This window comes from Emydura macquarii, unplaced genomic scaffold (assembly GCF_026122565.2).
Source record: "Emydura macquarii macquarii isolate MOO-44397 ecotype Brisbane River unplaced genomic scaffold, CSIRO-AGI_Emac_v2 contig_3176, whole genome shotgun sequence".
Lineage (NCBI taxonomy): Eukaryota > Metazoa > Chordata > Testudines > Chelidae > Emydura > Emydura macquarii.
Window position 1 is genome coordinate 45,001 of NW_027133313.1, and position 70,070 is coordinate 115,070.

The 70,070-nt window shown below is 46.4% G+C and overlaps 2 protein-coding genes and 3 pseudogenes across 2 annotated transcripts; 3 read left to right on the forward strand and 2 right to left on the reverse strand.

Moving 5' to 3' along the window:
* Positions 1-285, reverse strand: part of LOC137142145 (olfactory receptor 5V1-like) — a 939-nt pseudogene extending 654 nt beyond the window's left edge.
* Positions 286-26,930: 26,645 nt separating this feature from the next.
* LOC137142146 (olfactory receptor 14A16-like) lies at positions 26,931-27,842 on the forward strand (annotated as a pseudogene).
* A 7,746-nt stretch (positions 27,843-35,588) lies between these two features.
* LOC137142144 (olfactory receptor 4E1-like) lies at positions 35,589-36,529 on the reverse strand (annotated as a pseudogene).
* An 11,676-nt stretch (positions 36,530-48,205) lies between these two features.
* LOC137142147 (olfactory receptor 10D3-like) lies at positions 48,206-51,190 on the forward strand. The gene is made up of 2 exons (XM_067531376.1): positions 48,206-48,283; positions 50,387-51,190. The coding sequence occupies exons 1-2, from the start codon at positions 48,206-48,208 to the stop codon at positions 51,188-51,190; spliced, it is 882 nt and encodes a 293-aa protein (XP_067387477.1).
* Positions 51,191-57,078: 5,888 nt separating this feature from the next.
* On the forward strand, positions 57,079-58,005 carry LOC137142149 (putative olfactory receptor 10D4). Its single transcript, XM_067531377.1, has one exon. The coding sequence runs from the start codon at positions 57,079-57,081 to the stop codon at positions 58,003-58,005; it is 927 nt and encodes a 308-aa protein (XP_067387478.1).
* Positions 58,006-70,070: the final 12,065 nt, after the last annotated feature.

Below are 70,070 nucleotides of genomic sequence, written 5' to 3' on the forward strand. Positions count from 1 at the left end.
GCAGCCACTGACAGAAATGGTTTTGTACTTTGCTAAGAAATTCACCAGCATCTTAGGGACAATGGCTGAGGAATAGCAGATATTGACAAAGGACAAATGAGTCAGGAAGAAGTACATGGGGGTGTGGAGGTGAGGAGCTACCCTTATCACCAGCATGATCAGAATTTTCCCTACCACGGTGCTTAGGTAAATAACTAAAAACACCGGAAACTGGAAAATTTGAAGTTGCAGGTCATTGGAAAGTCCCACAAGAATAAAGTCATTCACACTGGTTTGGTTTTCCATTCACACTTAGTGACCTGCAAAAAGAGAAAAATAAATTAAATAAACTAATTCAATAACAGGTTATGGAAATTCCATGAGATAGATGATAGATAGATAGATAGAAAACCCAGGTGAGATTTTGAAAGCCAAGTGGACTAAGATGCACAAATTCTCATTTCTATTTTGACACTGTACCTTGGATAAAAATAAAGTAGATCCTATTCCATGTAGATTTACACAAGTATTTTCTTTAGTTACACAGATGTCAATACCTTGTCCAATTAGTTCTCAAACATTTCTCATGCTGTGAGCCATAAAAAAGAGATCTGCTTTTAGAAACCTGCTGTACAACTCTTTCTTCTAAAGCAGATCCTGTATCATCCTTCTATGCTCTGTGTTGGGTTATGGGGTGGACAAAAAGTATTAAGAAGGTAAGTTGAAAACAGCCATCCAATCAGCACTGTCTTTGGTCAGATAACTTTGTAAAAGTGGCATAGTGAATATCTGTGTCTAGTGTGTGTCAGGGATTCGTATCAGTAGGTCTCATTAACTCCCATGTTAGTCGAGCTTCTCCCCAGCACAGGTACCATGGCTTGAGTGGAATTATCCCAGCAGCAAACTGGACTGAGCAGTGGTGAATTAAGCCTAATATGTGACAGGCTTGCAAACCAAGGATGTTTTTCACTAGTTTCCATCCCTGGATGTTAAACATGGGACAGGAAAATAAAGAGGAGTTCTCTCTTTCTAGCATAACCTTATAGGCCAAGATTTTCCATAGTGGGCGGTGATTTTGATTTTCTCAATTTTTGGATGTTTGACTTGACAAAACATGAAGGGGCATGATTTTCAGAAATTGCTGGGCATCCTGGTCTAAAAACCACACATTATTAAGGGGTCTAAATCCTGAGGCAGCCAAAATCTTCCCCATCAGCAATGCAGTTTCATCAGACCTAATTCTGACACTTATTTGACCTGTCTGTACATATTCTGCCCTCAATCAAAGAGGTGAAGCACTGGAATGGGTTACCTAGGGAGGTGGAGGAATCTCCATCCTTAGAGGTTTTTAAGGTCCGGCTTGACAAAGCCGTGGCTGGGATGGTTTAGTTGGGGTTGGTCCTGCTTTGAGCAGGGGGTTGGACTAGTTGACCTCCTGAAGTCACTTTCAATTCTCATCTTCTCTGAGTCAATGAAATCTGTGTAACCCCACTGACTTCAAAAATCAATCCCAGTGCAAATGAGTAGACATTTTGGTTGATGACACACATGAAGGAGAAGAAGCTATCTCAAATGCCTGTAGTGTCACTGTCTCTCAGTCTCATTTTGCTGAGGAGAAGTGATGTGAGCTGAAGGAAGGAATTGGTTGAATAGTAGATGTCATTGGTACATAAGCAAATGGCAGAATACAACAGCACTTCTCAGACCATTTCACTGAACTAGATCTCCATGGACAGACCCCTGCACCCATTTGAGTCCTAGTGAAATAAATGGGGCTTTTCACAGGCATAGGAGTCCATTTGAACAGATCCAATTGCAGAACCAGGGCCAACATCCTTTGTTCTGTGACCAGCTATGAATGCCGGTCAAAGCGCTCTTTCTGTTTGAATGATTGATTATGAAATCCTCAACACACACATGTTACTAACAAGAGCAATCATGGGTTCTTCTACTGCAGCCATTGTCTTCCCTTGCATTCCCCAGTTGATACCATTTCTCATCCTTTTCTAATTTTGCCTGTAAGCTCTTCAGGACAGGGCCTTTACCTTTTGAATAGTCTCCAAAGCCATATTGATGACACGACACAAATATGTCAGGTTTTAAACTTGAGTGCCCACACTTAGGCACTGAAATTTGCATTTAGGTAGTTCAGTAATTCTCCTGATGCTCAATGATGCAGACCACACACAAATCCCAACTGATGTCAACGGAAGCTCAAAGGCTCAGTGTCTCCGATAAGAAGGCAACTTATCCGAGTTGACGGTGTGTTGCTTTTGTGTAAAAAATTATTATTTCCATTGAGAATGTTCCATTTTTTCAGTGAAAATCCAACCCTTAAAACAATTATCCAAAGTATCTGTTTCAAAAGCCCAAAGATGGTTTTCATTCATCTTTTCAAACACAGAAAACAATTATCACAACAAAAGGATTTAAAAAAAATAAAAATAAAAGGATCAGTTGTGGGTAGAAATGTTTTGTTTTCAGTTTTCCAAAGCTAAACATTTTTCAGTGTTTGATTTTGGCTTTCAGGCAAAATAATAATAAAAATTAAAAATTAAAACAAACAAACACAAAACAGAAAAAAAAAAAGTAAACCATCAAATCCTCAACATTTTTTCCCTTGAAAAACGGCTGGCAATTTTTGACCAGCTCTGACTATTACTACTAGTGTTGATGGTGGCAATCTGATAATTGGCTGTTTTAAATATGCTTTTTGACTTGTCCTAGGATAGAGACTTTCAGGGAAGAAGGCATAAATCCTTGTGCTATTAAATTTCCAGTGGCTTCGACAGAGGTAAATTTGACCCTGTGTTTTCACATGAAGCTGCTTTCTTCTAAAGTGCTTTCAGATCTGAGGATGGCAAGTTCTAGATGTGATCTACTGTTCTTTGTCTAGCTTCTTCCTGATTCTATACTGTCTCACACATTGTGTAGTGACCCACACTTATATAATCTGTGTATAAAAGACAACCAAACCTGAATGTTACCATTTTCCATCCACTTTGTCCCGAGTATGCACAGGTACAAAATCTGATATGTGGCAGAAGCTCCAAGGCAGGGCAGACCTAGTGATTCAGATTCTCAGTTCAAAGGAACTGCGCCAGTTTATGCTAGTGTAAGGACCAGCCCAGTATAGTTACTAAAATACATGGTATGAAAAATGTCTACTCACCAAAAGAAGTTGATTCTCTCTTCATGATTTCTCTAGACTTGTTATCACACTTCTGTGAAGCCATCCTTGTGTCCTCACTATGGGTGACTAGTACTTCAAAGCCTGAGTGAATTGGTTAGCAGAAAGCTAACTTTCCTACAAAGTGATAAAAATCAACCAAGGCTTTTGTGTTTTGGCTACTTTTTCTCAACCAAACCGAATCAAATAGACAGGCAGTGAAATCACCCGACTTATGACCTGATCCAAAGTGTCCTATAGAAGTTTGTTCTAGTTTTCTTGGCTGTGCGGCATCTATAGGATAATGTTTCCATTGCTATGTGATGATATAAGATAACTTGTTTATATTTTATGGCTTCTAGTCTTTGGCCTTTAATTTTCCCGAAAATTATGCAAATTTGCATGCATTTTCAAGATGCCCGCTTTGGACTTCAGTTCCTCCTCCTGCTATCTTATGAGTCTTCAATTAATTATTATTATTATTCCATAACCCCAGGGCTCACCCTCAAGTTCAGGATCATTTCCTATCTGCCTTCCTACTGCTGGACACTGTCCTTGCTGTGCGTAGCCACACACCACAGTGAGAAGTGTGAACACAGCCAGCCTTTCACTGTGGCGTGTAGCTACATGTGTAGTGCCTGTACTCTACACGCTGCTGTAATTTTAGACATAGCCTGATATACTGGACCTGCATTAGAAAGCTTCTCTCCACCTGCCCCAATAAACAAAGGAAGAAAACGTTATTACTCCATTTTACCTACATGGAACTCCAATACACAGAGAGAGCAATTTCAGCAGAAGACCAACTTTCCCCCGGAGGCCAAGGTATCTCTCCGAATGAGAAGGCCTTTGCCAATAAATCCAAGGATTTCTGAGCAAGTATCTTCAGGCTTCTGCCTCACCTGGCTCTAATGGGTTCTATTATACAAAGTGGCCATTTTTTTATTCAAACATTAATTTAACACCTCTGGATTGGCTTTGCAATCCCGGCTGGTTCCTGAGAAGGGGTGAGGTGGGCTGCAGATCCCGCTTGTTCCCACAGGGAGATATAGATTCTCAGCATTTCTCAGGAGAAGATGCAGCATTTGCAGATACAGTTTCTTTTGAAAAAAGAGCATACATATATAGACATAACAGACAAAAGAAGAGTAAATTATGAGCTAACTACTCACCTATGTTCCAAAAAGAGATCGTGGACCTTCAGAATTTTAATGTATACTCCCAAACATAGATGGATAAAGAGACAGATTGATATTGACACCCTTACTGAAGTTGAACAGTGCTTCGCTCAGGGTGCCACTGACGTTAATGGAGTTATTCTGGGAGTAAAGTACTAGCTGAAATGAATTTGTTATCACAGAATAGCCCTGAAAGCTAAATCTCTCTCTCTATATATCCTCATACACATCTATCTATCTATCTATCAAATCATAGAAGATGAGGGTTGGAAGGGACCTCAGGAGCTCATCTAGTCCAACCCCCTTCTCGAAGCAGGACCAATCCTGACTAAATCTATCTATCTATATAGTTAATATCTCACTCTCCTTCCCTCTCTCTGTCTCCTTCTCTTTTTCCTTCTTTCTGTGTCTCACAAATACAATAGGTAAGAGCAACAGCTACACTTTACCCTGAAAAGTCAGCTCCCGCAAGGTGAGCAGGGCTATACATGGGTGTTGATATAATTTATATAGTTCAGTTCCCTACCCATCTCCTTTTGAAAACTAAAATCCTTGATTCTTCTGACTCTAAGAGCAAGAGTTAATTACTGCTGGGGAGGTTGAATACTTTCCAGTTTCCTCTGGGACAAGTTTCTCTTGTGTAGAAAGATAACAGTGTTCTGGGTCAGTAATGACTGAGTGTTTTGTAATGGATAATAAGACCGATGCAGAAAGCTCTGTATGCTTTGATCTATTTTATTTATTGATTCATTTATAGATACTGCACTAGATCTTCAGGTAATGTAAATCACTGCTCTTACTGTGAAATCAGTGGCACTACATTGGATTACACCCGCTGAGTCATTGACCCATTGCTTCTATTAAAAACGATACATTATCCCAGTGAATCTGCTCTGGGTGTTGGACAGAGATTGTGAGGCACAGCAGTGCTATCATGTCTATTTACAGATGGAGATTTGACCGTCATGGCGGTTAGTCAGCTGAACATGAGCTCCCAATGTGATGCTCTTGCCAGAAGAGCTATGGTGCCCCGGTCTGCATAAAGAGAGGAATCCGGGGTAGGAGGAAGAGGTTATTTTACCTCTATATTTGATACCAGTCTGACCACTGCTGGGATACTGTGTCCAGTTCTGATGCCCACAATTCAAGAAGGATGTAAATAAATCTAGAGCACGCTGAGAGCAGAGCTATGATCATGATTAAAGGATTAGAAAACACGGCTTATAGTGAATGACTCAAGGAACTTAATCTATTCATTTTAACAAAGAGAATGTTCAGGGGTGACTTGATTACGGTCTATAAGTACCTCCATGGGAACAAATATTTAATAATGGCTGTGACACCTCCAAAGCAGGTCCCACATCTTGCCAAGTCTGTAGGTGTTAGCTGAGCACTGACAAATTCATAGCTGGACACCAGACCAGCTCACCTGTGTGTTAATATTGTTCAAGCTAGGTGTTAGACTTATAAAGACTTTATAAAATGCTTGTAAGTTGCTGCCTGTATTAATCTTACTTGAAATCTCCGTATCTAATGTTATAAGGAAATATGTAAGTTTTGCTTTAGAATCATAGAAGATGAGGGTTGGAAGGGACCTCAGGAGGTCATCTAGTCCAACCCCCTGCTCAAAGCAGGCCAAACCCAATTAAATCATACCAGCCAGGGCTTTGTCAAGCCAGGCATCAAAAACCTCAAAGGATGGAGATTCCACCACTTCCCTTTATAATTGTAAGAAGGGCTGCTTGGAACTTGTACATCTAGGAAGGAAGAATGGTTCCCCAGCCCATCAAGAAGGATGATCAAGACTAAATGGGCCATTGTAGGAAAAAGATTTGCTGATTGCCCCATGCACCCATGAACAAGTTATTTGCAGGAACTCTTGTCCCATTGCTTTGACCTCTGCGGGGAGGACATATAAAGTAGAAATAGTTATATCTTTGCTGTTTGTATTCTTAGAAGGGCTGGAGCTAAGTAACAAAAAACACAGATCCCCAGGTTATCGGGTTAGCCCAAAAAGACATTCAGTGGACAGATAACTACAACTCTGTCACCTTTTGGAACCATAGACTGTAACTCATTCTTGCTTATATGTTGCCTGCTTTAACTTGTAAATAACTCATTTCTTTTTCCTCACTAATAAATCCTCAGTTAGTTTAACATAGGATTGGCTACCAGCGTTGTCTTTGCCATGAGATCTGAGGTACAAATTAATCTGGGGTAAGTGACTGGTATCTTGGTATGTGAAGCAACCAGAATATTTTGTGATTTTTGGTGTAAGTGACCATTTCCAATGAAATCCATCTTGCCTGGGTGGCAAGATTGACTGGAGATCCCAAGGGACCTGTCTGTGACTCCATGGCAAAACTCTTACAGTGATTGAGGAGTTCACATTTTTTACTATGTTGGTGAAATATAATTATAGAACACACCACCAATTTGTGGGGGTGTGCCATGCTTTTTGACAGTCTGCCCTGAGCCTGACACACCGGGTCGGGAACCATTCCTACAGTGTGCCAATGGGCTCTTCAAGATCTAACACGATCCAATGGCTGGAGGTTGAAGCTAGACGAATTCAGACTGGAAATAGCACATAATGTTTTAACAATGAGAATAATTAATCATTGAAACAATTTAGCAAGTGTTGTGGTGGATTTTCCATCACTGACAATTGTTAAACCAAGGTAGGAAGTTTGTCTAAAAGATCTGCTCTGTGAATTATTTTAGAGATGTTCTATGTCTTGTGTTATATGCGATATTGGACTAGATGGTGACAAGGTACCTTCTGACCTTGGAATCTATGAATCTGAGCCACAGAGATGCTCAATGACTTGTGTAAGATCACATAGGATGTCTGTCACAGAACAGGGACCTGAAATCTGAGCTTCCTAAATCACAGGCCAGTGATTTCACCAACAGCTCACTCTTCCTTGGCTTCTTTGGGATGATTTAGTTGGGGTTGGTCCTGCTTTGACTAGATGCTTTGACTAGATTAGTTTGGACTAGATGACCTCCTGAGGTCCCTTCCAACCTTCATCTTCTATGATTCTCTCCATGGCAGATTTCAGTCGCTACCTTAAATAATTTTCTCATTACCTTGCAAGTAAAATGAGTTAGATCCTGATTGAGATCTCTGCTTCATGGTAAACAGAAACTAAGTCTTAAAACTACCATGCTTTAAATCCTATGTGTGGTTATTCCATAATTGCCCCTTTCAGTTCTTCTTGCACTATCTTCTGAAGCATCTGATGCTGACCACAGTTGGAGATAGGATACTGGATTTGATTAGGGTGACCAGGTAGCAAATGCAAAAAATCAGGACAAGGAGTAGGGGGTAATAGGCACCTATATAAGAAAAAGCCCTGAATATTGGGGCTGTCCCTATAAAATTGGGATATCTGGTCACCCTAGATTAGATGGACCACAGATCCGGCCCAGCTTGGTAGGCCCAGACCCACAAAGGCCTGGATTCACAAAGAAACTTAGGTCATGACTATTTAAGTGATTATCCAAAGTAGGACAGCTTCAATAGGAGAGACTGAGAGAAGTGACGCTACATTAAAGTGCACTAGGAACTTTTAGTTCACACCAGCAGAATCTGCATGGACCCATTAATGTGCAACACATTAGTGCACTTTAGACATCATACAGCCACAGTCTGCATTACTGCCTTGTGTAGACAAGCTCTAAGAGTAGACTCCGACCAACAACATTGTATAGAATATGGGTAAGATTTTCAGAGCCACTCTTGGGATTTGGAAGTCCATTACCCAATAATTAACCCACAACCCCAGAGTAAGAAACATATGGTCTTTTCAACATTTCCCCCAGAACTGTTTTCATGGCTTTGTTTTTCAGACTGTAGATGATAAGGCTCAACATGGGGTTCTAAATTGCTGTACAGGATGGAGACCATTGTGTCCAGAGATTATGAGGAGGCTGATCTGGATCTCACATACTGCAAGAAATCTGTCCCTTAGCATAAAATAACCACAATGAGGTGGGAGCTGCAGGTGGAGAAGGCTTTATGCTCATCCTCCAGAGCATGTCCTCAGGATGGTGGAGATGATGGAAGGAGATCAGTCTAAATATCACAACAAAGCAAAGAAGTACCACTTTACTGGTGAATGTCTCACTGCAGGATAAGACCGTTCGTGAAGGGAATTGAAATGGCTAAGGATTATATAAACACTGCTCGAACGTGCAGGAATGAAATGAGGAAGGCCAAAGCACAATTGGAGTTGCAGCTAGCAAGGGACGTGAAGGGGAACAAAAAGGGTTTCTACAGGCATGTTGCCAACAAGAGGAAGATTCGGGAAAGTGTAGGCCCCTTAAAGAAAGAGGGAGGCGACCTAGTGACGGAGGATGTGGAGAAAGCTGAGGTACTCAATGCCTTTTTTGCCTCTGTCTTCACAGACAAGATCAGCTCCCAGACTGCTGTACTGGGTGGCACAGAATGGGAAGGAGGCAAACATCCCATGGTGCTGAAGGAACGGGTCCAAGACTATTTAGAAGGATTGGACATTCACAAGTCCATGGGGCCGGATGCAATGCACCCGAGGGTGCTGAGGGAGTTGGCTGAGGTGATTTCAGAGCCATTGGCTATTATCTTTGAAAGCTCGTGGCAACAGGGGGAGGTCCCTGAGGACTGGAAAAAAGCAAATATAGTGCCCATCTTCAAAAAAGGGAGGAAAGAGGATCCGGGGAACTACAGACCGGTCAGCCTCACCTCAATCCCTGGAAAGATCATGGAGCAGGTCCTTAAGGAATCCATTTTAAGGCACTTGGAAGAGAGGAAGGTGATCAGGAACAGTCAACACGGATTCACCAAGGGAAAGTCATGCCTGACCAACCTGATTGCTTTCTATGATGAGGTGACTGGCTCTGTGGATGTGGGGAAGGCGGTGGATGTGATATACCTTGACTTTAGCAAAGCTTTTGATACGGTTTCTCACAGTATTCTTATCAGCAAGTTAAAGAAGTATGGGTTGGATGAATGGACTATAAAATGGATAGTGAACTGGCTAGAGCATAGGGCTCAACGAGTAGTGATCAATGGCTCCATGTCTAGCTGGCAACCGGTCACAAGCGGAGTTCCCCAGGGGTCGGTCCTGGGGCCGGTTTTGTTCAACATCTTTATTAATGATCTGGAGGATGGGGTAGATTGCACCCTCAGCAAGTTTGCGGACGACACTAAGCTGGGGGGAGTGGTAGATACCCTGCAAGGTAGGGATAGGATACAGAGTGACCTAAACAAACTGGAGGATTGGGCCAAAAGAAATCTAATGAGGTTCAACAAAGAAAAGTGCAGAGTCCTCCACTTAGGAAGGAAGAATCCCATGCACAGCTATAGACTGGGGACCGACGAGCTGGGCAGCAGCTCTGCAGAAAAGGACCTTGGGGTAACCGTGGATAAAAAGCTGGATATGAGTCAGCAGTGTGCCCTGGTTGTCAAGAAGGCTAATGGCATATTGGGCTGCATTAGGAGGGGAATTGCCAACAGGTCACGGGAAGTGATTATTCCCCTCTATTCGGCATTGGTGAGGCCGCTTTTAGAATATTGTGTCCAGTTTTGGGCCCCCCACTACAAAAAGGATGTGGACAAGTTGGAGAGAGTACAGTAGAGAGCAACCAAAATGATTAGGGGGCTGGAGCACAGGACTTATGAGGAGAGGCTAAGGGAACTGCGCTTGTTTAGTTTGCAAAAGAGAAGAATGAGGGGGGATTTGATAGCAGCCTTTAACTACCTGAAAGGGAGTTCCAGGGAGGATGTGGCTAGACTGTTCTCAGTGGAGGCAGATGACAGAACAAGGAGCAACGGTCTCAAGTTACAGGGGGAGGTCTAGGTTGGACATTAGGAAAAAGTTTTTTACTAGGAGGGTGGTGAAGCACTGGAATGGGTTACCTAGGGAGGTGGTGGAATCTCCATCCTTAGAGGTTTTTAAGCTGAGGCTTGACAAAGCCCTGGCTGGGATGATATAGCCGAGGTTAGCCCTGGTTTGAGCAGGGGGTTGGACTAGATGACCTCCTGAGGTCCCTTCCAACTCTAATATTCTATGATTCTATGATTCTATATTTTACCAGACTCTGACACACTTTGAGACCTCAACAAAGTGTTTTCCGTCTTCTACACCCTCCTGACTCCTCTGGTCAATCTTCTCATCTACAGCCTGAGAAACCAGGAGGTCAATCAATCAAAGGATGAGAAAGGTCATCAATCAAAGGATGGTGCTCAAAAGACTGAAGAAGGAGTGATTGATGTGGGAACGAATCCACCTGGCTTAACTAAGACTGGAGATAGCATCTAGGCCATCCCTAGCTCATACCAGTTGGGGCTTCCATGGGGAATGTGAGGACATACTAAGTTTTGGGATGGCTGCATTTCCCATTAAATATTAGAGCCCCTATTTTGCTACTGCCCTCGCTGCACACATAATTATGATTTGCTCGACACTCTGCACAGTGAAATTCAAGATTCCCATACATGTTTCATCCACTCTTCTGCTCTAACTGAATTGGGAAAACACATTCTGCATAGGTCTGGCTTTAGATTCCTGTGGGAGGGTTTGGCTTGTTACAAACTTTCGTCTCTCCTTGGTGTCCTGGATTCTTAAATGCTCCCTAGGGAGACTGTATTTTTTGTAGTGTCTGTTCTCTCACAAAGATTGGAAGATTTAAAAGACCCAAAATAGATTCCTAGCTATCAATCAATCAGTAATCAATAAATAAATTTACCATCTTGCTAATAGCCATTGATGGACCTATCCTCCATAAACCAGTCTTATTCCTTTTTTTAATTCTGTTATACTTTTGGCCTTCACATCATCCCCTGGCAACAAGTTTTGTGTGCATTGTGTGTGTGGTATGATGCAGTGCTTCCTCATGTTTGTTTCAAACCTGCTGCCTATTAATTTCATCAGGTGATCCCCCTCATTCTTGTGTTATGTGAAGGCGTAAATTGCACTTCCTCATTCACTTGCTCCCTACCATGTGTCACAGATCCACGGGATCAGTGCTATGCCCCCAACTTTGGAACAGTCTCTAGGAAGAATTAGTTGGGGTTGGTCCTGCTTTGAGTAGGGGTTTTGGACTAGATGACCTCCTGAGGTCCCTTCCAACCCCCATCGTCTATGATTCTGTGATCTTTTTAGAACAACAAAAAGTCATTGTTAAGTAAAAAGTTGTAAATTGAAGAAAATGCTATTCAATTATGTATTTGAAAAATGCCAGGATCTGTTATCCTGAAGCACGTTGGGTAAAATTATCAAAGTCCCTAAATGATTTAGATGCAGAAACCTCTTTGACTTTCAGTGAATCATAGATTTTTAAGGTCTGACTTTGCTTTTGAAAAGGGAACGTTGGCTCCTAAGTGTGACCCCTCCCGTGCCTAGGGTAGCCACCTGAAAATGCCAAGGTCAGGATAGGCTGCAAACAGAGAGCAGGTTCTCCCAGCACTGAAACCAGACTTCCCAACCAGTCACAAACTATGCTTCTGAATCCCCACAGAAGCCAGTACACAAATACACACAGACCCCTTTATGGCATTTCAGTTTCTGGCTCCCAATTAGCCACTGGGTCCAGTAAACAGACCAGTTATTTAAACTCTGTGCTCTTTACTACAAAGGTTCCCTCTGACCCCAAAGGGTCAGCCACAGCACCAGAGCAATATAAGTTTGGATCTTATCCAGAATCCCATGCTGCCAGCCAGTCCTTTAGTAACTAAAACTAAAGGTTTATTGTAAAAAGAAAGAAATAAACCATGAGAGAAATGTTAAAGGATTAGAGCAATCAGATACATACAGATGATTAAAAGTCCATATACATCAGGTTTCTAGAAGAATTGTGGAGTTGCAGACTTGTATGGTTCCTCTGATATACATCCAGTAACTGGATGTGTCTCAGTCCTTTGTTCACAGCTTCAGTTGCAGATGACTTGATTCAGCGGTAGATAGGTGTTTGAAGCTGAGTCCCGTCTGAAAGACTGGTGACTGAAGACAAAATGGATTCCCAAGGCCTCTGCCTTATATATTCCCAAGGCCTCTGCCCCTGGCCCTGGCCATGTGTTTTGTAGAGTTTTACAGTAACTAAAATGGAGTCCAGAGCAACATGGGCCAGTCCTGGTGCCTCATCAGACATGCTGCTCGTGGAATTTCACAGGAACCAAAATGGAATCCAGAGTCACATGGGCAAATCCTGGTGACTTATCAGGTATATCCCTGGCTTCTCCCCCTGAGCCCCTTGCACTTGGGGATGTCTTACTGGGCCATTAAGCAGGCTATTGTCCTGCCGCCATCCTGTCTGGGGTGTTGCCCAGGCAGCACAATTTGAAATACAGATATCTCAAATATATCTATAACTTCCATTCCACATATCACACAAGAACATAAGTATTATCATCTGACTTAGCACATTATAACCTTTCTAACAGTACCTGACATGGCATATCTCACATGGATTATTATGATTTTGACATATCGATGTTAACCCATATGTTAAATGCTGCCTCCCCATCTAACCAACATGACACTAAGTAACTTAAAGGCTTTGCAAATTCTTCTCATTGAGTAGTGCTTTGTGCCTTAGGACTTCCATTCAAATTAAAATACAGGATCTAATTCAAGGCATGACAGTAGAGGGAGCCACTAAGCAGCTGCGACCACAGTATAATTCGGTTCAACGTCCTAGGGCCAGACAGGTACCAAAAAGTGATTGTTCTGGTTTCCTGGCAGGGGCTGAATGTTATCTGCTAGCAGCGATGTCTTGTGATTATTATTTATCAATATGTAAACCCCTCTATTATGCAACCCTCATGAATGGGTGTCACCTAAGTGCCTTTCTGCTCTTGCTATTACTGTAGTAACCTCGCTGATGTAACAGATAACTTTCTATGGCCATCAAATTTAAATTTTCACTCTGGTCCAGCTCCAGAAAGGGACTTAGGAGCCAAAACACCCGCTTGACGCCTACATTTTCACTGTAAAAGGCTCCTGGGTACCTGAATTTCTGCCTCTGGACATGCGTGCTGCTGCCTTAGGGACCTGACTCAATAGGCCTGCTCTGAGCACACCTAACTCCACACACAATGGGATTGTGGAAGGAGCAGGAAGGAGATTCTCTCATAGCCTTTTGCCTGGCAGTGAGGCCGCTCACCGAGGCTGGGGAGATCCCAGTTCAATTTCCCTCATGCTTGTTGAGAAGAGATTTGAACAGGAGCTGGCTTTTCTGGATCTCATTAGTGGGTGCCTATCTGTCCCCACCCATCATACAGGGAAGGTGGGTGTCTAACCCAGCCATCGTGGATTCCACTGGGTGACTCAGGGCCTAAAAATTGTCAATGAGCATTGCAACCCCTAAGTCGCTTTATGGATCTGGGCCTAAATCTCTTGCTTTACTCTAGGTTAGCATTGCAGCCAGTGATATTATGGGAAAAAGTGTTGCCGAGTGGACTTGTCTACCAAAAATACAATGTGGTCCTAAGGCAGAGACGTGGTGGTGACATCTGAGGCTGGATAAGGCAAACCAGACATTGAGTACAATGGACAAGTTCACTGTAAATGTATTACTCAGTTCAAGTGGAATTGACCCGACTTCTTCTTAGCATATGCGCATCAGGTAGCACGTCACCCAGGATTCATCAACGAATTTGGTCCCCTGGTTGGGTCATTAGCGTCCCGGCCTGGTTGAGTACCACATCCTAAGGCCCATCGCCATCGTGCTTTCATGTCCTCTCACTCATAGGCAGCTGGGTGGATTTGGTAGCTTCCTGGAGCATCGGTATTCAGTTGGATAATGTCCAAGAAGCATGCAGAACTGCTGCAGTTGCAGTGATGGTGAAAACATTAATGTATAGGGGTTGGTCAAACTAATTTCCATCTGTGTCTCAGTCCTTCCTTCATGTCAGACATTGTTTGATGGAAAACTGGGATTTTGTCTCATCAAAAACGTCCATGGAAAGTGGCTACTTACTTTCTTTTACTTTCGTGGGCTGATTAATTGTCAGAAGCCCTATCAACCCCTCTTTGGGGAACTTTTTTTCCAGTCTACCCAGCTCTAGCATTAGCTCATTAAACACTGATGAGATGCTCCAGGATTGGCCTTTTGGAGCCTGAACATCTGATACGTCACACAATCATACACTGAACTAATAAGTGAAGGGAGAAGAGCTTGTTTTCACAACAAAACTCATTGCAGAGGGTTCAACGGAGCATCAAAATGCCACCTGGATACTACACCTCCATGCATGCAATTAGCGGTGGAATACGGCCTTGAGCTTCGTTCCCTTTTACACAGAGGTCACTTCAAACGACTATTGAGTGTCAAGGGAAATTAAAGTAGGAGCAAGTCATATTTATGGCACAAAGAGACCTTTGTGTAAATGAGAATCTGGCCCCTTATGCACTGGCTGCATCTCTCATCTTCTTGTCTTGGTGTTTTGCACAATTCATACCTGAAATGTCCATCTGTTTGTCTCTTGTTTCTCTTCATATCATATCACCTAACAAGAAAAGTTCACCTGCATCTGCCACCTGCCTTAAGACCAGGAGACCTGCCTTCTGTTGCTGCCTCTGCCAATGATCTGCTGGGTATCCTCGGGCAAGTCACTGCTCTGTCCTGTGCCTCAGTTTCCCCATCTGCAAACTGGCACTATTGGGATGTAACATTTATGAAAATTTACGGAATAAAATTGTTGTACACTGCATAAGTACAACAAGTAAAGTGATGTATGTTTGTTTCTCAGTCGCTTGCGTTCTTGACACATACAGGGCATGGCAAAGAGGGAGATTTCCCAGGGGGACTACAATGGCATCTCATGTTTTAATCAGCGTCATCGGGTTAATTCTCCGTGTGATCAATTTAAAAGTGAGCACTATCAGCAGTCTGGAAGGAGACCCAGATAGCAGCAAGAGACCGTGTGACGCTGCTTTCCCTATAAACCCTGCAAGAATCCACAGCAGGAAGCACTGAGGTTCTGTGTAAGACATGCAGAAGCCTGAATCAAGCAAGAAAGCAAAAGTGGCCCAGCCTGGCAGCAAAAACAAGGTGTCTTTGCTGACAGAGTGAATGTGTGAGACAGAGAGGACAGCGGGTGCCCTGGAGAGCTCACCATTGTAGGCTGAGGATTAAAGGTAAATCTGATCACTCTTGGGTCAAGTCCTGGGGATTTGAATTAGGAAGGTGTCCCGTTGGGAAGCAGAGCAGCCAGATCTGTCTCTCAGGCACAGATTTTAACTGCGCATTTACTGCTCTGTAGCGCTTCCTACTCCCTCCTTGAGACAGCTCATCACTGTGGCGTCACGGCTGCTGGAACGCACAGATTTCCTCTGCAGTTCCCCCCCATCCCCAACAGATTCAGCCATGTCAGCTGGGCTGCAGGGTGGAGCAGTCAGGGCAGAATTGTCCTGATCTTCAGTTTCCGTATCCCGCCCCTTAGACCTGCCTGGTCTTGCCCTCTAACATCTCATTGGTGATTGTCCCTCCTGTCCCAGCTCTTTCACACCCATGGGCCCCAGGTTTTCCAAATGGAGGAGTGGAGATTTTTTGTCCTCTCCTGGGTCCAGTCCTGTAAGGTCAGGGTGGTTTCCTGATGCCTAGAAACTCGCCTGAAGTTCCCTTGTGCATGGGGCAGTTTCCCAGCTCCCCTGCTGCGCTGCTGATCACTGTCACTGCCTTATTGCAGCGACTAGCCTGAGGAGGCGGCACTTATCTCCTGCTCTGGTGCAGCTCCTATTCTATTCCACACTCAGCCCCGCAGCGTCTGTGTGCCTTCCAGTAGTTCCCAACTGCACATGGTCGTAGGCCATTTATTCTCTCCGCCTTTCCCCAGAGTGTTATACTTACAAAATAAACAGTAGGATCTTATTCAGGGGGACAAAGCAACATGCCATGTTTATTGTGAATACAAAAATTTCAAAAAGCAATTGCCTGCACACTTTCTCACACACACACACAAAGTTCCACAGAGATGGAGTATAGTTACCAGCTGCAGTTGCTCGTGTTAGTCCACTGGCCAGGTGGCTAAGACACATGGAAGGGAGCAGGGAGGGACACACGTGTGCAGAGCAATGTCCTGATTTTTTCTTTTTTTTAATTTGGTTGGTTGTGTTAGAAATAATCAAATAGGTTGTCCTGGGGGTGGACTGGGGAGACGGAACCCTTTACTGCCTGCTCGTTCCACCTTGACACTGCGAGTGAGCAAGGAGGGGGTTAATTTACAATTCTTTTATCCATAACAGTATGTAAATGTATACATTTCCAGCAACTCCCCATAGACCCTTATTTGGTTACATTGATACCTATACAACGAATATTAACAACTACATGATGAATACAGTTATACCCATCCCTGTTTGTTGTTTACAGGATTATTGCACAGTCAGGCACATTACCTTGAAACTTACTAACATTCTTTAAACTATGCTGTATACAAGGGAGGGAAAGAAGATAATGCTGTATTCCCACCAAAGACCTTGAACCGAAAGGAGAATAGTTATTTGTTAGTCTCATTCCTTGCGCAAAAGGCTAGGAAGGGAGGGAAAGAAGAGAGATAACAGACTTTAGCTAAAATTCACACTAATTAACAGAAACAAGATTTGCCCTTTCCTTGACCCCGTTCCCTGCAATTTAAGCTTGGTCACTTATCCAGCTTTTAACTCTTTACTCTCCTACACAGCCGAATACGCCGTTAGCCTTCTTGGCAATAAACACACAATGTTGATCCATATCCAGCTTCTTGTCCACTGTAGCCCCCAACTCCTTTTCTGCAGAACTGCTGCCTTGCCCGTCAGGCCCCAGTCTGTAGCAGTAGTTTCAAAGCCAATTAAGAGCAGGAGGGTTGCTGGTTTCAGAAGTGGTGGGTGATTTTGCATGCAGTCCCTGGTTTTCATAGTGTGTGGAGCTTCCGCGCTTGCACAGCCAGACCTGTTCACGGAAGACAGCCGTGCTCAAATCACTAGTAACATCTGAAATGAAGGCAGAGGAGTGGCACCACTGTAGCTCTCCTGCTGTGGTTAAACCAGAACTGCCCTGGTGCAGGGATGCTATCGATCTTGAGATAAAGGCGCTTAGTTGAGTGTGAGCCCAGAAGCACACAATGCCAACTGGCCAGGGTACCACTGTGGGTACGCACACCTGGGGTCACCGAATGGTCTCGCAGGCAAGCCAGCACCAGGCTGGGTATGAATGTGATCGTACAATGTCCGCACTGCTGCTGGGGAAGGAGTTATGGCTGTAGACCGGAAATAGGTGCTGATCATGGGTATCCAGCGCAGCTGGCAAGCCGGTTTCCCACCAGACCTGAGCATTTTCCCCCTCGCCCGCTGAGGCTGTAACTGGCATCTTGTCTCAGTTGCAATTGCCAGGCTGAGCTGGCGCCAGCTGGAGGGTTGTGAGATGTCATAGGATGGGAAGGAAAGCAGGGCCAAAGCTTTGCCAGCCCATAGCGGGAGGACAAGCAAACCTGTTACCCTAGGAAGTTATGGGGCAGTGCGTCGGTGCTGGAGAGAAGGGGATGCCGGCCTGCCTGGGTTGGTGACGCAGCCCAAGGCTAGGGTCAGGATCCAGTTTTTCTCACCCGTGGTAGCTGGCTCGTTTTAGCCTGAAGGCTGCATGTATTGACTTTGTGTGAGGTGGGACCCTCCTGTTCCCTTTCCAAGCCCCTGGGGCTTGACCATCTGACAGGCCACGTGCAGTGGTTGTTCCCCCGTAAGCATGGGATGGCCCAAGTCATGGAGTGGCATCACCGCAGCTGGTGCCCTGGTCTTTCTGTGAGTGTTCTGGGGACGGGGGGCCAGGTGCTGTAAGGCATCGCTCCAGTGGGGCATGGGCAGTGGGGTGCACCTATGGCTAACCAGCCTGGTGCAGCAAGGGTGGGCAGAGCCTGGGAGAGGTGGTTGGAGTTGCAGGGAGCTGGCAGCCAGGTAGGTCTCCCTCTCGCGGGAACAGGGGGTAGCAAGGGGGCTCACAGCTCTCTGCTGACAGTCAGGGAGTTCCATGCATACAGCCCACTTGGCAATAGAGATCACAGATGTTATCAGTACCCCAATACCCTGAGTTTAAAACTCTGGACTTGTTACCTACAAAAGCAGCAGGAGACACTGTGATCTTTCCAAGAGTCTCAGGTTGTTCCAAACCGTCCCACTGAACAGGGAAAGAATTCAACTCAAAGATAAGATCTGGGATTTTCAAAGGAGTTGGGTACCCCACTGCCACTCACTTTCAATGTAAACTAGGTACACCTCCCTCAGGCTTCTTTGAAATTCCACCCAGTGTCTGAGAGGTTCAGAGGGATTTGGATTATAGTGAATAGGTATTCAGATCCCCAGTATCATTGGACTAAAGCGAATGAGAATTTAAATCCCCTAGATTAATTGGATTAAAGCAAATGGATATTAAAATCCCATTGTATCACTGGATTAAAACGAATGAGTATTCAAATCCCCTAGTACCACTGGATGAAAGTAAACGGGCATTCAAATCCCCTAGTGCAATGGGTTGGGAATGTAACAAAATGTTATTTTATTGGACCATGCCAATGTGACAAAGGACGGGGTTCAGGCTCTCCCACATGCCTGCTGGGTCAATCTCTCCATCCAGAGCTGTCCCAGGTTGCTTAATTAATTCACTGTTGATTGGACTGGAAAGACGGACTGCAATCCAGTGGTCAGGACACTAAATCAGAAAGAGGAGAAAATGGAACTTGGAGTCTCATATCCTCCGTCTGAGTCCTGGCCACCAGGGCTGTCAGCAATTCTCACACGAGTCCTTGTTTTTCATGGAGGATTTCAAAGGGTCTTTAACCAGGTCTAAGGGACTTAGACACTCAAATCCCAATGAAACAGAGTTCCCTTTGATAAACCCAGCCCTATATTGGGAGCTCTTGGAGACAGAGACTGACCTTTTTTGTTACCTTGTAGCCAATTAGTTCATTTCATCATTCTTTGATTAGTGTGCAGTGTCATGCTATGATCAATTTATGTGATGTGCCATGTGTAATTGTTGTGGGCTAACTAGACGTAAATTGTAGGATTATAGAAATATAAGATCATAGAATCATAGAATATTAGAGTTGGAAGGGACCTCAGGAGGTCATCTAGTCCAACCCCCTGCTCAAACCAGGGCTAACATCGGCTATATCATCCCAGCCAGGGCTTTGTCAAGCCTCAGCTTAAAAACCTCTAAAGATGGAGATTCCACCACCTCCCTAGGTAACCCATTCCAGTGCTTCACCACCCTCCTAGTAAAAAACTTTTTCCTAATGTCCAACCTAGACCTCCCCCCTGTAACTTGAGACCGTTGCTCCTTGTTCTGTCATCTGCCTCCACTGAGAACAGTCTAGCCACATCCTCCCTGGAACTCCCTTTCAGGTAGTTAAAGGCCGCTATCAAATCCCCCCTCATTCTTCTCTTTTGCAGACTAAACAAGCCCAGTTCCCTCAGCCTCTCCTCATAAGTCCTGTGCTCCAGCCCCCTAATCATTTTTGTTGCCCTCCTCTGGACTCTCTCCAACTTGTCCACATCTTTCTTGTAGTGGGGGGCCCAAAACTGGACACAATAGTCTAAATGCGGCCTCACCAATGCCGAATAGAAGGGAATAATCACTTCCCGCGTCCTGCTGGCAATTCCCCTCCTAATGCAGCCCAATATGCTATTAGCTTTCTTGACAACCAGGGCACACTGCTGACTCATATCCAGCTTTTTATCCACTGTTACCCCCAGGTCCTTTTCTGCAGAGCTGCTGCCTAGCTCGTCGGTCCCCAGTCTAAAGCTGTGCATGGGATTCTTCCTTCCTAAGTGGAGGACTCTGCACTTTTCTTTGTTGAACCTCATTAGATTTCTTTTGGCCCAATCCTCCAATTTGTTCAGGTCCTTCTGTATTCTATCCCTACCTTCCAGGGTATCTACCACTCCCCCCAGCTTAGTGCCATCTGCAAAGTTGCTGAGGGTGCAATCTACCCCATCCTCCAGATCATTAATAAAGATGTTGAACAAAACCGGCCCCAGGACCGACCCCTGGGGAACTCCGCTTGTGACCGGTTGCCAGCTAGACATGGAGCCATTGATCACTACTCGTTGAGCCCTATGCTCTAGCCAGTTCTCTATCCATTTTATAGTCCATTCATCCAACCCATAGTTCTTTAACTTGCTGATAAGAATACTGTGAGAGACCGTATCAAAAGCTTTGCTAAAGTCAAGGTATATCACATCCACCGCCTTCCCTACATCCACAGAGCCAGTCACCTACCTCATCATAGAAAGCAATCAGGTTGGTCAGGCATGACTTTCCCTTGGTGAATCCGTGTTGACTGTTCCTGATCACCCTCCTCTCTTCCAAGTGCCTTAAAATGGATTTCTTAAGGACCTGCTCCATGATTTTTCCAGGGATTGAAGTGAGACTGACCGGTCTGTAGTTCCCCGGATCCTCTTTCCTCCCTCATTTGAAGATGGGCACTAGATTTGCTTTTTTCCAGTCCTCAGGGACCTCCCCCTGTTGCCACGAGCTTTCAAAGATAATAGCCAATGGCTCTGAAATCACCTCAGCCAACTCCCTCAGCACCCTCGGGTGCATTGCATCCGGCCCCATGGACTTGTGTATGTCCAATCCTTCTAAATAGTCTTGGACCCATTCCTTCAGCACTGTGGGATGTTCGCCTCCTTCCCATTCTGTGCCACCCATTACAGCAGTCTGGGAGCTGATCTTGTCTGTGAAGACAGAGGCAAAAAAGGCATTGAGTATCTCAGCTTTCTCCACGTCCTTCGTCACTAGGTCGCCTCCCTCATTCTCTAAGGGGCCCACATTTTCCCGAATCTTCCTCTTGTTGGCAACATGCCTGTAGAAACCCTTCTTGTTCCCCTTCACGTCCCTTGCTAGCTGCAACTCCAATTGCGCTTTGACCTTCCTGATTTCATTCCTGCATGTTCGAGCAGCGTTTTTATAATCCTCCCTAGTCATCTGACCAAGCTTCCACTTCTTGTAAGCTTCTTTTTTGCATTTAACTTTGCCAAGGACATCTTTGGTTTGGTTTGGTTTGGTTTGGTTTGGTTTGGTTTGGTTTGGTTTGGTTTGGTTTGGTTTGGTTTGACTGTAGGTTGCATACTGAAAAAGAGGTACCCAAATATTGAAGTATCTATCTGCCTTCTCTCTATTTTGCTGAGCATATTATTGATGTGTTAATTTTTCCATAACCACAACCTGCCATGTTGTTTTGAACCATTCCTCAATGGTTGGACTATTTTTCTTTTCCCATGGAGAGGCTGCAGTTACGAGCAGATAAGAGGTTAATTTTTCATTTCCTTTTGTGTGACCATTTCTACTGAGAAGTCCCAGGAGGATCACCAAATGATTATTTGATCATAAATATCTACCCATTTGTGATATTTCCTGATATGCTCTAATGACTGGACATGTCCACCATGCATGCATCAGATCTCCACTTCCACCACATTTTCTCCAACATTGATCCTCATTTAGTCTCTTTGTATATATATGGCCTGGTCTACAGTGGTGGCTTAATTCGAATTAAAGTCCCTTAATTCGAATTAATTACTCCCGCGTCTACACTTGTGCATTGTTAATTCGAATTAAGGAGCCTTTAAAATTGAATTAATAAAACCACCTCTGCAAGTGGATTAGCACCTGAAGCGCCTCAGTTAATTCGCATTAATGTGACTGTGGACGCAATGGGACTTAATTCAAATTAATTGGCCTCCAGACTGTAGCCCATGATGCCCCATTTCAGTACCCTCCCCCAAAGCAGCCCCAGGAAGATTTAAATCTTCATTTCCTGCGATGAATGGGTTTAAAATCCAAGCTGTGATCACCCCCCTCACACACATACAACAAGCCCTTTGCAGTTTGTTTCTTTAAGGGTTTGAAAGATTTCACCACTCCTCCTCCCCGCATGGTGAATGCATTTTAAATGCAAGCCCTTTGCAGTTTGTCCCTTTAAGATTAGTCCCTTTGAAAGTTTAGCCCTTTAAAGTTTGTCCCTTTGAAAGATTTCATCACCCACCTCACTCCCTGCATGATGAATGCATTTTAAATGCCAGCAGTGAGAGGAAATTCTTTGCTACATTGTTTCAGTGGCCAATCATGGAAATGGATATTTTCTTAAGAGTTTATTTACAGTGCTACATGTGGATACATTATATTATGCTTTCCATCACTGAAATGGAAACATTTGTATCACTGTATTAACATACTGACTGACTCCATTGTTATTTATCTTACATTCTACAGACACCTGTAGAATCAAAATCAAAGGCAAGCAATATACAAGGGATGGTAGGGGGAGCATAAAAGGCAAACAGCATACAGTTCTAAAGTAATCCAGGATAAGCTGCGATGTATTTGTCACAGTGAAAATGAGAGCATAGTTCAGCTGGCTCCATGTGCCTGCAGCAATGGCGATTGGGGGAGTAAAAAAACAGCATGAAAATCCTTTTCCTGTTTGTTTGGGGGTGGGGGAAGAGGGTGGGGGAAGCAGCGCTGCATCCTTGGATGATGACACTCGTCCCAACAGCCTCTATGGTTAGTTGCACTGTGAGATAGCTTCCCATTTTGCACTGCTTTCTAATTCGAATGAAAGCTGGCCAGTGTGGATGCAAGAAACCAGCAGAAACACTGTAATTTGGACAGTCTGCAGAACTTTCTATAAATTGCTTTCTGTAATTCGAATTAAGCTAATTCGAATTAGTGCTGCAGTGTAGACATAGCCTATATCTATATCTCATGTTTTAACCGGTCCTCGGAGGTTGGGTTTTCTAAACCTTTGATCAGTTTGTTCATATCTTTCTTCAAGCGTGGCACCCAGAACCGGACGCAGTACTCCAGCTAGGTCCTCACCAGTGCTGAGTAGACCAGGAGACTGTCTTATATACAATGCTGCTGTTAATACACCCCAGAATGATTCTAGTCTTTTTCGCAGCTGCATCACATGGCTGACATATTCAATTTATGGTCCACTCTACCCAGTACGACTGCCTAGCCAGTTATTCCCTGTTTTGTAGTTGGGGAGCTTATTTAAGAATTATCCTCTATGGGGCATCTTAGATTTTCCTCTGAATCAGCTGGTTCTGGTCAGTGTCAGGGACAGGATACAGGCTGAAATGGTCCAAAGGTCTGACCCAGGTACAGTTCCTTTGACAAATTGACTTTGTCAAATAAAATTGCAATGAATGTTGCACTCAGATCAACTCAAATGCATTTAATTTAGTTTTAATTACTCATTGTCAAAGCTAATCGAAAATGATAATTTTGTGCAAAATATCATTGTTTTGTTTTCATAGAAACATTCCATAATACTGGTTTTTGGATAGGGGAGTGGGCAAAAGTATGAATCTGGAGACTGAAAAGTGTTTGGTTTTCATAGAATCATAGGGCTGGAAGGGACCTTGAGAGGTCATTGAGTCCAGTCCCCTGCCCTCATGGCAGGACTAAGTAATATCTAGACCATCCCTGACAGGAGTTTGTCTAAGCTGCTCTTAAAAATCTCCAGAGATGGAGATTCCACAACCTCCTTAGGCAATTTATTCCAGTGATTAACCACCCTGACAGTTAGGAAGTTTTTCCTAACGTCCACCCTAAACCTCCCTTACTGCAGTTTAAGCCCACTGCTTCTTGTCCTGTCCTCAGAAGTTAAAAACAATTTTTCTCCCTCCTCCTTGTCACAACTTTTTATGTACTTGAAAGTTGTTATGGTCCCTTTCAGTCGCCTTCTTCTCCAGGCTAAACTTCTGCAGGCTTTAACTTTTCAGTAAATTCTCTAGTAAAAATCCCACTTGAGGGTAAATATTTTCTAGTTTGGGGAAAAGATTCCTAATATTGAAAACTTTTCCCAAAAAACACCTGAAAAAAAGTTTTCCATTTCCAGGTTTTCATAAACCTAAAATCAAAGCCAAAACCAACCCCGCCCCCAGCACCAAAAAAACAAACAAACAAACAAAAAAAAACCCAGAAAATTGAGTCCAAAATGGAATTTTTTCCACACCAAAATTATTTACAAGGACAAGTAATTTTTCATCAAAAAGCTGTTTCGACAGGAAAATATTTTTGAGCATCTCTACTCATTAGGAATTGTCCTCCAAGTTGTAACAATTATCCCCATTTGGTAGACGATAAGCTGAAGACGGGAGTGGTGAAGTTACTGAATAAAGCCAGAGGAATATTCGGGTCAGAGCTCAGGACATACTGGCCCTTAGCTTTTTAATAATAATAAATAAACAAATTATTTATATAATAGTTGCACCAGAGTTCCATTCTATTAGGTAAGAGACGGTCTCTGCCCCAAGGAGCTTACAATCTAAACAGAAAGGACAGACAAACAGTGGGGGGGGGTGGAGACAGCCCCACGGATTGACTTCCCCAAGGTAACACAGCAGGTCACCAGTACATCTAGGAATTGATGTCAGATGTCTGGAGCACAGGCCTGTGCCCCGTCTCCCTCCCTCCCTCCCCCCGTGTTTCCTCTAGACCCTACTCCCTAGGAACTGTGATTATTGTCGTTTCTGGAAACTAAATTAACTGTTGCTCTGGTCCGCTGCTTCTGGGCTGTGCGGGGCTCCAGGGAGTGAATCCCACAAGCCCTTAGAAAACAGCACGGATAAATTACCTTCCCGCAGCACCAGAGTTTTTGACATATGGCTCATCTGCAGAGAGCACAGATCTCAGTGGATTTCCCACAGCTCAGCCTCTGTGTGCGGGGAAATGGCATCTCATAACACAGCGAGAGGGGCATTAGATAGGGAGACAGTTGGATGGAGGGCTAGAGAGAGAGGGATAACCAGGAGCTGTCTGTAGCTGGAGGAGAGAAGCCATCTCACTCGGGGAGGATTCCACCCAGGCCAGCCCCGTGAGTTTGCTCTTCAAATGAAATCTATTGAGGGGCTGTAGAGTGGCACTTTATGGACAAGATTGTAAATGATGATCTGTGTTTTTTCAGTTTCACTATCAGCTCAGTTTGGGCCATGGGACTGTGAGGAAGCCGAAAGCAGTTGCCTTTGGAACGAGAGGGCAGAATATCCGTGCCTCAGTTTCCTCCTATGGGGAATGGGGGAACTGATGAGCTTGCTGTTACTTTTCTGTCTGTGTACATTAGTTTGTTGTTATTTCTGTGTGTCTGTCTATTGGTTTGTTTTTACTTCTCTCTCTACCTGTTAGTTCTGTGTTTCTCTCTCACGCTCTTTCCGTGTGCTGTTCTTACCTGTGTCTCTCTTTTAGTTTGTTGTTAGCTCATCTATCTAGCTATCTATTATCGTCATCATCTGTTTGTGTCCAGCTCTCGCTCTCCGTATCTCTCTCTCTGCCGTTAGCTCTCTCCATCAGATTTCCGTGAGGGGTGTGGGATCAGGTGGGTGAGAGCAGGGGGTTGGGACCAGGACTCCTGGGTTCTGTGTGCGGCTCTGGGAGGACGTTTAGTCCAGTGTGTAGAGGACCCAGAACAGGTGGGGTCTGTTTCTCTTATGCACAGTTGACCAGGCCCCCCCTCTTTTCCCCCTCCCCCATAACTAGAAGCTGAGGGGCTAGGTACTTGGTTGGCATGTGACAGCCCCAGGTTCAATTCCTCCCTCTGACTGAGCATGAGAAGGGATTTGAATTCCTGCTTTACAGGAGTGTGACCGAGTCGCTTGGATCTGGGTTATTCTGAGATCAAACTGGATCAGCCTCTCCTGTGGAAGCTGCTCCCTTTGTACCAATAATTAAATAGTCATTGACGCAGGGACTTGGACTGGGCTTTTTCCAACACCCGGGAAGTGCCCTCAGCACCCGCCGGAGAATCGCTCCCACTCACACTCGCTGGCCGAGGACGCTCCACTGTCGCTCTCAGCCGGCAGTGTTGATGGCACTGGAGCGTCGTGGGGCAGAGAGGGGTAGCCTGGGGTAGTGGTTACAGGAGGTCTCTGGGAGTGAAAACCCCTCACTTGTGTTCCCAGTTCGGGGAGGGGTGTAGTGGGATAGAGCAGGGGGGATGGGGACTCAGGACTCCTGGGTTCTCTGCCAAGCTCTGGGAGGGGGTTTTGGTGAATGGTTAGAGATGCAGGAGGGGCCGGAATGACTCTCTCACAGTGAGTGTGGAACCACAGCCAGAGTGGGGGATGGGGTCGAGTCCACGGCGTAATTATGACTGGGTTCGGTCACCTCCATGCTAGACGCTGCCCCTGTTTACAGCAGTATAAATGAGGAGTCATTCCCTGGCTTCCAGTGAAATTACCCCGGATTCACCGCAGGGCCCCTGGCAGCAGATGTGGGCAGCCAGGCCCCAGATTCCCCTCAGGAAAACGAGGCTGGAAAGATTTAGACACCACTATCCAGAGCTTGCCCGCCTCCGGGTGGAGGAAGGATACAAACACCTCAAAAGCAGTCGTACCTAATTCTCCTCACCCTCACCTTGGTGTAACCCAGGAGTAACTCCACAGGAGTCTATTGAGCTGATTCTGCTGTCTCTCACCCCAGTGTAAAACAAGGACTAGCTCTGGTGGAGACAGTGGGGTTTTTTCCCCACCCCCATTCCCATCTTACGCCAACCTGCAGAAGCTAAAGGTCTGACTCAAGGACATGGAGATGGTTTTAGACAAAAGGAGTGTTATTTTACTGATCTCAGCCTGGCCTCGCTCATGTCTTTCCCTTCACAGCCATCACACGATATCCTGAGGAAGAAAATGTTCAACCGAACCACCGTGACTGAGTTCCTTCTCCTGGGATTTTCTGACATTTGGGAGCTGCAGATTTTGCACTTTGTGGGGTTTCTAGTGATTTACCTGACAGCCCTCATGGGGAACCTTCTCATCATCATGGCCATAGCCCTCGACCGCCACCTCCACACACCTCTGTACTTCTTCCTGATGAATCTGTCTGTCCTGGACCTCGGATCTGTCTCTGTCACTCTCCCCAAATCCATGCTCAACTCCCTCATGAACATCAGGTCCATTTCCTATGCTGGATGTGTTGCCCAAGTCTTTTTCTTCCTCTCCTTCCTCCTTCCTTCCTCCTCTCCTTCCTGTTTTTTTTACCTTCTCACCATCATGGCATATGACTGATACATCACCATCTACCAGCCACTGCACTATGAGAGGATGATGAACAGAAGAGCTTGTGTCCAAATGGCAGCCAGTTCCTGGATCAGTGGGATTTTCTCCTTCACACTGCACGCTGGGACCACGTTTGCATTGCTCTTCTGTGGCGACAATATGGTGGACCAGTTCTTCTGTGAAATCCCCCAGCTCCTCAAGCTGGCTTGCTCTGACACATACCACAGTGAAAAAGGTGCTATTGCCTTTAGTGCCATTTTAGACCTAGGCTGCTTTGTTTTCATTGTTGTGTCATATGTTCAGATCTTCAGAGCACTGCTGAGAATCCCCTCTGAGCAGGGCCGGCACAAAGCCTTCTCCACCTGCCTGCCTCACCTCACTGTGGTCTCCTTGTTAATTTCAACGGGCATCTTTGCCTGCCTGAAGCCCACCTACAGCTCTCCCTCTGCTCTGGATCATGTGGTGACTGTTCTCTAGTCCTTGGTGCCCCCCCCCTGATAAATCCTGTCATCTACAGCATGAGGAACAAGGAAATCAAAGGTGCCCTGAAGAGACTGACTGTGTGGAGGTTATTCACCCATAATTAATTGTCCACCTTTCTCCAATAGACGCTCTCTCACTTTTTCCCTTCGTTAAAGTCCATGACATCCATGACAGCTCACACTCAGACAGGGCTGATTCCCAGCTCAGTTGTACTAATGCAAACCCAGACGAACGCCACAGACGTGAAGGTAGCTGGGCTCATTTACACAAGCAGAAGATGTGGCCCGGCTGTGGAGTGTCACTGGTGTAAATTGCGTGGGAGAGGAGAATCAGACATTCAGTCTCTGCCAGAGCAGTACCTGGTGCACGGCTTGGCCACTTCTACCTGCTTCATGGTGCCCAAAGACAAGGCTGGAGATTTCTCGCCTTGTGTGTATAAATCCGAAGCAGCTTAGCTGGACTCAGAGGAGTCAGGCTGCTGCTACACTGGTGTATGTGAGAGCATCTCTTCAGTAAAGCAGGGCTGACTCTCATGGGGTGTATCTCCATTTGGGGATCTGGCCTATTGGCTTTAATGGAGCTAGGCCAATTCATACCCGTTGAGGTCCGACATGTGCCTTTATTGCTCAGTGGCCACATTTCTCCACGTTGCTGCAGGCTTCTCACTTGGCAGATGAGCCTTTAGAGCCGTATTCTGATCTCAGTTACCCTGGATCCACTCCGGACTCTGCACTCCTGCCTGTTTGAATATATGTGGGGCAGTTGTGTGTGTGAAGAGGGAGGGGGCTGCACACTCCTTTGTGTGCTTCTATGTATAACTCTATCATAACAGTCTGCCACAGGTAGATTTGAACCCAGGGTTTTAGATTTTCAAGCCTGAGCCTGTGTACTGAAGAACGAAGCCTTCTCGGCTCATAAGCTGCCATTTGTGTTTTAACCATTGGATGGGGCAGGAAGCCGCGCTGTGTGAGCCTGCATCCAGTGTCCATTTGATCCAGATACTGGCTAGAAATCACAGGGAGGTTTCCAATCACCAGAGGGGGTGCAGTTCTGGAGTAGTCTCCCAATAGGTGGTGTGGGGGGGGCAAATGACAATTAATTTTAAGAGAGAGAGAGATGGATAAATTTATGAGTGCGATTGTAGGTCAGGGTGACTTCTGATGGAGGGGGCGGGACTCACTTCTGCTTTGTTTTATGTTCCTAAAACTCAGCTTCAGGTTTTATTCCAGCCACTGAGAGGGGTCAGGAAGGGGATTCCCCCTTCAATGCATTCTGAGTGGGTTTTTTATCTCCTTCCTCTGAAGGCTCAGAGTAGCCATGGCAGGAGATGGGACATTGGGTGGGGTGAGCCCATGCTCTGAGGTAGCACTGAACCATTCTCTCTCCCAGGTGCGTGGCTGGCTGGTTTTTGCACACATGCTCAAGGTCTAACCCATCACCACATATGGAGTAGGGAAGGAATTTCCCCCCCGCTCAGGTTGGTAGGGAGCTTGGGAGGGTTTTGAGCTTTGTCTGAAGCATGGGGTGCTGGTCACTTGCCAGGATTTTCTGGGTGTATCTCACTTAATCATTTCTCTGCCATCATGGGGGCTCGGACCGTGGGGCACCTCAGCCCCTCCTGTTCTCTGTCTCTGGCATATACCAGTCTGCTCTCCCACTGGTCTCACCTGCTCTGGTCTCCTTTCGGTTCCTGTGTGCAGACTGGATGATCTGCTGCTCCCTTCTGGCCCTGAACTCTTTGACTCTGTGACTCCATAAACGGTGGCTGCAGATGCAAAGCTGCGGGACTTTTTAAAATGGATAATTGCCATCAGTCACCAGTGCGAGGGAGAGATCGAATCGAAATGAAAGGCCAAATTCCCAGCTGGTTCAATTCAGCGTCATTTCACCAGTGTCCCTGTGTCAGATTCCCAGCTGCTCTAACTTGGCTTAGCTCCATTTTACTCAACGGGGGCACGTTCTCCGCTGGTCTCAATCAGCCACAGCACCATTGAAATCCACAGGGACAGATCCCCAGCTGGTGTGAACTGGCCTAGCACACGGAGTGATGCCAGTCAGCATACGCTGAAGGTCTGTGACGCCTCTTTTTATGGCTGTTCCTGTGTTGGAAGGTCTCATTAAATATTTCCACTCTTCCGTTTTCTTGGCCATTGAAGACTCTAGACATAAGGCTCTGCTCTGTCACCATTGCCACATCCATGGCACATTTCCCTGAGGTCGATTTCCTGTTCTGGATGCATTGCCCATTCTTTCTCCTCTTCTTCAGCAGATTTTGCCTCCTTGACTGTCACAATCAGTTAGAAATCTGTCTTCATGACAAATGGAGACTGTTGTTAGGTCAAGAACTGTCCCTGTCCCTTCTCAGCTGGGAGGTGATTAGACTTACCCTGGATGGGGTGTGAATGTCAGCTCAGCACATGTAATGAGATTGTCCCACTTACACCACAGTCACAACTAGGCGTGGGAGAAGTTGATTTTTATTCTTTTATAATTACAGTGGATGTGATCAATGTTTATTTTTCAGCATTGTTTTCCAAGTTTTTATCCATTTAAATTTCCACAGTTGTAGAATATTATGTATTTTAAGCATTTATTTGTCAAGTTTTATCCACTTTTATTGATCAGTTGTAGGAAATTATGCAGGGGGTCAGAAAATAGTTATGTAATAACAATAGAAGATGAGATTCAATGAGCTGAAGCTTTATAACCATTAAAAAAAATTATCAGCATCACATATCAAAACATACAAAGTAAATAGCCTTCAGTCAAATGCTAATGAGTTATAAAGCCGCATGTTTTTTACTTTGCATAGCTGTAAATTTTGGTTATTATTGATGGAAATAGTTTTCGTCGGTGTGTCTGTGTGTGATGCAATTTAAGTTTATCGACATTTACCAATAAATATCTAACCCTGCAAACCGAACCAGAACATAACATAATAGCAGACAAGTAATTTACATCAGTGTTCATGTCACGGCTGAGTTTAGACCAGAGTCTCGGGCCAGAGCCTCATCAGCATTAACCTGGTGATGCAAATGGGCTATTCTACATATAATCATAAAAGATGTGGGTTGGAGGGGACCTCAGGAGGTATCTAGTCCAACCCCCTTCTCAAAGCAGGACCAATGCCAACTAAATCATCCCAGCCAGGGCTTTGTCAAGCTGGGCCTTAAAAACCCCTAAGGATGGAGATTCCACCACCTCCCTAGGTAACCCATTCCAGTGCTTCACCACCCTCCTAGGGAAAAAGTTTTCCTAATATCCAACCTAGACCTCCCCCACTGCAACTTGACACCATTGCTCCTTGTTCTGTCATCTGCCACCACTGAGAACAGCCTAGCTCCGTCCTCCCTGGAACCCGGTTCAGGTAGTTAAAGGCTGCTATCAAATCTCCCCTCATTCTTCTCTTCTGCAGACTAAACAAGCCTAGTTCCTTTAGCCTCTCCTCAGAAGTTATATGACCCAAACCCTTAATCATTTTCGTTGCCCTCTGCTGGACTCTCTCCAATTTATACACATCCTTCCTGTAGTGGGGGCCCAAATCTGGACACAATACTCAAAATGTGGCCTAACCAGTGCCAAATAGCAGGGAATAATCACTTCCTGTGATCCGCTGGCAATGCTCCTACTAATGCAGCCCTGTATGCCATTAGTCTTCTTGCAACCAGGGCGCACTGTTGACTCATATCCAGCTTCTTGTCCACTGTAACCCCCAGGTCCTTTTCTGCAGAACTGCTGCCTAGCTTGTTGGTCCCCAGTCTATAGCTGTGCATGGGATTCTTCCATCCTAAGTGTCCTTGTTAAACCTCATCAGATTTCTTTTGGCCCAATCCTCCAATTTGTCTAGGTCACTCTGTATCCTATCCCTACCTTCCAACGTATCTCCCAGTCCCCCCAGCTTAGTGTCATCTGCAAACTTGCTGAGGGTGCAATCTACCCCATCTTCCAGATCATTAATGAAGATGTTGAACAAAACCGGCCCCAGGACCAACCCCTGGGCACTCCGCTTTTTACAGGCCGTGAACTAGACATTGAGCCATTGACCACAATGATCTAGTCAGCTTTTTATCCACCTTATAGTCTTTTCATCCAACAGCAAGAATACTAGGGGAGACCAAATCAAAAGCTTTGCTAAAGTCAAGGTATATCATGTCCACGGCTTTCCCCACATCCACAGAGCCAGTCACTTCTTACGAGAAGGCAATCAGGTTGGTGAGGCATGATATGGCCTTGGTGAATCCATGCTGACTGTTCCTCATCACCTTCCTCTCTTCCAAGTGCTACAAAATGGATTCCTTGAGGACCTGCTCTATGATTTTTCCGAGGACTGAGTTGAGGCTGACCGGTCTGTTGTTCCCCGGAGCCTCCTTCTTACCTTTTTTGAAGCTGAGCACTATATCTGCCTTTTTCCAATTGTCCAGGACCTCCGCCCATCTCCACGAGTTTTCAAAGATAATAGCCAATGGCTCTGCAATCACATCAGCCAACCCGCTCAGCATCCTCGGATGCATGACATCTGGCCCCATGGACTTGTGTATGTCCAGCCTTTCTAAATCGTCCTGAACCTGTTCTTTCAGCTCTGAGGGCTGTTCACCTCCTCCCCATTCTGTGCTGCCCAGTGCAGTAGTCTGGGAGCTGACCTTGTCTATGAAGACAGAGGCAAAAAAAGGCATTGAGTACCTCAATTTTTCCCGCAACCTCTGTTGCTAGGTTGCCTTCCACCCATTCTGTAAGGGGCCCACTTTTTCCTGACCTCCTTCTTGTTGCTAACATTCTCCCATGGAGTCAATGGGCCAGATTACCAGCTCTGGGGGGTCAATGGTCCGTAGCTCCCTTGAGTCAATGGGCCAGAGCTCAGAGATCCTCAGTGGGTGTAAACTAGTGTAATTCAAGGGAGGCTCCTTTACACACGCTGAGCCCAAGGAAGATGCTCCAGCCCCTCTCACCAGCACTGTGTTGAATTACAAAAGCCAGAGCAGGCCCCAGAGATGATGGCGAGAAGTGGCCAGCTCCCCTCAGCCCCTCCTTCCCTGAGAACATGCTGCATCTCCGGCCACCGAGCTGGGCAGTGACGGCACTGGAGGCTGTGACTTCCTCTTTCTCTGTCAGAGGAGAAGGATCTGGCCCCCTCCCTGCACCCAGACCAGACCGATGATGGCTGAGATGAGACCCCAGCTTCCGGCCCAGAGCGCCCAGCTCAGATTAGCGCTAACTCTCCTTCTACCTGCAGTGGGTGAGTGGCCTCACTTGGCTCCTGTCCGTCATTCAGAGATTCCCCCCCATCCCTACCACATCCCACATCTCCCCACACCCTGTTTGCCACCCAGAATTCTCACCCCCTCTCCTCTCTTCTATTCCAGCCTCTCTTGAGACTCTCCACAGCCCAACTTCCCCCACAGGTAACGACGTCTCCTATCATGGCTGAGGGGTCGTGCAGTGGGGTGGGGATCCCCCTCCGCTCACCCCATAATATTTGCAATTGCAAGGAAAGGGGGTTCTCAGTTTGTCCTCTTTATCATGCCCTGGGTGGCCCCATGCAGAGGGTTCTCTTCTCACACCTGCCTCAGCAGTGGCAGGTCCCATACAGAGCCGTGTCCATATAGGAAAATAAATGTAATAAAATGAATTATATCCCGGGTTGCATTCCCCCCCCCCCCCACCTTTTTCAATCTTGCATTTTTCCCTTAGCCACTATGTCATTTTTCAAAAGATGAGGAAGTTTTGAAAAGATTTGGAATGAGAAAACAAAAAAACCTCCTACAAATCCTTAAATATCTTTCACTTTACTGCATTCTTCTTCTTCTTACAGCTTTTCCCGCACTAAGCAGGGTCGCCAAAAAGGTTCATTATGGTCCTTCTCCATCCGATACGATCTTGTGTATCTTCTATCTTAAGTCCAACACTTTCCATGTCTCTCTTCAGCACATGCTTCCAACGGGTCTCTGGCCTTCCTCTCTTCCGTGGTCCAGGGGGCTCCATTTCCAACACTCTTCTCATCACATGGTCCTCGCCTCTTCGCATTACATGTCCATACCATCTCAATCTCTTCTCCTTCAACTTTGTTGCTACCTCTATCACTTTCAGAGTCCCTCGAATGTACTCGTTCCTTATCTTATCCTTTTTTGTTACATCACAAATCCATCACAGCATCCTCATTTCATTCACATTCAGCCTAGCCTCCTCTTTTAACGTTGTCACCCACATTTCTGCACCATATGTTAGTGCTGGTCGCACAACAGTTTTATATATCTTTCCTTTCAGTTTAACTGGTATTTTCCTATCACAAAGCACACCTCTACATTTTTTCCAGTTGTTCCATGCTGATTGTACTCTGCTTTATTTCTGAACCCATACCACCATCCTCTTGTACCACAGATCCAAGGTACTTGAAGCTTTCTACCTGTTTGATTTCTCCTCCGTTAATTTTCACTGGTACCTCCCATTCCCTATGAGTTCCACTAAATTTACAGTTCAGCAATTGGGTCTTTGTTCTGCTGATCTTCATTCCTCTGTCCTCTAGTACTTTTCGCCAGCTTTCTAGGTTTTCCTCCATATTTTCTTCTGAACCTCCACACAGCACAATGTCATCAGCAAAAAGTATAGTCCACGGGGGATCCTCTCTCACACCCTCGGTAACCACATCCATTACTATCAGAAATAGGAATGGACTCAAGGCAGATCCTTGGTGCAGTCCCACTTTTACCTCAAAGTTCGTCCCTCTTCCTGCTGAGCATCTTACTGAAGTCTTGGTTTCAGAGTACATATCTTGGATCAGTCTGATGTACTTCTCAGGAGCCCCTAGCTTTCTTGCACATCTCCACACTTCCTCTCTTGGCACCTGGTCACAGGCCTTTTCGATATCTATAAACATCATTCTCAAATCCCTTTGTCCTTCTCGGTGCTTCTCCATTATCACTCTTAGTGAAAAGATAGCATCCGTTGTGCTTCGACCTGGCATAAATCCAAACTGACACTGATCAATTTACTGCATTCAGAGGCAAAAAAGACAAAGGAAAAAAGAGGAGAAAGTGGAATAACCCATTTTTTTCATTGCCCCTCTTTTTTGCATGGAAAAAGTGGGGAAAAAAGTAAATAAATACGAGAAATGTTTCCCCAATTTCTCTCAGGATTTTTTCCTTTCCCCAGTGTGTCAAAAGACAGAAACATTGACAGAAGGTGAGAACTGTCCATTAAATGTAAATATTTTAATTTTGTTTGTTTGATATTGTTTTGAAAAATGAAAATTTGTGTTGTATACAAATGTTTTTGATAAAGTCACTGACAAAATTTTGACCAGCTGTGCGTTAGGCACCGAGCACCAGATGTGTAAAGGTGCCTAAAAATCTAGATAGGTACCAAGGAGCCTTGAAATGAATGGGAGTTAGGTGTCTGCATGCTTTTGAAAACCCCACTAGGCACCTAAATACTTTTACAAATCTGCAAAATTCAAAACAAAGAAAACTTTCACTTTTTTTAAAATGTCCCATCAGTAAATAAAGCTGGAAAAAACCCTGACATTTTTGACAGGATAATGTTTTGGCTGAAAAAAGGTCAATTAGTCCCAGCTTAGTGGGTTCAAAGCTCAACCCATGAGCCCTGCAGAGGTCGGAGAGCCAAGGATCATGGCATCAGGATTGTCACTACCAACACATGGAGACAAGTAGCAGCATAGTCGCTGCCATGATAAATTAGCCCCATTGCGGAACACGGTGCAAATAAGGAAGCTTATCCTAGAACACAACCCCTCCTGAAGTTCAGGCTCTATTTCTCCTCTGCATCCACTTTCCTCCCAGGTAGCTAGCTGATCACCCACTTCATGTCCTCGTTCCTCAGGGTGTAGATGATGGGGTTCAGCAATGGAGTGATGGCCGTGAAAAACACGGACACCACCTTGTCCTCGGAGAAGCTGGTGGATGGGCGGAAGTAGATGAAGATGCAGTGGCCCAGGAAGAGTGCCACCACCGTCAGGTGCGTGGCACAGGTGGAAAGCGCCTTGCACTTCCCCTCAGAGAATCGATTCCTTAGGGAGACCAGAATGACACCGTAGGAGACCACCAGCACCACGAAGCAGACCACGGAGATGAGCCCCGAGTTGGAGATGATGAGCCCCTCGATGATGTAGGTGTCGGTACAGGCCAGCCTGATGACTGCACGTCACAGAAGAAGTTGTCTATCTCCCGGGGCCCACAGTATGGCAGGTTGATGGTCATGCCGGTCAGGGCTAAGGAGTAAACGACCCCACCAAACCACACAGCAGCACCCAGCAGTAAGTAGACCTTGTGGTTCATGATGGCGAGGTAGTGCATGGGGTTGCAGATGGCCACGTAATGGTCATAGGCCATGACAGTGAGCAGGAAGATCTCTGTGCAGGTGAAAAGGTGGAGGAAGAACATCTGCGCCACACAACCCCCGAAAGAGATGGTCATCTCTGCTGAGAGGAAGTCGGCCAGCATCTTGGGCACAGTGACGGAGGCGTGGCACACATCGATGAAGGAGAGGTTGCAGAGGAAGAAGTACATGGGTGTGTGGAGGCACCGGTCGTGGACAATGGTGACCATGATAAGGATGTTCCCAGCCAAGATTAGCAGGTAGATGGGCAGGAAGACGATGAAGAGGATCAGCTGTGTCTCTGGGTTGGAGGAGAGTCCCAACAGGATGAACTCAGTCACTTTGGTCTGATTCAGGGTCACCGCCTCTCCCATTTTTGTTCCTAGAGGGGAGAGGAAATTGTTACAGGAATTGGGTAGGATCCCCTTTAAATAGTTTCAGAGCTTTCCAGTGTGGCTGCCTTTCTTCTGTTGAAGAAGCCATCAGAACAGAGATAGTTAGCTAGACCTTGTAGGTTTGTATATAATTCGATACCCAATGGTGTCTGTGTGGCATCTTCATATTCATGAAGTAGAGCTGGGTGAAAGTTTTTGGAGGAATAGTTTATTCACTGCAAAACACAGTTGAGGCAGGCAGAAGCTAGTCATGAATTTGGTTCAAATTCAGTGAATAGTTTCACATAAAAAAGAAGGCAAAATATTGGAAAAAATAAAAATGTATTACTTTGACTTCTTGAAGCAAAAGTGTTATGTTTCAAAACGATGTTTCATTTAAAGTTTAGCTCAATGTATTTAAACAAAGAATGAAAAAAAACCACACCCCAAAATGAAACAAAACAAAACAAAACATTCATTTCAGGTTGAACAAAATATATTGTTCACCCTGAAATGAATTTTTTCAGGTTTTTGTTTCAGTGGGAAAAACTGGTAAAATACCATTTTTAGTCAATCCACAATGAAAGTATTTTGGATTTTTCAAGTCAGTTATTCACTCAGCTGTAATAGAGAGCAAAGGTGCAATGGTTCTCTTGCCAGGCCTTTGCTGCTGTTAATGCCCCTTAGTGCCAGGCACTACACAGACACACAGCGAGAGTGATACTTTCTCTGAAGAGCTCACAGTCAAAAGAGGCAAGAAGTGGTGGTGGTGGGAAACTGAGGAACAGAGAAGGGAAGTGACTTGCCCGAGATCAGTAGTGGAACCAGGAATAGAATCCAGGTTTCCTGATTCCTAGCCCCCTAACCACGAGAATCACATTGCTTCCCCATTTCAGTTCCCCTCTGCAAGGGTTCTCTCCCATCCCCAAATCCATATGAAAATGTAAAATACTAACAGCAAAGTCCGGTCTTTCCAATACACTGCAGTTTAATAAAATTACAGCAAGGTGAATTTTTTGGCTGATTTTTTATTGGTGAAAAATGCAGATTTGATTACACAAAAACATTTCGTGACTTTGTGCTGATTTCACCAAATTGTTTGTTAAAAAGTTCTGAAAAAATCTAAATTATTTTATTTAAAAATATCCTTAAAATATATATAAAAAAGATTGAAATGGAAATGCATGTCACTTGTCAAAACAAACATTTTGTTTGACCCCGATTTAATTTTTTTTCACTTTTTGATTCACTGAAAATTGTGTTGTTTTCCATGATATTTTGAATTAATGAAATTGCAATCAATCAGAAAAAATATATATTATCCACTCAGCACTAAATAAAACATGCCTTATAATCAGATGTGAAACTATTAGATTTTTATCGGTAAATGTGTATTTCACTATACATACACAAACCAATGAAAAATATTTCCATTGATGATAATTGAAATTTACAGCTAGGCAAAGTAAGAAAAATGCTGTGTGAGAACTTATCACAGTTTCATTTAAGGATATTTACTCTGTATATTTTGAGATGTGATGTTCACAATGCATTTTAACGGTTATAATGCTTTAACTTTTTGAATCTCGATGTCTACTGTCCATAAATAATTGTCTGAACCCCGCATAATTTCCTGCAACTGTGAAGATTTAAATGGATAAAAATTAGAAAAAAATATCATAAAAATAAACATCAATAGTATCTATCAAAATTATAAAAACTAAAAATAAAATTCTGCCAAAACAAAGACATTAGCTGGTAATTTAACCTACCCACTCCACCTCATTTTTTTGAAGAACATTCTTGCATTCGAGTTCTTTGGGCCAGCTGTTGTAAACCAGGGTCACTCCTTCAGAGCTGAGGGAGCTGTGCTGATTTGTGCCAGCTGAGAACCTGGTCCAACATGTTCACAGCTTCAAAAGAAAGAAAGAAAAAGAAAATGAAAAAGAAAAAGATGACTCTAAGGATAACAGTTCTTTTTCATCTAATAAATCACTAATTGTAAAGGAACAGAGCCCGCACTGGTGTCAATTGTCTGTAGCTCCAGTGGAGTCAAAGGGGACACTCCCAGCTCGGGTAAGCTAGTGATAGCACCATGGAGTTGGTGCAGCCAGACCTGCATGTGGGGTAAATAGGCCACTGCTCTGTGGTGTCAAATTCAGGTCGTTTCTCTCCCACTATTATTGTACTGATGCTCTCCAAAATAGACAGTTGGAGTCACAGCTACATTACTCCAGTTTTTACACTGCTGTGATTCTATTTCAGCCAAACTGGGCCTAATTCTCATTTACGTCCGAGCCTCTTTAGATACATCTGCTATCCTAAAGTGACCTTAAAGAGGTTGTAATTTACACTGAAACCCACGACACTTTATCCCGCTGGAGCCCTTGAACAGAGTCCTCAGTACAGACGAAAAATGATTTCAGTGCAGTTATGCTGGTGTAAAACTGGAGTCATGCAGTTGTCAGTCAGGTACGGAGATTAATGGAACAAAAGCAATTGGGCCAGATCTTCAGCTGGTGTAAATCTAACATGAAACAGGAGTAACTTGGCAGAGAGTGCACCCTGCTGCTCTTCTCCAAAGTAATAAAGAATGACTTACAGGGAGACGGCAACACGAGGAACTCCTGGTAAATTTCATGTCTGGTGCAGTCCTGCCACAACTGCTCAGCGCTACTGTTCTTCTCCAGATATGCAACCTCTTAAGTCAGCATCAACACAACCTGCAATGACATCAGTTCACTTTGGACTTGGGACTGTAGGGATCTGCAGCTGTGCAAGTGAAGCACAAAGCGCATCATTAAGATGCCCAAGTTCTTCCAAACACTCACCCAAACTCACTGTGTGCCCGTCTCTCTTGCTCCCTGGTGGCAGGCTGGGGAGGGAAATGGGGATACAGACTGTTGCTTTCCAGGTCAAGGGGGAAGTTTTGCTGCTCTGCAGAGTTTTGTTCTTTTAGTCGTACGCCACAATATCCTGGCTCAGAGTTCTGGTAGGATCGGCCTGCTGGGGGGAGAAATGGATTAGACAGGCAGATAGAAAGATGCATGCTGTGAATAGCAGGTGAGAGCAAGAGAACATACCTTTCCTAGGCCAGAAAAAGAGCTCTGTGTAAACTCAAAAGCTGGTCTCTTTCACCAACAGCAACTGGCCCAATAAAAGATATGACCTCATCCACGTTGTGTCTAACGTTGTGGGGTCAAAACAGCTACAGCAACACTGCAAACCGCGAGATATATGGGTGTGCAGGGGGATAGACAGACAGACAGACGTGGATGGCATCTCACCAGGGGAGCTGGGCCTGCCCAACTCTGACTCATAGAATCATAGAATATTAGAGTCGGAAGGGACCTCAGGAGGTCATCTAGTCCAACCTCCTGCTCAAAGCAGGACTAACCGCAGCTATATCATCCCAACCAGGGCTTTGTCAAGCCTCAGCTTAAAAACCTCTAAGGATGGAGATTCCACCACCTCCCTAGGTAACCCATTCCAGTGCTTCACCACCCTCCTAGTAAAAAACTTTTTCCTAATGTCCAACCTAGACCTCCTGCCCTGCAACTTGAGACCGTTGCTCCGTCTTCTGTCATCTGCCACCACCAAGAACAGCCTAGCCCCATCCTCCCTGGAACCCCCTTTCAGGTAGTTAAAGGCCGCTATCAAATCCCCCCTCACTCTTCTCTTTTGCAGACTAAACAAGCCCAGTTCCCTCAGCCTCTCCTCATAAGTCCTGTGCTCCAGCCCCCTAATCATTTTGGTTGCCCTCCGCTGCACTCTCTCCAACTTGTCCACATCCTTTTTGTAGTGGGGGGCACAAAACTGGACACAATATTCTAAATACGGCCTCACCAATGCCGAATAGAGGGGAATAATCACTTCCCGTGACCTGCTGGCAATGCCCCTCCTAATGCAGCCCAATATGCCATTAGCCTTTCTGACAACTAGGGCACACTGCTGACTCATATCCAGCTTTTTATACATCGTTACCCCCAGGTCCTTTTCTGCAGAGCTGCTGCCCAGTTCGTCTGTCCCCAGTCTATAGCTGTGCATGGGATTCTTCCTTCCTAAGTGGAGGACTCTGCACTTTTCTTTGTTGAACCTCATTAGGTTTCTTTTGGCCCAATCCTCCAGTTTGTTTAGGTCACTCTGAATCCTATCCCTACCCTCCAGGGTATCTACCACTCCCCCCAGCTTAGTGTCGTCCGCAAACTTGCTGAGGGTACAATCTACCCCATCCTCCAGATCATTAATAAAGATGTTGAACAAAACCGGCCCCAGGACCGACCCCTGGGGAACTCCGCTTGTGACCGGTTGCCAGCTAGACATGGAGCCATTGATCACTACTCGTTGAGCCCTATGCTCTAGCCAGTTCTCTATCCATTTTATAGTCCATTCATCCAACCCATACTTCTTTAACTTGCTGATAAGAATACTGTGAGAGACCGTATCAAAAGCTTTGCTAAAGTCAAGGTATATCACGTCCACCACCTTCCCTACATCCACAGAGCCAGTCATCTCATCATAGAAAGCAATCAGGTTGGTCAGGCATGACTTTCCCTTGGTGAATCCGTGTTGACTGTTCCTGATCACCTTCCTCTCCTCCAAGTGCCTTAAAATGGATTCCTTAAGGATCTGCTCTATGATTTTTCCAGGGATTGAGGTGAGGCTGACCGGTCTGTAGTTCCCTGGATCCTCTTTCCTCCCTTTTTTGAAGATGGGCACTAGATTTGCTTTTTTCCAGTCCTCAGGGACCTCCCCCTGTTGCCACGAGCTTTCAAAGATAATAGCCAATGGCTCTGAAATCACCTCAGCCAACTCCCTCAGCACCCTCGGGTGCATTGCATCCGGCCCCATGGACTTGTGAATGTCCAATCCTTCTAAATATCCTTGAACCCGTTCCTTCAGCACTGCGGGATGTTCGCCTCCTTCCCATTCTGTGTCACCCAGTACGGCAGTCTGGGAGCTGATCTTGTCTGTGAAGACAGAGGCAAAAAAGGCATTGAGTACCTCAGCTTTCTCCACATCCTCCATCATTAGGTCGCCACCCTCATTCTCTAAGGGGCCCACACTTTCCCGAACCTTCCTCTTGTTGGCAACTTGCCTGTAGAAACCCTTCTTGTTCCCCTTCACGTCCCTTGCTAGCTGCAACTCCAATTGCGCTTTGGCCTTCCTGATTTCATTCCTGCACGTTCGAGCAGTGTTTATATACTCCTCCCTAGTCATCTGACCAAGCTTCCACTTCTTGTAAGCTTCTTTTTTGCGTTTAAGTTCGCCAAGGACATCTTTGTTAAGCCAAGCTGGACGCCTACCATATTTGCTATTTTTTCTGCACATCGGGATGGTTTGCTCTTGTGCCCTCAATAAGGTCTCTTTAAAATACAGCCAGCTCTCTTGGGTTCCTTTCCCCCTCATATTAGCCTCCCAGGGAATCCTGCCCATCAGTTCACTGAGGGAGTCAAAGTCCGCTTTTCTGAAGTCCATGGTTCGTATCCTGCTGTTCTCCTTTCTTCCTTTCAGCAGGATCCTGAACTCGACCATCTCATGGTCACTGCTGCCTAGGTTGCCACCCACTTCTACTTCCCCTACCAAATCTTCCCTGTTTGTGAGCAGCAGATCAAGAGAAGCACGGCCCCTAGTTGGTTGCTCCAGCACTTGCACCAGGAAATTGTCAGCGACACTCTCCAAAAACTTCCTGGATTGTTTGTGCTCTGCTGTATTGCTCTTCCAGCAGATGTCAGGGTGATTGAAGTCTCCCATGAGAATCAGGTCCTGTGAACTGGAAACTTTCCCTAGTTGAGTAAAGAAAGCCTCATCTACCTCATCCTCCTGGTCTGGTGGTCTGTAACAGACACCCACCATGACATCACGCTTATTGTTCTTGCTTCTAAGCTTAACCCAGAGACTGTCAACTGGCTTATCTCCAGTTTCATACTGGAGCTCAGAGCAGTCATAGTGCTCTCTTACATACAGTGCAACTCCTCCCCCCTTTCGCCCCTGCCTATCCTTCCTGAACAGTTTATACCCATTCATGACAGTGCTCCAATCGTGAGAGTTATTCCACCAAGTCTCAGTTATTCCAATCATGTCGTAGTTTCTTGACTGTGCCAGGACTTCCAGTTCTTCCTGCTTGTTTCCCAGGCTTCTTGCATTTGTGTACAGGCACTTGAGATAAGTAGCCGACTGGCCTACTTTCACAGTATGAATCGGGAGGCCTCCTCTGCTGCACCCTCCTCCTTCTGCTTCCTTGTGGTGTTCCTCTTCCCCACTAACCTGGTTTCCACTCTAAAGAAGTTTACCCTCCATTCATTTCACACATTTCTTGCAGGGGGTGGTCCCCATGCTGGTGGAAGAGTGGGGAGGGCCCATGTTTGAGACTGAATCAGGAGATTTAGAGGCAGTGAGTGTTCGTACAGCACCTGGCACCATGGGGCTCTGGTTCATGACTACAACTCCTGTGCCCGAATGCAGTACAAACAACCAGTAATGATAATTGGAGGCAAAGGAAGGGAGCCCCTGTATGTACAAAGCTGCTGCAGCGCTGAATGGGTGCAGGGGGATGGGGATGATCAGCCACTAGATGGCAGGCAAGGATCATCAATGGGGAATCTTACACAAGGGTTCGCTTTGGTTTTGAAAGCTGGAATTTCGAAATAGAGTTAGGCACCCAACTCCTATTGAATCAAGTGCCTAACTCCCTCAGGCTCCTTTGAAAGGGGCTTGGCATAAAGTCAAATCACCAGTTGGTGAGGCCAGCCATAGGGTCTGACCCGCAGCAGGTGTTCACTGGTGCAGCCTCCATTGCGTTCACTGGATGGAAGTAGATGAGAAGCCCCAGTGGTCCAGGACTTGCGTGAAATGTCCCAAAGCTCTGTGGCTGACAGCACTGCCTTGGGAAGGGTGGTCCCGTGGTCAGCGTGCCAGCCTGGGGCTTGGGAAATCTGGATTCTATTTCCCCTCTTCTCCAGTGACTCCCTGGGTGACCTTGGCTATGCCACTTAGCTCCAGATTTGAACAGGTGTTTAAGCACCTCCAGAGGCAGAAAAGGACCTGGGGGTGAGGTTTGAAAAGCAGAGGTGCCTGGTGCCCATTGAAATTAAAGGGACTGAGGCATTTCTGAAAATCCATTTTGGTGCCTAAATATCTTTACAAACCTGCCCTCTGTGCCTTGATTCCCACCTTCCTGTGCCCTTCCCTGCCTCAGCGGGGCATTGTGAGGCTCGAGACGTTACAGATTTTGGGGTGCTCGGAGAACAGGGGCCGCAGAAGCGCCTAAGGCCTTGTTGACACACAAAGGTTGTAGTGCTTGAACTATTCCAGTGTAACTGAAATGTGACACAAGGCCTGTCGTGTGCATGTCGTCACAGCAGCACAGAGGGGCTTATCCTGACATAGCCATTGCTGAAATAAAAACGGTACCAGCACAAGGCACCTTGCTGCCAGCAGAACCTGCACCACAGGCAGAAAGGTTCTGGGAGAACCAGCTGTTAAAAGTTCACCCACAAAATCTGTGTGTGGAGCAGGGATAAAAGAGGTGGCTTGGGAGCCTATTCCACAACATCAGCTTCAATCCACCACCACCACGTAGGCAGCACAGAGTTCCCACAGTTCCCACGCTCAGTCTCACCCCCCCCCCCCCCCCGTGAGGCAGAGAAGGGCTAGATCCCCCCTTTTGCTGCTGGGGACATGAGGCCCACGTGGCCAGATTTTTAAAGGTATTTAGGAACAGAGAGATTTTCAAATGTCCCTAGTGCCTAACTCCCACTGGCTGCAAAAGGAGTTAGACACCCAGGCCCTTTTGAAAACCCCATTAGGTGCCGATCCGGACCTGTAGGTGCCTTAATATCTTTAGCAATCTAGCCCATAGAGACTAAAGGCCAGACGGTCAAAAGTATTTAGGCAAAGGTTGTCCAAGGTATTAAACATGCTGACTGGCACCTCGTGGGGTTTTCAAAAGCCCCGTCCACCTAACTCCTATTGACTCCAATAGGAGTTAGGAACCTCATTTGCACAGGTGCTGTGAAAATCCCTCTCGTTTCTTACCTGCGTCCTTGAAAACCTCAGTACCCTTGCAAATCTCACCCCAAGTGACTGACCCCAGGCCACAAAGAGTCAGTGGCAGAGGAAGGAACTGAACAGCTGTCTCCTGAATCCCAGAGTATTACCCTATCCCTCTAACAGAATTTCCCATCACAGAGAGTGCAGGGTTCTAGGTGTGGTCTCCCCAGCGCTGCACCTCAAGGGACTCTCTGTGCTTTGAACTGGAAGGGGGAGGAGAAAGGACGATTCAAAGAAGCAGCCCTCAAAGCCTAGAGAACTTGCAGTTTTAAGACACAGCTCACCCTCCTGCCATGACTCAGCTCCTTGAGGCGGGAAAAGGCGACACGGTCTTGCTTTGGCTGGCAGTCCTGGTGGGGTATGCAAAACTCGGTGAGGGGTGACTTTCACCACAGGGGGAATCTGAGCTACTGAGGGTCCCCGCTAGCCTTTGAGAGGAAACTGCCCAGCTTCCTGGGCCAGTGACGGAATTGTTCACTGCAGCAATTGTGCCAACAGAGCTGGGGCAGCAGATGTGAAAGGGCAGCGAGCCAGGGAAATAAAAGTGTCTTTGCTAGAGAGAGAGAGAAATTGTCCGGGGCTGGATAGAATGGTGGATTCTGCAGAAGGAAGACTCAATAGACTGACAGAGGGATAGACAGAGACATGAGCTCTTGAAGAAGGAAGGCTGGTTAGACAGGTAAACGGATGGACAGGCTAGATTCTGCAGAAGGACAGACGGATGGACAGGTGTTGGTGTGCATGGGATGGATATAAACTGCACCTGGAAGGACAGATAGGTAGGTAGGTAGGTGAGAGTGTGTCTGGGGATGGATAGTCACAGACACAGGAAAGCAGTATAACAACGAAGCCTTGTCTTTACAAGACATGGTCAGGAGTCCGTGTTCCAGTCCCCTCCTGTCCCGACAATCGCAGCTGGACGCAGTGTCACGCTGAACTGTAATTTTTCCACCAGCGATAGTTTTCAGTATCTCTTCTGGTACCAGCAGCTCCTGCACCAGCCCCCCCAGGTGCTTATTCAGGTGGACAAATCCCAGCTTTGCAGGGAACTCGGGTGACTCTCCGCAGAATTACACATGAGGAATTACAGCGTCACCCCGGTGATCCGGGATGTAGCTCTCCAGGACAGCGCTGGGTATCTCTGTGCACTGAGCCCCACACTGAGGGAAGGCAGCCTGGGACTCGACACAAAAAGGGTAGGGCAGGTTCTGGCTCGATGCTTGCACTGAACAGTCAGAGAGAAAAAAGACGGGGTGAGAGAGCGAGACAAACATAGAGAGGGGTGATGGAGACAGCCAGACACAGAGAAAGGATAGAGACAGCCAGCCAGCCAGCCAGAGAGAGGTGATGGAGACAGCCAGCCAGACCCAGAAGGATGATAGAGACCGGCAGATATCACAGATGGGCAGCTAACATGTTTTCGAAATACATCTTGTATCCTAGTGTGGACAGCCCTGAAGTGTGAGTGTGTTGTGTGTGTATAACATCTGAGTTGTGTGTGTGTGTGGTTTTCATGGGAGTGTGTTAATGTGTGTTGTGTGTATCTGTGTGTCTGTGTATTTGAATGGCCTGTGTGAGTGGTGTCTGAGTATACTGTATTGTGTTTCATCTGTGTGTGTATGTCTAGGAGTTAGTGTCCTGTCTAGAGGTGTTCTGTCTGTTTTGTGTGTGTAAATGTGCTGTCTATGTTTGTGGTGTGGGGTCTGTATGTGTGTGTTGTCTGTTCTCTCTGTGAGGGGAGTGTGTGTGTTGCACACTACATTTGTAGCAAAAACACGATGCTAGCATGACACATCTACAAATCCCTTCTGTTGACTATTCAGTATAACAGGCTCAGCGGGAGGGGAATGGAAGGAGGGAGGGAGGGTATCCCTTCTGGAACCACCTGCCTGGGACATTTTTATCCCCCAGCCACTGGTGCTGGGTGACAGGAAGGGAATCTTTCCATCTGCCACAGGGAGAAGGTGGAGTTGTGCCTGCAGGATTGCACATCCTGAGTGAAACCCCACTGTGCACCGAGGATGGTTCTGGGCCTGGGCATGAGTTAGCCCCTGGCAAGGAAGGATGAGCATCTCCACCCTATGTCAGTTCAATTCTGGCTCTGCCACAGACTTCCTGTGACACCCTGGGCCAGTCCTGGAAGCAGGGATTTTCAAAGGGAGGGTGGAAAGTTTGTATGAACATGCTGTGTGACTCAGTTTCCCTACTCAGTTTGTGTTGTGACCCATGAGGTGTGAAAGAGTTAATTTCCCCTGTGGGGGGAGGGGAGGCAAGCGATGAGATGCAGGTTTGGGTTGGTGTGAATAAAACTATCAAAGACTGTGACCATCTCTGAATGATATTGCCTGAGAAGGACGACAGAGGACCAAGAAGCGGGCATTGACTTTTACTGACTGGGAGCCCCAGGAAGAAGAAGATGTGAACACAGCAGGCAGAGAATGTGACGGGAGAGAAAGCGGCAAGGTGTGAGGCAAAGGATTGTGTGCTCAGGACAGAGAGAGATGGACTCCAGGAGGCTTTGGCCCAGAAGGGCAGGGTGAGGCTGCTAACATGGACTTCGAGTGAAGTTTTGCTTCCCCCTTCTAACCTCAGGATGCTTCACTCCTGGATCCCAGCTGGCTAATACATGCTGACTTGCTTTGCCAAAGCTGCGCCTCTGGTGCCATGGCTCCCTGGAGAGGTGAAGCTTTTACCAGGGGTCTGAACTCATCAGGATGCTCTACACAGACACTGCAGGAAACAGGGGCCCAGTCTCAGCGTAGTGGAGGTGCATGGCTTGTCCTTGCAAAAGACTGGAGGCCCAGGGTTTAACACATGGAAGGCGGCCCTTAGAGAGAAATTGTACAGCGGGGAGGCTTCTCACACTCTGTAAACAGGGAACATCACAGGATTTGAGTGCCCAGCCCCTGGAACAATCCTAGCCTTAGCGACTATAAAAATGGCTGGATTGGGAGGGGTTATTTTTGCAGCAAAATATTCTGAACCCCATCGAACACAGGAAATAGCCAGAGGTGACAGGTGGCGTGCTGTGTTAGCTGCATCATCCTGTATGAGGGAGTCAGATGTTTGCACCTTTTCAAGTGAAACAATAAGTTTGATTGTTGGGTCAATGGGGCTGGTTGGCAGGTGCCAGAAGGAGAGCGAGAGAGACTGTGTCAGATCGATAGAGACATACAGAGAGAGGCAGGGAAAGCAAGCAAGCAAGAGGTGTGGGTGTGGAGAGAGAGAGGTTTGACCTGAAGATTGTGGGAGAAGGTGAATGATGTTTTTGGCTGACCAGGACGAGACTCTCAGTTCTGCTTTTCATCCTTGGTGAGTGGGATTTTCAAGCTGTTTGTCTCTTTCCAGTCTGGCTTTGAATGTTGAGTTTCCCAGGCGGTGATGGGTTCTTCCTTTCTCACTTTCTGCCTCCTTCCTGCAGCGGCTCAAAGATGGGCCCTGGCCCAGGATTTCCAGCTCCCTCAGATCATGTATGTGGAAGGAGAAAGGATCTTGAACTCATGCAGCCAAAATGCCACCTACCACAACTCAATGTCTTGGTACAAACAGCCCCAGCAGGGCCCTGGGGTGCTGAGCTTTCTAGGGACTGGGTGTGACGGCTCCTCCACCGCTGGAGAATTCACCATGGCTGTAGACAAGTCCTCCCGCTCCACCAGCCTCACCCTAGACGGCGTGAGCGATGCTGGCATCTACTACTGTGCAGTGAGAGACACAGCGAGGGGAACCCAGCTGCCAGCTGTACAGGACTTCCTGCCAACTGCTTTCATAGTATGGCTGCGTTCCCCAGCCAAGATGTGCTTATTCACAGCAGCTGGGGATCTGCCCCATTGACTCCAGGGGGGCTACGGACCAATTTACACCAGCGGGGACCTGACACGGACTCCATCGGTGCTACACTGATTTACACCAGCTAAGGAGTTAACAGCTGGAGGCCCAGGACCTTTTGGTGTGAGAAGAATTTGACAAGGTCTTTTTGTCTGGAATTTTCAAAGGAGCCTAAGGGAGTGAGGCACGCAATTTAATCGGATAGGAGTACCTAACTCCCTTAAACTCCTTTGGCACTGTGTTACCAACCAAAACCTCTAGAGGGTGCTGAGTGCCTTGATTAAAACAACGCTTCCCGCACAAACTCCCTTTAGCAGTTTAAGGTGTAAAAATCCCCCTCTTCAGGGTTTAGAGCCATCTCCGGTGGATGGGGCTAGGAGGACGCTTCCTCTCCTGGCAGCTCATCCCATGACTGCTCCCTGCAGGGTTTCCTCACACCTCCCTCTAATGCAGGTGGCCCATTATCCCCATCTACTAACTGGAAAACAGCTGTTGCAAAGTGCTGGTTAATTGCTCCCTCCTCTCAGGTCTCAGACTGGGAGAGGGGAGTTGCCCAAGGGCTAAACTCCCAAAGGCCAGGCCGGAGAGCAACATAAATGTTCCTGCAGCTGGAGATCATGGATGATTCTGGAGTGACTTCAGTGGCTGTGTCAATGCTATGCAGGTCTTGTGTGCAATGGTTGCACTGTCATTAGGAGGGAGCATCTCCAAGTCAGAATAATGAACAGATCTCAGCCTCTCTGGGTATGTAGGATCTGCTTCAATGTCTGCAAACTGGGTGGAGCAAACTGGGAGAAAGAGCTAAAGACTTCCGCTGCAAGGTGACTGTGTGACTCTTGGCTAAGGCACCGAGTGTGAGGTTCTGGAGTAGCCTTCTAGTCTATTTCCTCCCCTTCGCTCTGTCTCTTTGATGCTCTTTCTCCATTTCCATTCTCTCTCTCTCTCTCTCTCTCTCTCTCTCTCCAAATCTATGTAGAGGCTTGGGTTGACTGGAGCTCTGAGCTGGTACAGAACATTCTCAGTCTTAGATGCTTGACTGGTTGGTACTTGCTCACATGCTCCCAGTCAAACTGATCACCAGATTTGGGAGTCAGTAAGAAATTTTCAGCCAGATTAGATTTGCAGGGACCTTTGGTTTTTTTCCACCTTCTTCTGCAGCATGGGGGCGTTGTGTCACCTGCTGGGATCAGCCAAGTATATCTCACTGTGTCAGGCATTGGTGATGCCTGGGCCTCTCCTGTTCTCTGCCTGTGTCACAATTGTTTAGTCTTCGGACGTCTGAAGAAGTGCTTTGGTTTAAGTGAAATTGTTGGCCTCAGCGTGGGATATGTTTAATGGCCTGTGTGGTACAGGAGGTCAGACTAGATTATCCAATAGACCCTTCGGGCCTTAAACTCTATGAAATTCTCTCTCTCGCCTTCAATGTGCAGTGTCTCTCTCTCTCCACACAAAAAGGAGAATTTTGCATTGTCATACTGAAGTATTTTGGAGGTTTATTTCAGTCTTGCACTCTCATTGGGAAGGTACTTAGGAGTCAGCTAAATTCATGTTCCAATTCATGATAATTTGCTTTCCTTTTATTAATTTTTTTTGGCTCTCTGATACCACGATGATTGATGAGACATAAGAACTGAATAGAATAGAAGATAGTTGAATAGAAAAGAAGAAAGGAAAATAGAATTGAGTCGAATTGACCAAATACGAGTCCTGATTCTCCACTTACTTCCACCAAACGTATGCGGGTTAGAAAGGTTTACCCTTTGAGAGTAAAACTTGTGGGGTACAAAGGAATAAACATATAATGATTTATTGAGATTGCTAATCTGGCTACATTCTCTCTATATCTCCAGGAATGACCCCGTCTCGCGTGGAAATGGAGAATCGCACTGTGGTGTCCGAATTCATTCTGTTAGGGATCCCCAACACCAAAGACCATGAGACCATCCCCTTCATCATCTTCTTAGCTTCTACCTCTGAAAGCTCCTGGGCAACCTGCTCATTTTATCAGCCATCCTCGCTGACTCCTGCCTGCACACCCCCATGTACTTCTTCCTCTGCAATCTCTCTGTGGTGGACCTTGGATTCGCCTTCATCAGCACCCCTAAATTGCTGGTCAGTCTCTGGGCCAAGAGTAGAACCATCTCGCTGGGCGGGTGCATGTCCCAGGTCTTCTTCTACCACTTCCTAGGCAGCACCGAGTGCCTGATCTACACTGTCATGGCCTTTGACAGGTACGTGGCCATCTGCCACCCCCTGCACTACCTGATCATCATGAACTGGAGGGTGTGCACCATCCTGGCTGCTAGCACCTGGGTCACCAGCTCCTTCCACACCACCATTCTCACCAACCTGACCTTCACGCTGCCCTACTGCAGGCCCAATGTGGTAGACTATTTCTTCTGTGACATCTTCCCTGTGGTGAAGCTGGCCTGCGTGGACATGTACGTCATCAAGACCGTGACTTTTACCAACACTGGGGGGGTGGCCATGACCTGCTTCCTCCTTATCCTCGTGTCCTACATCAGGATTGCTGCCTCCGTGTTGAGAATGTTCAATGCTGAGCGTCATCGGAAAGCGGTTTACACTTGTGCATCGCACCTGACAGTGGTATGTTTCTTCTTCGGGCCCTGTGACCTCCTCTACACCCAGCCGTCCCTGAGCAATGTGCTGGCTATCCCCACTCAGATCTTTTGTAACGTGGTAACCCCAATGCTGAATCTGGTCATCTACACGCTGAGGAATAAGGAAGTCAAGGCAGCATTCAGGAAAATGAAAGGGGGCTAATCCCAGTCCTGCAAAAATTGCTAGCTGAAATGGAATGTCTTCCGATAGAGGTGGTCAGGAAGTCAACAGATTTATGCCAGGGTTAGGTTAGAATTAGGAAGGAGGCCAGTGGAGTTACTCCAGGGTTAGAGTTAGATTAATACATTATAGGGCCAAAAGGGACCACCGTGATCATCTGAGTCAGACCAATGGTCCATCTAGCCCAGTATCCAGTCTTCCAACTGTATCCCCTAGAACAGGGGTGGGGAACCTCCGGCCCGCGGGCCGGATCCGGCCCACGAAATAATTTAATCTGGCCCGCGGGCGGGCGGGAAGTGCGCGCCGCCTTAAGCTTGCCGCCGAAACCCCGCCGCCGTCTGCTCATTTTCGGCGGCGGGGGAGTTCGGAGGCGGTCACTGGTCCACGGCACTCCGCGGACACTGTAAAACTGCGCCGCCGAAAGGCGGAAACGGCGGCGGCATTTCGGCGGCGGGGGTGGAGTCGGCGGCGGCGCGGTTTCACGGCGGCGGCGGGCAGTGCCCCTTTTCGGCATGGCCCGCGAATGACCGTAGGCATGTCAAAATGGCCCTTGGCAGGGAAAAGGTTCCCCACCCCTGCCCTAGAACATGTCTTTTAGAAAAACATCAATCTTGATATTAAAATTGTCCTCGATGGAGACTCCATTAAACCATTCGAACAATTTACCAAGGATTAAATTACTCTCTTTATTGAAAATGTATGCAGTATATCCAGTCTGAATTTGTCTACCTTCAACTTCCAGCTTATGGATCATGTTAGACCATTATTTGGTAGGCTGAAGAGCCCATTATTAAGTATCTGTTCCCCATGTAGATACTTACAGGCGGTACTCAAGTTACCCCTTGACTGGCTTTTTATTAAGGTAAATAGCTCGAACTCTTTAAGTCTATCACTATAACACACGTTTTTTAATCCTTCAATTATTCACATGGTTCTTCTCTGAATCCTCTCCAATTTAGCAGCACACTTCTTGAACTGTGAACCCTGGAACTGGATAGAGTATACCATCAGCAATTGTGAATTATCGTCAACTCTTATGAAGTGGGATTTTGCCCATAAATGAAAAACAATTAAAATAAAAAAGGAAAGGCACCCGAGGCAGATAATGTGAGCCATGCCACTTGCCCTTTTCCCTGCAGGACAGTCCACACTATCCCAACATCCCAGCATGAAAAAACAGCCCTGACTGAGGGAGGAGACCCCCTCCTGGGTTGCCAGCACCACCCCCTGCACTGCTGGGGCTCAGCCTGAATTTTCTCTGTTGTTTCTTTGCTGGTGTCTAGGAAACCAATTTCCAAAGAGCCACAAACCCAGAGCAGGGTGAGTGAGCAAAGAGAACTTGGAATGGAAGAGAGGTGCACAGCTGTGGACATTGACTTTAATAAGGGCTGTAACTTCTGATGGACAATGGGGAAGCTCCATTGACCTCCAGGGCCTGGCCACTGCATGGTTGTAGAGGGAAAAGGAGGGAGAGGAGGTGGCTATAACGTTTAGTAACTGAGTACTGTATCAACTCAACACACCTACATTTAAAGAGCCCATGGGAATTATTTGCAAAGCGTTATCTTGTGGCTAAGAGAAAGGAGTGGGACACAGGAGATCTTGGTTCAAGTACAGGCTCTGTGGAAGATTCCCTGTTTGACCTTGAGTAACTCACTGTTGCTTTGTGCCTCAGTTTCCCTATCTGTTAAACAGACATCATTAAATCCTTTGTCTCTCTCATCCATTAAATGTTTATGCATTTCAGACAGTGACAGCAGAATGGGGCCCTCATCTGAGTTCCAGTCTGTAGGTCTGACCATAATACCAATGATAAGAATCAGAGGCGATCCAGGGTGGGGGCACGAGGGGTCAGGTGACGGTGCAGGTTTCTGCCAGAGTTTGCTGGCCAGGCCCCCTCCCTGTCCAGTGACTCCTGGAGCAGGCTGCAAACTGTGACCGCGGGGAGACGGAGAAGCGAACACTTTGCTGTGGGAGCTGCAGGGAGGGGCAGCTGAGAGGAAAGCGTGTGTGTGCCTTTGAACCGTGCCATCTGCCCACCAACAGCAGGTCCCAGCCGCCTCTGATAAGAGCCGTGAGAATACAAGTGAAAATAGTAAAATGCAGCTCCGGCTCTGGTGTTTGTGGCAATGACACATGGAACTCAGCTGGTGCCAGCCAAGAGTAACCTTGGAGCTGCTACCCAGCGCAGTGATAAGGGCTCCCCTGGGCATTCATTAGAACACCTGCATTTTAATTAACTCCAAAGGCGACTGCACGTCCTGGTATGTTACGACTGAGCTGGGATAATCTGTCTACAGAGACTAATTATAACTTCTGCCTTCTGCCACTTCATTCTGGCTCCCAAATAAGATGCCCACCACAGGAACAGCAAGACATGACAGCGATGAAAAGAATTGCAAAGGGCCTTACTGACACTGCTCTGCTATGGCAGCAGCAAACGGATCCATGAGCTCAGTGCTGACAAACCCCTAACACAGCCCTGCTTCCCTGGCTCTGTCACACCCTCTGTGTGTGGGGTCTACGGACTGGTTTAAGTTACAGGGCATGCCAGTGATGTAGCTAACCACTGCTCAGCCTTTAGCAACGAGGCACAGTAGAGGTGCAAGACGAGCCTTACCAGCCTAGTGAAGGGGCAGGTTTGTTAAGTTAAATCAACCTTAATTCTCTAAAGATCCTTAACCCCCACGAACACTGGTTGTGCAAAAGGCTGGGTAAGAGAACATGCCTGGGACCCAGAGCGATGTTCATCCCAGTGGAAAGAGAAGGGATGGTGTTGGGGGTAATGCTCAGACTGGAATCCTAGACCTCAGGGTCAGATTCCCGGCTCTTCCACACACTCCTTTTGTGACCTCAGACAATTCAATCAGTCTGAGATTTTCAAGAAAGCCAATAGGAGTTAGGAGCCCAATGCCCACTGCACTAGAATGAGTTTTGGGAGCCTGGCTCCTTTGAAAATCTCACCGTTTAATCTCTGTGCCACAGTTCCCCCTTGTAAAATGGGGCCGGTAACACTTCCTTTGTTTGTGAACTCTGAAAGGCAGGGACAGTCTCACACTGTGTCTGAGCAGCTCCCAGAACATTGGGGCCATGATCTTCCTGGAGTTGCTAGGGACCGCAATACTGCCAGTCTGTACTGCATTGCAAAAAGGGATCCCAAGTGGTGCACGGGACATAAGCTGTCCATCTGCACAGCGCTGACTTTCACCCTCACAGATAATCACACAACTGCATGACTACATCCATGTACACAAAGAGACAGAAGGGGGCACAGGAGCAGCGGCTAATACAAACCAAGGAGAAAGCTCTGTTGGCAACAGAGACCACTAGCTGAACACCTGGCCCAGTTCACTCCAGTGTCACACTCCTAGGTGGAATTCACTGGCTTGTGTTACACGGCGGGAGAGACTAGATGATAATCAACATCCCATGTCCCCTCATCATTTATGGGTTAGATTCTCAGCTGGTGTAAATCTACATAGCTCCTTTGATTCCAATGGAGTTAGTCCTGATTTACACCAGCAGGGTGAGTGACAGAGGGGAATCAGCTCCTTTGAACCCAATGGTGTTACTCAGGATTCAGATCATGCCAAGTGAGAGGAGAATCTGCAGCTTAGTGGAAATGAGGATCCAGCCCTTTCAGGTTAATAGTGCTACCTTTATTTATGCCAGCTGAGCAGCTGGTCTTGGGGGGGTCTGTGAGTGTCCTCTAAAATGATGCAAAATCTCAGTTAATTGGTGACTCTGCAGAAGTCTCAGACCAGGAGCCTGGAGGGGATTGAGAGACCGGGTCCCAAAGGGACCTTGGGTGATTTAAAGACCGTGGACAGCCTAAAGGCTGTGGAAAGCTGTGAGAAAGCTCTGGGGCTCTGCAGCAGCCTGTGGCAATAGGCTGTGGACATCCCTGGCTACCTTCGGAGACGATTAGGTCTGCAGCCTGGATAACAAAAGCACAGACCGGGCACCTCTCCTGTGTGATGTGCTGTTTTGGGTAAGAAATCTGGACGCTTCTACATAGGGGTCACGGCCAGGGGGAAGAGAAAAATTCCATTCAGCTGGATCGTCCTCTCGCAATGCAGCCAGTGTAAAACTCCTGGTCTGGTAAAGATTTTCTCTCCGTCGCTCAGTCTCTTCCTGTCTTGAAATCTGTCAGTCTCCACCTCACTCAAGGATGATGTCACCCAAATATTTTCTTTAGAGAAAAATCCATCCATCCATCTGTCCCTGCTTCTCTCTGCAGTACCTGTCTGCCTGTCTCTGTGTTGTGGATGTGTATCATGTATCTCCCTCTCTCCATTAATCTCTGTGTGGCTATGTACACACCACAGTTAGGATCGGTATAAGTTACATTGTTCAGGGGCTTGAATAAGCCTGCGTAAGTTACACTGACCTAAGCGCTGGTGTGGAGAACTCTGTGTTGACGGGAAAGCTTCTCCCACTGACATAGCTACTGCTGCTCGCGGGGGCTGGAGTATTTAAATTGACAGTAGAGCTCTGTCCCATCGGCTTAGCCTGTCTGTACTAGCAGTGCTACAGGGATGCTGCTGTAAGCTGTGTAGTGTAGCCAGCATGTGATAACCCCAACACGGCCCCTTCTCCCTTCCAACAGAACCTCTCATGAATGGGGAAAGCTCCCTTAGAAAATGCAAATAGACACTTCATTATTGTCCTTCAGATCTGACCTTAAAAATCCCCTGTTGTGATAGTCACAGAACGCAGCCTGCTGATCATGGCTGAGCAAATGACAAGCTGTCACTATTCCTCTTTTTTCCTTTTCCCTGTCTCTCTTACCCGCATAAAAATCGCCAAACAATTCATATCATTAACAAATTCATGGGACAATTCTTCACCACATTCATTTGTTCGTATGTTGCATCCGCACCCTCTCCTTTAACACAAACACAGAGCAGCACCTACATTGATAAAAACGAATCCCTGCCAAAGAAACCACTCCACTGCACACACACTAATCCCTCTGCAGAGAGGATGAGAGAAAGAACAAACATATGACAAATGTTGGTTACATCCCCTAATCCACCACTGGAAGAATCTAAGATGTTGTCATGATAAAGATGAGTAAGAGCCTGTATAGAATAGAGTTGAAGAAATTAGAAGAGGATAGGAGAGAAGAGAAGAAACTGGAATAAAGTAAGATAGAATAGGACATCCCCTTTGTCTGTTCATCTTTGGAATGTAAGATCTTGAAGGCAGACATTTTCTCTTTCTGCGTTCTGCACAGCATAGTGAGGACCTGATCCCAACAGCCATGAAAATGATGTCAATATAAACTACTACGAATGGAAGCGAGTAATGGGGTGACATGCAGTAAAGCGGCGGCAGTGGAAGGAAGGGTGAGCATAGAAGGTATAAAAAGGATGTTATTTTGTTTGGTTTCACTAACTCATTGGCATTATTTCTCTCCCCTACCCCAGGAATGGTGACTCATTTCATCCTCTTAGGAATCCCCCACACTGATGGCCTTCAGACCATCCTCTTTGTCGTCTTCTTAGCTTTCTACATCTGAACCCTGCTGGGCAACCTGCTCATCTTATCAGCCATCCTCGCTGACTCCTGCCTGCACACCCCCATGTACTTCTTCCTAGTATGATCTATAAGAACTGAATAGGTAGAAAATGGCTGAATGGAAAAGAAAAAAGGACAATTAAATTGAATAGCATCAAATAGACTCAATGAGATATTAGAGTCCTGATTCTCCACACACTTTCACCAAATTTATGATGGTTAGAAAGGTTTACCCTTGCAGATTAAGTTGTGCTGTGCTAAGGAATAAAGAAACCATAATTTATTGAGATTACTAATCTGGCTGCATTATCTCTGTGCTTCCAGGAATGACCCCATCTAGCATGGAAATGGAGAATCGCACTGTGGTGTCAGAATTCATTCTGTTAGGGATCCTCAACACCAAAGGCCATGAGACCATCCTCTTCATCAGCTTCTTAACTTTCTATCTCTGCACCCTGCTGGGCAACTTGCTAATTTTATCAGCCATCCTCACTGACTCCCACCTGCACACCCCCATGTACTTCTTCCTCTGCAATCTCGCTGTGGTGGACCTTGGATTTACCTCCATCAGCACCCCTAAATTGCTGGTCGATCTCTGGGCCAAGAGTAGAACCATCTCGCTGGGCGGGTGCATGTCTCAGGTCTTCTTCTACCAGTTCCTAGGCTGGACCGAGGGCCTGCTCTGCACCGTCATGGCCTTTGACAGGTACGTGGCCATCTGCCACCCTCTGCGCTACCTGATCATCATGAACTGGAGGGTGTGCGCCATCCTGGCTGCCGGCACCTGGGTCACCAGCTCCTTTCAGGCCACCATTCTCACCAGCCTGACCTTCACGCTGCCCTACTGCGGGCCCAATGTGGTGGGCCATTACTTCTGTGACATCTTCCCGGTGATGAAGCTGGCCTGCGCGGACACGTACGTCATTGAGACCGTGGGGTTCTTCAATATTGGCCTTGTGGCCATGACCTGCTTCTTCCTCATCCTCCTGTCCTACCTCCGCATCGTCTACTCCATCCTGAAGATGAACTCAGCCAAAGGGAGACGCAAAGCAGCCTCCACTTGCGTCTCACATCTGACAGTGGTGACACTGTACTGTGGGCCCAGCGCCGTCAACTACACGCAGCCACAGCTGAGCAAAGTGGTGGCGACCGCTCTGCAGATTTTTGCCGATGTGGTAGCGCCCATGCTGAACCCGGTCATCTACACACTGAGGAACAAGGAGGTGAAACGGGCTCTGAGGAAACTGAGAGGGGGTCAGACAACTGCACGTTGATGTGCTGCATCTGCAGAAGTAGCATGTGGGTGAGCATTGAAATATGTCTACAAATTCATCCATGTGGCTCTTCAGTGGCTGGTGTGAGAGTCTGTCTCTCTCCTTCCCCATACAGTACCAGCTATCTATCTGGAGCTCTACAAATAATAAAAGTGTTCCTAAAAGCATCCAGCTGTCTTGGATGTGATGTAAGGCTGACATTCTCAAAGCTGCCTCAAGGACAGGCACTCTCAGTCTGGATTTAAATTAATAGGAGTTGGAGATCCAAATCTGGTAGCTGACTTTGAAAGTCTTAGCCTCATTGCACAAATCCACAGAAGCCAGGGCAGCATCTTCTGCAAACTCAAGAAAGGGAAGAAAAAAATTCTCTTCATCATCTGGCACAAACCACATGTCAGCAGGAAGCTATGCTAGAGAGCTGCCTAACGCTCCTGGGAGAAAAGCTGGGTTTTCAGCATGTCCTGAAGATCAGAGGATTTGTGGTAAAATTTTCAAAACCACCTCAGTGATTTAGGAATGAAAATCCCATTTTCATAGACTCATAGAAGAACATGGTTGGAAGGGACCTCAGGAGGTCATCTAGTCCAGCCCCCTGCTCAAAGCAGGACCAACCCCAGCCCCATCAGAAGTGATGGAGGCATTTAACAGTCTAAGGTACGTCTTCACTGACGGCTGCAAATTCGACGCCATCAGATCGATTTATCCGGGTCGATTGAGTGGTCAGTGAGAACACGCTCAATCGATGTGGAAGTCGAGTTGTGAAAACAACCCCTTCAAGTCCTGCGGCGCAGTGAAGACGCTGTGCACAACGGAAGCTAAGAAGTCGACGGGCGTTACTCAATTACTCTGCATAGCTTGTGTAACTCCCATCGACTGCTGCCGAATTTTAAGGTAAGTGCAGACCAGGCCCAAATCTCACTGAAAGGCTGTGGGATTGAGGCTCCTGAGGACCAGATTTCAAATGTATTTTGTCACCTAATAGGGTTTTCAAGAGCACCTTGAGTGAGTCAGCCACCAGCCTCCTGTTTATTGTCAATGGGAGTTGAGCACCTGACCTATTTAAAAGCCTTAGTCAATTCCACTAGGCACATAAACCCCTTTGTAAATCTAGACTTTAGGCCAGAGGATCTTTTAGACACCGGACAGGATTTTCAGGAGCATGCAGGCACCTGGCCCCCCTTGAAATCAACCAGAGTTAGATGTCTGGGACCAGATTGTTAAAAGGGGGACAGACAGCCATTTCCTGCAATATTCTGGATAAACCTTACTGCATGAGCTTTAATACCTTGGAGGTCCATTGTATTAAAAATGCAGCTGGGTGTGTGTTATTGTGAAGACCCCAGTCAGCAAGGAGAGAGATGTGGGCTTCCACCCAAGAAAGGCAACGGCCAGAGAGCTAGAAGCTGAGAGCGTTGGCCCTTGCTGGACCATAAGGGGAAAATGCAGGTGCAGTTGCCCTGAACTGTAACAAAAATCTGGGCCTATACACCAGGATCCATTTGAAAATCCCACTATGTGCCTGTCTGCACCTTTGAAAATCTGGCCGTTGGGAGCCTATGTCCCACTGGATGTCAGTGAGAACTGGGCTCCTTAATGGCTTTTAAAAATCAGACTGACTCTCCTAAGTCACTTGGGTGGTTTTGTACATTTTACCCTCTGCTCAGACAGAGAGAGAAAGATAAAGAAAAAGGAAGAAAAAAAGCTAATAGAAGGTTTAATGGATGTCAGAACTCTACACTCATCACATGCACTGTGTTTTGGGCTTGTGCTACGAATGCATTGTGTCTTCTGCATCTGTTGCACTTGAATTTTGAGCAACATTCAATGTGTATGAAACCAAAACCTGGGACTCAAAAGAGGATTTTTTCCTGTTCCCACCCTCAGCTGTTTTATTGCAACTTGTCTCTAAGTTGCCTGTGTTTCTTCTTGGTGTGCAAATTAAAAATAAAGCTGGAAACCAGTGTGTGGAGAGGACTGGACCCGTTCATGAGACTGGCAAATAAAAAGTGAAATGTAACAAAACAGCAAAAACATAAAAGGAAAAAGAGTTGGACTTTGAGGCTGTGATTTCCAAAGCGCCCAAGGAAGTTAAAAGTCTGCGGCAATCGGAAAACTATATACCTTCAGGCCCCTTTGAAATTTCCAAGCTAAAGTGGAAGTGTGATATTAGAAGTTAGAGACGTGACTTAATCTCTTTGGGGCTCAGTTCTCCACCTGATGCACTGTGGTACAAATCATTCTTTTCTCCGACCCATTTCTCCTGTAAGCTCTTAGGGGCAGGGTTTGTCTCTCACCGGTGTGGGTGCAGTGCCCATTACCCTCTCATGGCCTTCTACAAGAGAAAATTAATATTTTTGTGAATTGTCATCAGCTCTTATGAAGTGGGTTTTTGCCCATAAATAAAAAAACAATTAAAATAAAAAAAGGAAAGGAAACTGAAGCAAATAATGTGAGTCATGCCACTTGCCCTTTTCCCTGCAGGACAGTCCACACTACCACAACATCCCAGCATTAAAAAACAGCCCTGACTGAGGGAGGAGCGCCCCTCCTGGGTTGCCTGCACCACCCCCTGCACTGCAGCTCCCCTTTGCACTGCCAGAGCTCAGCCTGAATTTTCTCTGTTGTTTCTTTGCTGGTGTCTAGGAAACCAATTTCCAAAGAGCCACAAACCCAGAAGAGGGCAACTGAGCAAAGGGAACTTGGAATGGAAGAGAGATGCACAGCTGCGGACATTGACTCTAAAAGCAGCTGTAACTTCTGATGGACAACGGGAGAGCTGCATTGACCTCTAGGCCCTGGGCACTGGATGGTTGTAGAGGGAGGAGGAGGGAAAGCAGGTGGCTGTAGTGTTTAGTAACTGAGAACTGTATCAGTTCAATGTACCTACATTTAAAGAGCCCATGGGAATTATTTGCAAAGCGTTATCTTGTGGCTAGGACAAAAGAGTGGGACACAGGAGATCTGGGTTGAAGTACAGGTTCTGTGGAAGATTCCCTATTTGACTTTGAGTAACTCACTGAATTGCTTTGTGCCTCAGTTTCCCTATCTGTTAAACAGACATCATTAAATCCTTTGTCTCTCTCATCCATTAAAGGTGTATCCATTTCAGACAATGACAGTCTCTTACTATGTGTCTGTGCAACACCCAGCAGAAAGGGGCCCACATCTGAGTTCCAGTCTGTAGGTCTGACCATAATACCAATGATAAGAATCAGAGGCGATCCAGGGTGGGGGCACGAGGGGTCAGGTGACGGTGCAGGTTTCTGCCAGAGTTTGCTGGCCAGGCCCCCTCCCTGTCCAGTGACTCCTGGAGCAGGCTGCAAACTGTGACCGCGGGGAGACGGAGAAGCGAACACTTTGCTGTGGGAGCTGCAGGGAGGGGCAGCTGAGAGGAAAGCGTGTGTGTGCCTTTGAACCGTGCCATCTGCCCACCAACAGCAGGTCCCAGCCGCCTCTGATAAGAGCCGTGAGAATACAAGTGAAAATAGTAAAATGCAGCTCCGGCTCTGGTGTTTGTGGCAATGACACATGGAACTCAGCTGGTGCCAGCCAAGAGTAACCTTGGAGCTGCTACCCAGCGCAGTGATAAGGGCTCCCCTGGGCATTCATTAGAACACCTGCATTTTAATTAACTCCAAAGGCGACTGCACGTCCTGGTATGTTACGACTGAGCTGGGATAATCTGTCTACAGAGACTAATTATAACTTCTGCCTTCTGCCACTTCATTCTGGCTCCCAAATAAGATGCCCACCACAGGAACAGCAAGACATGACAGCGATGAAAAGAATTGCAAAGGGCCTTACTGACACTGCTCTGCTATGGCAGCAGCAAACGGATCCATGAGCTCAGTGCTGACAAACCCCTAACACAGCCCTGCTTCCCTGGCTCTGTCACACCCTCTGTGTGTGGGGTCTACGGACTGGTTTAAGTTACAGGGCATGCCAGTGATGTAGCTAACCACTGCTCAGCCTTTAGCAACGAGGCACAGTAGAGGTGCAAGACGAGCCTTACCAGCCTAGTGAAGGGGCAGGTTTGTTAAGTTAAATCAACCTTAATTCTCTAAAGATCCTTAACCCCCACGAACACTGGTTGTGCAAAAGGCTGGGTAAGAGAACATGCCTGGGACCCAGAGCGATGTTCATCCCAGTGGAAAGAGAAGGGATGGTGTTGGGGGTAATGCTCAGACTGGAATCCTAGACCTCAGGGTCAGATTCCCGGCTCTTCCACACACTCCTTTTGTGACCTCAGACAATTCAATCAGTCTGAGATTTTCAAGAAAGCCAATAGGAGTTAGGAGCCCAATGCCCACTGCACTAGAATGAGTTTTGGGAGCCTGGCTCCTTTGAAAATCTCACCGTTTAATCTCTGTGCCACAGTTCCCCCTTGTAAAATGGGGCCGGTAACACTTCCTTTGTTTGTGAACTCTGAAAGGCAGGGACAGTCTCACACTGTGTCTGAGCAGCTCCCAGAACATTGGGGCCATGATCTTCCTGGAGTTGCTAGGGACCGCAATACTGCCAGTCTGTACTGCATTGCAAAAAGGGATCCCAAGTGGTGCACGGGACATAAGCTGTCCATCTGCACAGCGCTGACTTTCACCCTCACAGATAATCACACAACTGCATGACTACATCCATGTACACAAAGAGACAGAAGGGGGCACAGGAGCAGCGGCTAATACAAACCAAGGAGAAAGCTCTGTTGGCAACAGAGACCACTAGCTGAACACCTGGCCCAGTTCACTCCAGTGTCACACTCCTAGGTGGAATTCACTGGCTTGTGTTACACGGCGGGAGAGACTAGATGATAATCAACATCCCATGTCCCCTCATCATTTATGGGTTAGATTCTCAGCTGGTGTAAATCTACATAGCTCCTTTGATTCCAATGGAGTTAGTCCTGATTTACACCAGCAGGGTGAGTGACAGAGGGGAATCAGCTCCTTTGAACCCAATGGTGTTACTCAGGATTCAGATCATGCCAAGTGAGAGGAGAATCTGCAGCTTAGTGGAAATGAGGATCCAGCCCTTTCAGGTTAATAGTGCTACCTTTATTTATGCCAGCTGAGCAGCTGGTCTTGGGGGGTCTGTGAGTGTCCTCTAAAATGATGCAAAATCTCAGTTAATTGGTGACTCTGCAGAAGTCTCAGACCAGGAGCCTGGAGGGGATTGAGAGACCGGGTCCCAAAGGGACCTTGGGTGATTTAAAGACCGTGGACAGCCTAAAGGCTGTGGAAAGCTGTGAGAAAGCTCTGGGGCTCTGCAGCAGCCTGTGGCAATAGGCTGTGGACATCCCTGGCTACCTTCGGAGACGATTAGGTCTGCAGCCTGGATAACAAAAGCACAGACCGGGCACCTCTCCTGTGTGATGTGCTGTTTTGGGTAAGAAATCTGGACGCTTCTACACAGGGGTCACGGCCAGGGGGAAGAGAAAAATTCCATTCAGCTGGATCGTCCTCTCGCAATGCAGCCAGTGTAAAACTCCTGGTCTGGTAAAGATTTTCTCTCCGTCGCTCAGTCTCTTCCTGTCTTGAAATCTGTCAGTCTCCACCTCACTCAAGGATGATGTCACCCAAATATTTTCTTTAGAGAAAAATCCATCCATCCATCTGTCCCTGCTTCTCTCTGCAGTACCTGTCTGCCTGTCTCTGTGTTGTGGATGTGTATCATGTATCTCCCTCTCTCCATTAATCTCTGTGTGGCTATGTACACACCACAGTTAGGATCGGTATAAGTTACATTGTTCAGGGGCTTGAATAAGCCTGCGTAAGTTACACTGACCTAAGCGCTGGTGTGGAGAACTCTGTGTTGACGGGAAAGCTTCTCCCACTGACATAGCTACTGCTGCTCGCGGGGGCTGGAGTATTTAAATTGACAGTAGAGCTCTGTCCCATCGGCTTAGCCTGTCTGTACTAGCAGTGCTACAGGGATGCTGCTGTAAGCTGTGTAGTGTAGCCAGCATGTGATAACCCCAACACGGCCCCTTCTCCCTTCCAACAGAACCTCTCATGAATGGGGAAAGCTCCCTTAGAAAATGCAAATAGACACTTCATTATTGTCCTTCAGATCTGACCTTAAAAATCCCCTGTTGTGATAGTCACAGAACGCAGCCTGCTGATCATGGCTGAGCAAATGACAAGCTGTCACTATTCCTCTTTTTTCCTTTTCCCTGTCTCTCTTACCCGCATAAAAATCGCCAAACAATTCATATCATTAACAAATTCATGGGACAATTCTTCACCACATTCATTTGTTCGTATGTTGCATCCGCACCCTCTCCTTTAACACAAACACAGAGCAGCACCTACATTGATAAAAACGAATCCCTGCCAAAGAAACCACTCCACTGCACACACACTAATCCCTCTGCAGAGAGGATGAGAGAAAGAACAAACATATGACAAATGTTGGTTACATCCCCTAATCCACCACTGGAAGAATCTAAGATGTTGTCATGATAAAGATGAGTAAGAGCCTGTATAGAATAGAGTTGAAGAAATTAGAAGAGGATAGGAGAGAAGAGAAGAAACTGGAATAAAGTAAGATAGAATAGGACATCCCCTTTGTCTGTTCATCTTTGGAATGTAAGATCTTGAAGGCAGACATTTTCTCTTTCTGCGTTCTGCACAGCATAGTGAGGACCTGATCCCAACAGCCATGAAAATGATGTCAATATAAACTACTACGAATGGAAGCGAGTAATGGGGTGACATGCAGTAAAGCGGCGGCAGTGGAAGGAAGGGTGAGCATAGAAGGTATAAAAAGGATGCTATTTTGTTTGGTTTCACTAACTCATTGGCATTATTTCTCTCCCCTACCCCAGGAATGAGTCCACTGTGGGGTTGGTCAACCACACTATGGGTGACGCATTTCATCCTCTTAGGAATCCCCCACACTGATGGCCTTCAGACCATCCTCTTTGTCGTCTTCTTAGCTTTCTACATCTGCACCCTGCTGGGCAACCTGCTCATCTTATCAGCCATCCTCGCTGACTCCTGCCTGCACACCCCCATGTACTTCTTCCTAGTATGATCTATAAGAACTGAATAGATAGAAAATGGCTGAATGGAAAAGAAAAAAGGACAATTAAATTGAATAGCATCAAATAGACTCAATGAGATTTTGAGTCCTGATTCTCCACACACTTTCACCAAATTTATGATAGTTAGAAAGGTTTACCCTTGCAGATTAAGTTGTGCTGTGCTAAGGATTAAAGAAACCATAATTTATTGAGATTACTAATCTGGCTGCATTATCTCTGTGCTTCCAGGAATGACCCCATCTAGCATGGAAATGGAGAATCGCACTGTGGTGTCAGAATTCATTCTGTTAGGGATCCTCAACACCAAAGGCCATGAGACCATCCTCTTCATCAGCTTCTTAACTTTCTATCTCTGCACCCTGCTGGGCAACTTGCTAATTTTATCAGCCATCCTCACTGACTCCCACCTGCACACCCCCATGTACTTCTTCCTCTGCAATCTCGCTGTGGTGGACCTTGGATTTACCTCCATCAGCACCCCTAAATTGCTGGTCGATCTCTGGGCCAAGAGTAGAACCATCTCGCTGGGCGGGTGCATGTCTCAGGTCTTCTTCTACCAGTTCCTAGGCTGGACCGAGCAAGGAATGGAAATTCATGGTTGGCAGAAATGGGCAGTTACCAGCACAAGAATACTAAAAGCTTATAAACCAGAGCATGGTCGGTTGTTAGACCGAATCAGTGAGTTGGAAGGCTTGCTAGATGGTTATAAATCAGAGCAGAGTTTGTTGTCAGATCAGAAAAGTGAGTTGGAAAGGCTTTGTGAGCTGTTAGTGAGAGGAAAGATAAATCAGCCCACAGCATTGCCAGAGGACGGAGCACTGGTTCCTGTTCCTACTGGTATGGTAGGACCAATTACTAGAAGCAGGGCGAGAGAGTTAGTTCACACTAAAGCCACTACGCCGCAACTGAACACGGACTGGAAATAACCAGGCCGGCTCACCTGTGTGTTGGTGTTGTTAACGTAAGCACTGGATTTATTAAAAGGTGTTTAGTGTTTACGCTTCATGAAATACTCATACATTGCTGCATGCAGTAATCTCATTGATAACATCCGTAGCCCATGCTGTAGGATGATATTTAAGTATATTTAAGTATTTACTCTGTAATTGTAAAAGTGTTAGCTGTGGGTCTGTAAGTCCAGGCGGGGGAGAAGCATTAGCAAGTGTGAAATACTAGTTTGCCCCAGCAGGCATTATCTCCTGCCCAGCAACAGAAGGCCCATAGACTTCGGACAATCCATTGTGAAACCTCAGAGGACAAAGGACTTTGTTGATTTCTCCCCCTACACCCATGAAAGAGAGACATGCAAGAGCACACGTCCCATCATCTTAGAGTCTGGGGAGAAGAGAATAAAAATCCGCGATGAGGAGATTTTGGTGTCTCTGTGGTGCTTGAAATGTGGGAGGACACAAAAATTTCTAAACATAAGCAAAAGATCCCCAGCTGTTTTGCCAGGGATAGCCTTAAAGTACTTACCGAGATGGCACATTACAGCAGCTCTATCACCTTTTGAAACCTAAGACTGTATCTCACGTATGTGTAGGTTACCTGCGTTAACCTTGTCAGTAACTCTCTTCTAACCTTTTCTTAGTTAATAAACCTTTAGATAATTTCCTGTAGGAGTGGTTGCAAGCATTGACTTTGGCGTGAGAGTTAAAGTGCAACTGACCTGGGGTAAGTGCATGGTCCTTTGGGACTGGGATTAATCTACATATTTTTGTGGGTTTTGGTGTAAGAGACCATCTATCACAAAAGCAGGCTTGCCTGGGTGGCAGGTAGACATGAGTGCCGAAGGGGACTGTCCATGTGACTCCGTGGTTAGCCTGTTGTAGTACCTGAGGAGTTTATACTTGATAGTTGGTTGGTGAAATCTAAGTCTACAACTCACAACCCTTCTGGGGCTTGGGTTCTCTGTTATCAGTCTGCCCTGAGCTTGGTACTTATATCCTTGAGCCACTCAAGGCAGCATGGCACCAAGTATAAGGAGTAAGGATAGAAATGGCTACAAAGAAACAGAAGTCCAAAGACGCTCCTAAGGCTAAAACTCAACACTTAGAGTTTTAGGTTCAAAGATGTTTTTCTTACCAAAGTCTTTCTTCCAGCATGGCTGATCCGTCCGTCAGCCGGGATCCAACTCATGGAGCTCCAAGAGCTGGCTTTCTTTATCTGCTCAGGTGAAGGGTGTTATGTTGAAGACTTGGAAAGTACGTATATTCAGAGAGAAATCAGCATTTTACATTAACATCCTTTGACGTAAAGGCATGCCGGGGGAGAAGATAGATAACGCTTTCTTCCTACCATTAAACCTTGTACATGGATGCCGATAAACTTATCCCCTTCCTCAGCTGGCCAAGAAGGGAGGAGAAGAAGAGCGATTACAGTCTCTAACTAACATTCACAGAAGCAAAGTTTGCCCGTGCCTTGACCCTGTTCCCTGTAATTTAGGCCTAGCCTTTTGTCCAGCTTTTAACTCTTTACTCTCCTACAGAAGGGCGTTATGTTGGAGCCTTACGTGTATTCAGAGAGAAATCAGCATGGAACACAGAGAGATGCAAACCCATGAAAAGTCTTCATTGAACTGCACTAAAAATCAGCCAGGACTGTTTGAGCTATTCCCTAATAGTCTAACTCTATTGTTATGGCAACAACCTAAGCTCTGTTGCTACGGTAACCTAGGCAATAAGGCAACACACAAAATACACAACAAAGGGTGCCAAAATGGACTCTTTTTCTTGGCTGCTATCTGCAAAAATTTACCTTTGTTTTCAATATCTGGAAGCCCTCTGTGGCTCCGCTTGCGGTGTGACCAGGAAGCTGACACCATGTTCATTTTTGTCATCTCCTCCCCCCATTGTGATAGTTACGGGGCTATTTCCCCCACTTCCCAGTTTAATGGCTTTGCTCACTTTAATGTCAATGTGTTTTCAGCGTCTCTCCTGGCTCAGTTTACACTGGAGACACATTCGAGCAGCTGGGTCCACAATTCTTTGTCTAGAGCACGGTAACTTCAACCTTACGTGCCAAACACATTTTCAGGGCAGCTTTCCAGTGTACGTTTATATCAGTCTGTGCACACCCTATACACCCACCACGCAATGAGCATTGGGACTTGTGTGCTATCAGTTTATATGGGAGACCATACGTACTACTGGTCAGGTACAGATTAGAACAAGTCTGGTATGTGTAGTGAGGACATAAACTGTGACAACTGTTGTTGACAGAAAGAAGGGAACCAGTTTAAAATCAACAAGCTGAAATTCAATAAATATAAGTGCCAAATACTCCCAGCTGCTCCAGCTTTAGCCACTTGAATTCGGGAGAACATCAGGTCACCCCGAATCTGAATATTACAGACACCTCAGCACCTGTCCTCTGCTGCACCATCACCTCCCTTCATCCTTGTGCTGGCCTCTCGTCTGAGCGTTGGGCCTGGATCTCTGCTGAAATGAAAGTCACAAAGAAAGGCACCTTGGTCTGAGGTTGTGCCGCTGGGTTTGCCTAGCAGGGGCTGTAGGGTGGGATCGAGGAGCACCGGCAGAGCTGTTCGAAGCCCACATCTTGGCCAACACATCTGTCGATTCTCCACGCCCCAGCCCACTTGGCAGGTTATTTCCTGTTATTCCCAGTTCTTAGCAATTTCTCGTGAAAGGCTTCGTTTGCTGAATGTCACATCCCGTATCTCCTTGGCCACCTGCCAGGCCAGGCTCCATTTCTTTTCCTGATTGCACTATGCAGGGGAACTAAGATGGAGAAAACACTGAACTGAACTGAACACAGCACTCCAGCTGTGACCTCTCCAGTGCTGAGCAGAGCAGAACACTGTGCATAGGTACCTTCCTGAATTGGGGCCTTGAAGAACAATACACAGGCAAATTCAGTGGAGGGGTGAGGTGGATTAGGGCCTGGATTGCATCCAGCCATAGGACCATCAACAAAGCGAAAAGCTCTTGACATTTCTGGCTCAGGGGTGTTGTCCCCCTTGAAGATTCTAATACTCTTTGACAGTTGCTAACCTCTCTATGTCCTTGGGCATTCCACCAGCCTAGGCGCTGGATCCATGGATCCTGTCTTACAGTCCTGGTTACAGAGCCATATATATCAGAACTGCTATGGGGCTTTTTCCAGGCAAGGATCAAGGGCTGTATCCTCATCTTGACAATGATAGGCCGTATTCTCCATCTCTTGGACTCCTAGAATCCACGTTAGTTACGTGACGAAATCCCACTGAGATTCACTCAGAACCAGGCACTATTTCCCCCTCCAGGTCTCTTTAAAATGCCAGCCAAAGCCAAGTTCAGGTGCCTTTCTGAATGACACGTTGAATGGGTCCAACCTCCCCTTAAAATATATTATGGATTTTGCAAATTTATTTCCAAAAATAATTATGTTCCAGCCAAAATCCAATTTTCACCTGAAAACCAGTTTTGATGATAAGATTTCAACCAGCCTGATATATAAGGCAGTTGAGAATCAGGCTTTGCATACTGGTGGCTTAGCACTGGTTTTAATGTGTGCTATTTGAAATAGTGTGTGTTTGTGTAGGTCCTGCCCCAAAAGAATTCTCGAGCGTGGACATATCAGCACCAATGGCAAGGGAAGGTTGAAGCTAAGCTTAGATCAGTAGGAAGAAGGTTTCAATCCAGATCCTTTTTGGTAGCCTTCATTTAAACACCCCTGCTCTATGGCAGAGGATGCTTGGAAGGAATAAGGGAGAAGCCGTACCTGGAAGATTCTCGTTCAATGCTTTGCCACAGACTCCTTGTGGGGCCTTTGGGAAATCACTAAGCGCCAGATGTTCAAAGGTATTTAGGAACCTGAAGATGCAGATAGGAGCCTGCTGAGATTTTTTAATGTGCCTAAGCAAGTTAGGTGCCGAACGTCTCTTATTTCCTTGTTTACTTTGTATGTGTGATGCAGTGGGAATTTTGTGTAATATTTTTATGATTCCCAGACATGCCTAAGGGTATGTCTATACTGATGGCGGCAATGTTGCTGCTGTCAGATCGATGTCTATGGATGGATT

What these genes read in the sequence shown, in the direction of transcription:
- LOC137142147 (XM_067531376.1), top strand. Translation starts at nt 48,206, where the DNA reads ATGGCTGTAGACAAGTCCTCCCGCTCCACCAGCCTCACCCTAGACGGC. An exon ending in CTGGCATCTACTACTGTGCA is followed by an intron (nt 48,284 to 50,386) that starts GTGAGAGACACA and finishes TACCTCTGAAAG; the next exon opens with CTCCTGGGCAACCTGCTCAT.
- LOC137142149 (XM_067531377.1), top strand. Translation starts at nt 57,079, where the DNA reads ATGGAGAATCGCACTGTGGTGTCAGAATTCATTCTGTTAGGGATCCTC.